At 35.4% G+C, this 72,089-nt stretch overlaps 2 protein-coding genes and 1 long non-coding RNA gene across 3 annotated transcripts; all 3 read right to left on the reverse strand.

The window, feature by feature from the left end:
* Window positions 1–26,231: 26,231 nt before the first annotated feature.
* Window positions 26,232–46,510, reverse strand: cep162 (centrosomal protein 162). Its single transcript, XM_062422370.1, has 25 exons — window positions 46,451–46,510; window positions 44,707–44,842; window positions 40,837–41,002; window positions 40,232–40,311; window positions 38,722–38,796; window positions 38,028–38,222; window positions 37,175–37,272; window positions 36,249–36,542; window positions 35,896–36,133; window positions 35,471–35,634; window positions 34,897–35,031; window positions 33,656–33,787; window positions 32,386–32,498; window positions 31,776–31,875; window positions 31,561–31,687; window positions 31,306–31,469; window positions 30,427–30,531; window positions 30,096–30,335; window positions 28,651–28,863; window positions 28,232–28,556; window positions 27,987–28,119; window positions 27,774–27,915; window positions 27,579–27,677; window positions 26,609–26,743; window positions 26,232–26,525 (listed from the first exon to the last, which is right to left on the reverse strand). The coding sequence occupies exons 1-25, from the start codon at window positions 46,508–46,510 to the stop codon at window positions 26,346–26,348; spliced, it is 3,849 nt and encodes a 1,282-aa protein (XP_062278354.1). The 3' UTR covers window positions 26,232–26,345.
* On the reverse strand, window positions 38,773–40,285 carry LOC133983599 (uncharacterized). Its single transcript, XR_009925377.1, has 4 exons — window positions 40,232–40,285; window positions 39,970–40,019; window positions 38,933–38,963; window positions 38,773–38,796 (listed from the first exon to the last, which is right to left on the reverse strand). It is a non-coding gene; the product is annotated as an uncharacterized LOC133983599 (long non-coding RNA).
* A 23,149-nt stretch (window positions 46,511–69,659) lies between the features above and the next one.
* si:ch211-198c19.1 (uncharacterized protein LOC100151013 homolog) lies at window positions 69,660–70,202 on the reverse strand. The gene has a single exon (XM_062423428.1). The coding sequence runs from the start codon at window positions 70,200–70,202 to the stop codon at window positions 69,660–69,662; it is 543 nt and encodes a 180-aa protein (XP_062279412.1).
* Between the last annotated feature and the right edge of the window lie 1,887 nt (window positions 70,203–72,089).

Below are 72,089 nucleotides of genomic sequence, written 5' to 3' on the forward strand. Positions count from 1 at the left end.
ACGATTTTTCACAATAAAATTCCCCAAAAATATGCAAAAAGATTTTTTTTTCTTAAATGACTGTTGTAGTATGATTATCAGGTGACCCTTGTTGTGTAGCATGATTTTGGTCATCCTACACTGTATAATATTAACGCTATTGACGATTTTTCACAATGAAATTCCCCAAAAATATGCAAAAAAACATTTTTCAGAAATAACTGTTGTAGTATGATTATCAGGTGACCCTTGTTGTGTATCATGATTTTGGTCATCCTACACTGTATAATATTAACGCTATTGACGATTTTTCACAATAAAATTCCCCAAAAATATGCAAAAACACATTTTTCTGAAATTACTGTTGTAGTATGATTACCAGGTGACCCTTGTAGTGTAGCATGATTTTGGTCATCCTACACTGTATAATATTAACGCTATTGACGATTTTTGAATATAAAAAATCTCCAAAATTATATCAAAACTAATTTCCCCAAAAAAACTGTTGTAGTACGATTATCAGGTGACCCTTGTTGTGTAGCATGATTTTGGTCATCTTACACTGTATAATATTAACGCTATTGACGATTTTTCACAATAAAATTCCCCAAAAATAAACAAAAACATGTTTTTCTGAAATAACTGTTGTAGTATGATTATAAGGTGACCCTTGTTGTGTAGCATGATTTTGGTCATCCTACACTGTATAATATTAACGCTATTGACGATTTTTCACAATAAAATTCCCCAAAAATATGCAAAAACACATTTTTCAGAAATAACTGTTGTCGTACGATTATCAGGTGACCCTTGTTGTGTATCATGATTTTGGTCATCCTACACTGTATAATATTAACGCTATTGACGATTTTTCATAATAAAATTCCCCAAAAATAAACAAAAACATGTTTTTCTGAAATAACTGTTGTAGTATGATTATAAGGTGACCCTTGTTGTGTATCACAATTTTGGTCATCCTACACTGTATAATATTAACGCTATTGACGATTTTTTAATATAAAAAATCTCCAAAATTATATCAAAACTAATTTCCCCAAAAAAAATGATGTAGTACGATTATCAGGTGACCCTTGTTGTGTAGCATGATTTTGGTCATCCTACACTGTATAATATTAACGCTATTGACGATTTTTCACAATAAAATTCCCCAAAAATACACAATAACACATTTTTCAGAAATAACTGTTGTAGTATGATTACCAGGTGACCCTTGTTGTGTAGCATGATTTTGGTCATCCTACACTGTATAATATTAACGCTATTGACGATTTTTGAATATAAAAAATCTCCAAAATTATATCAAAACTAATTTCCCCAAAAAAACTGTTGTAGTACGATTATCAGGTGACCCTTGTTGTGTAGCATGATTTTGGTCATCCTACACTGTATAATATTAACGCTATTGACGATATTTCACAATAAAATTCCCCAAAAAAAAAAGAAAAACACGTTTTTCTGAAATAACTGTTGTAGTATGATTATCACGTGACCCTTGTTGTGTATCATGATTTTGGTCATCCTACACTGTATAATATTAACGCTATTGACTATTTTTCACGATAAAATTCCCCAAAAATATGCAAAAAGATTTTTTTTTCTTAAATGACTGTTGTAGAATGATTATCAGGTGACCCTTGTTGTGTAGCATGATTTTGGTCATCCTACACTGTATAATATTAACGCTATTGACGATTTGTCACAATAAAATTCCCCAAAAAAATGCAAAAACACAATTTTCAGAAATAACTGTTGTAGTACGATTATCAGGTGACCCTTGTTGTGTAGCATGATTTTGGTCATCCTACACTGTATAATATTAACGCTATTGACGATATTTCACAATAAAATTCCCCAAAAAAAAAAAAAAACACGTTTTTCTGAAATAACTGTTGTAGTATGATTATTACGTGACCCTTGTTGTGTATCATGATTTTGGTCATCCTACACTGTATAATATTAACGCTATTGACGATTTTTCACAATAAAATTCCCCAAAAATACACAAAAACACATTTTTCTGAAATAACTGTTGTAGTATGATTATCAGGTGACCCTTGTTGTGTATCATGATTTTGGTCATCCTACACTGTATAATATTAACGCTATTGACGATTTTTGAATATAAAAAATCTCCAAAATTATATCAAAACTAATTTCCCCCAAAAAACTGTTGTAGTACGATTATCAGGTGACCCTTGTTGTGTATCATGATTATGGTCATCCTACACTGTATAATATTAACGCTATTGACGATTTTTCACAATAAAATTCCCCAAAAATAAACAAAAACATGTTTTTCTGAAATGACTGTTGTAGTATGATTATCAGGTGACCCTTGTTGTGTATCATGATTTTGGTCATCCTACACTGTATAATATTAACGCTATTGACGATTTGTCACGATAAAATTCCCCAAAAATATGCAAAACGATTTTTTTTCTGAAATGACTGTTGTAGTATGATTATCAGGTTACCCTTGTTGTGTATCATGATTTTGGTCATCCTACACTGTATAATATTAACGCTATTGACGATTTTTCACAATAAAATTCCCCAAAAATATGCAAAAAGATTTTTTTTTCTTAAATGACTGTTGTAGTATGATTATCAGGTGACCCTTGTTGTGTAGCATGATTTTGGTCATCCTACACTGTATAATATTAACGCTATTGACGATTTTTCACAATAAAATTCCCCAAAAATATGCAAAAACAAATTTTTCAGAAATAACTGTTGTAGTATGATTATCAGGTGACCCTTGTTGTGTATCATGATTTTGGTCATCCTACACTGTATAATATTAACGCTATTGAAGATTTTTGAATATAAAAAATCTCCAAAATTATATCAAAACTAATTTCCCCAAAAAAACTGTTGTAGTACGATTATCAGGTGACCCTTGTTGTGTAGCATGATTTGGTCATCCTACACTGTATAATATTAACGTTATTGATGATTTTTCACAATAAAATTCCCCAAAAATATGCAAAAACACATTTTTCAGAAATAACTGTTGTAGTACGATTATCAGGTGACCCTTGTTGTGTAGCATGATTTTGGTCATCCTACACTGTATAATATTAACGCTATTGACGATTTGTCACAATAAAATTCCCCAAAAATATGCAAAACGATTATTTTTCTGAAATGACTGTTTTAGTATTATTATCAGGTGACCCTTGCTGTGTATCATGATTTTGGTCATCCTACACTGTATAAAATTAACGCTATTGACGATTTTTCACAAAATTCCCCAAAAATATGCAAAAACACATTTTTCAGAAATAACTGTTGTAGTATGATTATCAGGTGACCCTTGTTGTGTAGCATGATTTTGGTCATCCTACACTGTATAATATTAACGCTATTGACGATATTTCACAATAAAATTCCCCAAAAAAAAAAAAAAACACGTTTTTCTGAAATAACTGTTGTAGTATGATTATTACGTGACCCTTGTTGTGTATCATGATTTTGGTCATCCTACACTGTATAATATTAACGCTATTGACTATTTTTCACGATAAAATTCCCCAAAAATATGCAAAAAGATTTTTTTTTCTTAAATGACTGTTGTAGTATGATTATCAGGTGACCCTTGTTGTGTAGCATGATTTTGGTCATCCTACACTGTATAATATTAACGCTATTGACGATTTTTCACAATAAAATTCCCCAAAAATATGCAAAAACACATTTTTCTGAAATGACTGTTGTAGTATGATTATAAGGTGACCATTGTTGTGTAGCATGATTTTGGTCATCCTACACTGTATAATATTAACGCTATTGACGATTTTTGAATATAAAAAATCTCCAAAATTATATCAAAACTAATTTCCCCAAAATAAATGTTGTAGTATAATTATCAGATGACCCTTGTTGTGTATCATGATTTTGGTCATCCTACACTGTATAATATTAACGCTATTGACGATTTTTCACAATAAAATTCCACAAAAATATGCAAAAACACATTTTTCAGAAATAACTGTTGTAGTATGATTATCAGGTGACCATTGTTGTGTAGCATGATTTTGGTCATCCTACACTGTATAATATTAACGCTATTGATAATTTTTCACAATAAAAGTCCCCAAAAATATGCAAAAAGATTTTTTTTTCTTAAATGACTGTTGTAGTATGATTATCAGGTGACCCTTGTTGTGTATAATGATTTTGGTCATCCTACACTGTATAATATTAACGCTATTGAAGATTTTTGAATATAAAAAATCTCCAAAATTATATCAAAACTAATTTCCCCAAAAAAACTGTTGTAGTACGATTATCAGGTGACCCTTGTTGTGTAGCATGATTTTGGTCATCCTACACTGTATAATATTAACGTTATTGATGATTTTTCACAATAAAATTCCCCAAAAATATGCATAAACACATTTTTCAGAAATAACTGTTGTAGTACGATTATCAGGTGACCCTTGTTGTGTAGCATGATTTTGGTCATCCTACACTGTATAATATCAACGCTATTGACGATATTTCACAATAAAATTCCCCAAAAAAAGAAAAAAACACGTTTTTCTGAAATAACTGTTGTAGTATGATTATCACGTGACCCTTGTTGTGTATCATGATTTTGGTCATCCTACACTGTATAATATTAACGCTATTGACTATTTTTCACGATAAAATTCCCCAAAAATATGCAAAAAGATTTTTTTTTCTTAAATGACTGTTGTAGTATGATTATCAGGTGACCCTTGTTGTGTAGCATGATTTTGGTCATCCTACACTGTATAATATTAACGCTATTGATGATTTTTCACAATAAAATTCCCCAAAAAAATGCAAAAACACAATTTTCAGAAATAACTGTTGTAGTACGATTATCAGGTGACCCTTGTTGTGTATCATGATTTTGGTCATCCTACACTGTATAATATTAACGCTATTGACGATTTTTCACAATAAAATTCCCCAAAAATACACAAAAACACATTTTTCTGAAATAACTGTTGTAGTATGATTATCAGGTGACCCTTGTTGTGTAGCATGATTTTGGTCATCCTACACTGTATAATATTAACGCTATTGACGATTTTTGAATATAAAAAATCTCCAAAATTATATCAAAACTAATTTCCCCCAAAAAACTGTTGTAGTACGATTATCAGGTGACCCTTGTTGTGTATCATGATTATGGTCATCCTACACTGTATAATATTAACGCTATTGACGATTTTTCACAATAAAATTCCCCAAAAATAAACAAAAACATGTTTTTCTGAAATGACTGTTGTAGTATGATTATCAGGTGACCATTGTTGTGTATCATGATTATGGTCATCCTACACTGTATAATATTAACGCTATTGACGATTTTTCACGATAAAATTCCCCAAAAATATGCAAAACGATTTCTTTTCTGAAATGACTGTTGTAGTATGATTATCAGGTGACCCTTGTTGTGTATCATGATTTTGGTCATCCTACACTGTATAATATTAACGCTATTGACGATTTTTGAATATAAAAAATCTCAGAAATTATATCAAAACTAATTTCCCCAAAAAAAATGTTGTAGTATGATTATCAGGTGACGCTTGTTGTGTATCATGATTTTGGTCATTCTACACTGTATAATATTAACGCTATTGACGATTTTTCACAATAAAATTCCCCCCAAAAAAACAAAAACACGTTTTTCTGAAATAACTTTTGTAGTATGATTATCACGTGACCCTTGTTGTGTATCATGATTTCTGTCATCCTACACTGTATAATATTAACGCTATTGACGATTTTTCACAATAAAATTCCCCAAAAATATGCAAAAACACATTTTTCAGAAATAACTGTTGTAGTATGATTATCAGGTGACCCTTGTTGTGTATCATGATTTTGGTCATCCTACACTGTATATTATTAACGTTATTGATGATTTTTCACAATAAAATTCCCCAAAAATATGCAAAAACACATTTTTCAGAAATAACTGTTGTAGTATGATTATCAGGTGACCATTGTTGTGTAGCATGATTTTGGTCATCCTACACTGTATAATATTAACGCTATTGATGATTTTTCACAATAAAATTCCCCAAAAATATGCAAAAACACATTTTTCTGAAATGACTGTTGTAGTATGATTATAAGGTGACCATTGTTGTGTAGCATGATTTTGGTCATCCTACACTGTATAATATTAATGCTATTGACGATTTTTCACAATAAAATTCCTCAAAAATATGCAAAAAGATAGTTTTTTCTGAAATAACTGTTGTAGTATGATTATCAGGTGACCCTTGTCGTGTAGCATGATTTTGGTCATCCTACACTGTATAATATTAACGCTATTGAAGATTTTTGAATATAAAAATTCTCCAAAATTATATCAAAACTAATTTCCCCAAAATAAATGTTGTAGTATAATTATCAGATGACCCTTGTTGTGTATCATGATTTTGGTCATCCTACACTGTATAATATTAACGCTATTGACGATTTTTCACAATAAAATTCCACAAAAATATGCAAAAACACATTTTTCAGAAATAACTGTTGTAGTATGATTATCAGGTGACCATTGTTGTGTAGCATGATTTTGGTCATCCTACACTGTATAATATTAACGCTATTGATAATTTTTCACAATAAAAGTCCCCAAAAATATGCAAAAAGATTTTTTTTTCTTAAATGACTGTTGTAGTATGATTATCAGGTGACCCTTGTTGTGTATAATGATTTTGGTCATCCTACACTGTATAATATTAACGCTATTGAAGATTTTTGAATATAAAAAATCTCCAAAATTATATCAAAACTAATTTCCCCAAAAAAACTGTTGTAGTACGATTATCAGGTGACCCTTGTTGTGTAGCATGATTTTGGTCATCCTACACTGTATAATATTAACGTTATTGATGATTTTTCACAATAAAATTCCCCAAAAATATGCATAAACACATTTTTCAGAAATAACTGTTGTAGTACGATTATCAGGTGACCCTTGTTGTGTAGCATGATTTTGGTCATCCTACACTGTATAATATTAACGCTATTGACGATATTTCACAATAAAATTCCCCAAAAAAAGAAAAAAACACGTTTTTCTGAAATAACTGTTGTAGTATGATTATCACGTGACCCTTGTTGTGTATCATGATTTTGGTCATCCTACACTGTATAATATTAACGCTATTGACTATTTTTCACGATAAAATTCCCCAAAAATATGCAAAAAGATTTTTTTTTCTTAAATGACTGTTGTAGTATGATTATCAGGTGACCCTTGTTGTGTAGCATGATTTTGGTCATCCTACACTGTATAATATTAACGCTATTGATGATTTTTCACAATAAAATTCCCCAAAAAAATGCAAAAACACAATTTTCAGAAATAACTGTTGTAGTACGATTATCAGGTGACCCTTGTTGTGTATCATGATTTTGGTCATCCTACACTGTATAATATTAACGCTATTGACGATTTTTCACAATAAAATTCCCCAAAAATACACAAAAACACATTTTTCTGAAATAACTGTTGTAGTATGATTATCAGGTGACCCTTGTTGTGTAGCATGATTTTGGTCATCCTACACTGTATAATATTAACGCTATTGACGATTTTTGAATATAAAAAATCTCCAAAATTATATCAAAACTAATTTCCCCCAAAAAACTGTTGTAGTACGATTATCAGGTGACCCTTGTTGTGTATCATGATTATGGTCATCCTACACTGTATAATATTAACGCTATTGACGATTTTTCACAATAAAATTCCCCAAAAATAAACAAAAACATGTTTTTCTGAAATGACTGTTGTAGTATGATTATCAGGTGACCCTTGTTGTGTATCATGATTATGGTCATCCTACACTGTATAATATTAACGCTATTGACGATTTTTCACGATAAAATTCCCCAAAAATATGCAAAACGATTTTTTTTCTGAAATGACTGTTGTAGTATGATTATCAGGTGACCCTTGTTGTGTATCATGATTTTGGTCATCCTACACTGTATAATATTAACGCTATTGACGATTTTTGAATATAAAAAATCTCAGAAATTATATCAAAACTAATTTCCCCAAAAAAAATGTTGTAGTATGATTATCAGGTGACGCTTGTTGTGTATCATGATTTTGGTCATTCTACACTGTATAATATTAACGCTATTGACGATTTTTCACAATAAAATTCCCCCCAAAAAAACAAAAACACGTTTTTCTGAAATAACTTTTGTAGTATGATTATCACGTGACCCTTGTTGTGTAGCATGATTTCTGTCATCTTACACTGTATAATATTAACGCTATTGATGATTTTTCACAATAAAATTCCCCAAAAATATGCAAAAACACATTTTTCAGAAATAACTGTTGTAGTATGATTATCAGGTGACCCTTGTTGTGTATCATGATTTTGGTCATCCTACACTGTATATTATTAACGTTATTGATGATTTTTCACAATAAAATTCCCCAAAAATATGCAAAAACACATTTTTCAGAAATAACTGTTGTAGTACAATTATCAGGTGACCCTTGTTGTGTAGCATGATTTTGGTCATCCTACACTGTATAATATTAACGCTATTGACGATTTTTCATAATAAAATTCCCCAAAAATAAACAAAAACATGTTTTTCTGAAATAACTGTTGTAGTATGATTATAAGGTGACCCTTGTTGTGTATCATGATTTTGGTCATCCTACTCTGTATAATATTAACGCTATTGACGATTTTTGAATATAAAAAATCTCCAAAATTATATCAAAACTAATTTCCCCCAAAAAAATGATGTAGTACAATTATCAGGTGACCCTTGTTGTGTAGCATGATTTTGGTCATCCTACACTGTATAATATTAACGCTATTGAAGATTTTTGAATATAAAAAATCTCTAAAGTTACATCAAAACTAATTTCCCCAAAAAAAATGTTGTAGTACGATTATCAGGTGACCCTTGTTGTGTAGCATGATTTTGGTCATCCTACACTGTATAATATTAACGCTATTGACGATTTTTCACAATGAAATTCCCCAAAAATATGCAAAAACACATTTTTCAGAAATAACTGTTGTAGTACGATTATCAGGTGACCCTTGTTGTGTAGCATGATTTTGGTCATCCTACACTGTATAATATTAACGCTATTGACGATTTTTCATAATAAAATTCCCCAAAAATAAACAAAAACATGTTTTTCTGAAATAACTGTTGTAGTTTGATTATAAGGTGACCCTTGTTGTGTATCATGATTTTGGTCATCCTACTCTGTATAATATTAACGCTATTGACGATTTTTGAATATAAAAAATCTCCAAAATTATATCAAAACTAATTTCCCCAAAAAAAATGATGTAGTACGATTATCAGGTGACCCTTGTTGTGTAGCATGATTTTGGTCATCCTACACTGTATAATATTAACGCTATTGACGATTTTTGAATATAAAAAATCTCCAAAGTTATATCAAAACTAATTTCCCCCAAAAAAATGTTGTAGTACGATTATAAGGTGACCCTTGTTGTGTAGCATGATTTTGGTCATCCTACACTGTATAATATTAACGCTATTGACGATTTTTCACAATGAAATTCCCCAAAAATATGCAAAAAAACATTTTTCAGAAATAACTGTTGTAGTATGATTATCAGGTGACCCTTGTTGTGTATCATGATTTTGGTCATCCTACACTGTATAATATTAACGCTATTGACGATTTTTCACAATAAAATTCCCCAAAAATATGCAAAAACACATTTTTCTGAAATAACTGTTGTAGTATGATTACCAGGTGACCCTTGTAGTGTAGCATGATTTTGGTCATCCTACACTGTATAATATTAACGCTATTGACGATTTTTGAATATAAAAAATCTCCAAAATTATATCAAAACTAATTTCCCCAAAAAAACTGTTGTAGTACGATTATCAGGTGACCCTTGTTGTGTAGCATGATTTTGGTCATCTTACACTGTATAATATTAACGCTATTGACGATTTTTCACAATAAAATTCCCCAAAAATAAACAAAAACATGTTTTTCTGAAATAACTGTTGTAGTATGATTATAAGGTGACCCTTGTTGTGTAGCATGATTTTGGTCATCCTACACTGTATAATATTAACGCTATTGACGATTTTTCACAATAAAATTCCCCAAAAATATGCAAAAACACATTTTTCAGAAATAACTGTTGTCGTACGATTATCAGGTGACCCTTGTTGTGTATCATGATTTTGGTCATCCTACACTGTATAATATTAACGCTATTGACGATTTTTCATAATAAAATTCCCCAAAAATAAACAAAAACATATTTTTCTGAAATAACTGTTGTAGTATGATTATAAGGTGACCCTTGTTGTGTATCATGATTTTGGTCATCCTACACTGTATAATATTAACGCTATTGACGATTTTTTAATATAAAAAATCTCCAAAATTATATCAAAACTAATTTCCCCAAAAAAAATGATGTAGTACGATTATCAGGTGACCCTTGTTGTGTAGCATGATTTTGGTCATCCTACACTGTATAATATTAACGCTATTGACAATTTTTCACAATGAAATTCCCCAAAAATATGCAAAAAAACATTTTTCAGAAATAACTGTTGTAGTATGATTATCACGTGACCCTTGTTGTGTATCATGATTTTGGTCATCCTACACTGTATAATATTAACGCTATTGACTATTTTTCACGATAAAATTCCCCAAAAATATGCAAAAAGATTTTTTTTTCTTAAATGACTGTTGTAGTATGATTATCAGGTGACCCTTGTTGTGTAGCATGATTTTGGTCATCCTACACTGTATAATATTAACGCGATTGATGATTTTTCACAATAAAATTCCCCAAAAAAATGCAAAAACACAATTTTCAGAAATAACTGTTGTAGTACGATTATCAGGTGACCCTTGTTGTGTATCATGATTTTGGTCATCCTACACTGTATAATATTAACGCTATTGACGATTTTTGAATATAAAAAATCTCAGAAATTATATCAAAACTTATTTCCCCAAAAAAAATGTTGTAGTATGATTATCAGGTGACGCTTGTTGTGTATCATGATTTTGGTCATTCTACACTGTATAATATTAACGCTATTGACGATTTTTCACAATAAAATTCCCCCCAAAAAAACAAAAACACGTTTTTCTGAAATAACTTTTGTAGTATGATTATCACGTGACCCTTGTTGTGTATCATGATTTCTGTCATCCTACACTGTATAATATTAACGCTATTGACAATTTTTCACAATGAAATTCCCCAAAAATATGCAAAAAAACATTTTTCAGAAATAACTGTTGTAGTATGATTATCAGGTGACCCTTGTTGTGTATCATGATTTTGGTCATCCTACACTGTATAATATTAACGCTATTGACGATTTTTCACAATAAAATTCCCCAAAAATATGCAAAAACACATTTTTCTGAAATAACTGTTGTAGTATGATTACCAGGTGACCCTTGTTGTGTAGCATGATTTTGGTCATCCTACACTGTATAATATTAACGCTATTGACGATTTTTGAATATAAAAAATCTCCAAAATTATATCAAAACTAATTTCCCCAAAAAAACTGTTGTAGTACGATTATCAGGTGACCCTTGTTGTGTAGCATGATTTTGGTCATCCTACACTGTATAATATTAACGCTATTGACGATTTTTCACAATAAAATTCCCCAAAAATAAACAAAAACATGTTTTTCTGAAATAACTGTTGTAGTATGATTATAAGGTGACCCTTGTTGTGTATCATGATTTTGGTCATCCTACACTGTATAATATTAACGCTATTGATGATTTTTCACGATAAAATTCCCCAAAAATATGCAAAAAGATTTTTTTCAAAAATAACTGTTGTAGTACGATTATCAGGTGACCCTTGTTGTGTAGCATGATTTTGGTCATCCTACACTGTATAATATTAACGCTATTGACGATTTTTCACAATAAAATTCGCCAAAAATATGCAAAAACACATTTTTCAGAAATAACTGTTGTAGTATGATTATCAGGTGACCCTTGTTGTGTATCATGATTTTGGTCATCCTACACTGTATAATATTAACGCTATTGACGATTTTTCACAATAAAATTCCCCAAAAATACACAATAACACATTTTTCAGAAATAACTGTTGTAGTATGATTACCAGGTGACCCTTGTTGTGTAGCATGATTTTGGTCATCCTACACTGTATAATATTAACGCTATTGACGATTTTTGAATATAAAAAATCTCCAAAATTATATCAAAACTAATTTCCCCAAAAAAACTGTTGTAGTACGATTATCAGGTGACCCTTGTTGTGTAGCATGATTTTGGTCATCCTACACTGTATAATATTAACGCTATTGACGATTTTTCACAATAAAATTCCCCAAAAATAAACAAAAACATGTTTTTCTGAAATAACTGTTGTAGTATAATTATAAGGTGACCCTTGTTGTGTATCATGATTTTGGTCATCCTACACTGTATAATATTAACGCTATTGACGATTTTTCACAATAAAATTCCCCAAAAATATGTAAAAACACATTTTTCAGAAATAACTGTTGTAGTATGATTATCAGGTGACCCTTGTTGTGTAGCATGATTTTGGTCATCCTACACTGTATAATATTAACGCTATTGACGATTTTTCACAATAAAATTCCCCAAAAAAATGCAAAAACACATTGTTCAGATATAACTGTTGTAGTATGATTATCAGGTGACCATTGTTGTGTAGCATGATTTTGGTCATCCTACACTGTATAATATTAACGCTATTGATGATTTTTCACAATAAAATTCCCCAAAAATATGGAAAACGATTTTTTTTCTGAAATGACTGTTGTAGTATGATTATCAGGTGACCCTTGTTGTGTATCATGATTTTGGTCATCCTACACTGTATAATATTAACACTATTGACGATTTTTGAATATAAAAAATCTCCAAAATTATATCAAAACTAATTTCCCCAAAAAAAATGTTGTAGTACGATTATCAGGTGACCATTGTTGTGTAGCATGATTTTGGTCATCCTACACTGTATAATATTAACGCTATTGACGATTTTTCACAATAAAATTCCCCAAAAAAATGCAAAAACACATTGTTCAGAAATAACTGTTGTAGTATGATTATCAGGTGACCATTGTTGTGTAGCAGGATTTTGGTCATATTACACTGTATAATATTAACGCTATTGACGATTTTTGAATATAAAAAATCTCCAAAATTATATCAAAACTAATTTCCCCCAAAAAAATGTTGTAGTATGATTATCAGGTGACCCTTGTTGTGTAGCATGATTTTGGTCATCCTACACTGTATAATATTAACGCTATTGACGATTTTTCACAATGAAATTCCCCAAAAATATGCAAAAAAACATTTTTCAGAAATAACTGTTGTAGTATGATTATCAGGTGACCCTTGTTGTGTATCATGATTTTGGTCATCCTACACTGTATAATATTAACGCTATTGACGATTTTTCACAATAAAATTCCCCAAAAATATGTAAAAACACATTTTTCAGAAATAACTGTTGTAGTATGATTATCAGGTGACCCTTGTTGTGTAGCATGATTTTGGTCATCCTACACTGTATAATATTAACGCTATTGACGATTTTTCACAATAAAATTCGCCAAAAATATGCAAAAACACATTTTTCAGAAATAACTGTTGTAGTACGATTATCAGGTGACCCTTGTTGTGTATCATGATTTTGGTCATCCTACACTGTATAATATTAACGCTATTGACGATTTTTCACAATAAAATTCCCCAAAAATACACAAAAACACATTTTTCAGAAATAACTGTTGTAGTATGATTACCAGGTGACCCTTGTTGTGTAGCATGATTTTGGTCATCCTACACTGTATAATATTAACGCTATTGACGATTTTTCACAATAAATTTCCCCAAAAATATGCAAAACGATTTTTTTTCTGAAATAACTGTTGTAGTATGATTATCAGGTGACCCTTGTTGTGTAGCATGATTTTGGTCATCCTACACTGTATAATATTAACGCTATTGACGATTTTTTACAATAAAATTCCCCAAAAATATGCAAAAACACATTTTTCAGAAATAACTGTTGTAGTATGATTATCAGGTGACCATTGTCCTGTAGCATGATTTTGGTCATCCTACACTGTATAATATTGACGATATTGAAAATGTTTGAATATAAAAAATCTCCAAAATTATATCAAAACTAATTTCCCCAAAAAAACTGTTGTAGTACGATTATCAGGTGACCCTTGTTGTGTATCATGATTTTGGTCATTCTACACTGTATTAACGCTATTGACGATTTTTCACGATAAAATTCCCCAAAAATATGCAAAAATATTTTTTTTCTGAAATGACTGTTGTAGTATGATTATCAGGTGACCCTTGTTGTGTATCATGATTTTGGTCATCCTACACTGTATAATATTAACGCTATTGACGATTTTTCACGATAAAATCCCCCAAAAATATGCAAAAATATTTTTTTTCTGAAATGACTGTTGTAGTATGATTATCAGGTGACCCTTGTTGTGTAGCATGATTTTGGTCATCCTACACTGTATAATATTAACGCTATTGACGATTTTTCACAATAAAATTCCCCAAAAATATGCAAAAACACATTTTTCAAAAATAACTGTTGTAGTACGATTATCAGGTGACCCTTGTTGTGTAGCATGATTTTGGTCATCCTACACTGTATAATATTAACGCTATTGACGATTTTTGAATATAAAAAATCTCCAAAATTATATCAAAACTAATTTCCCCAAAAAAACTGTTGCAGTACGATTATCAGGTGACCCTTGTTGTGTATCATGATTTTGGTCATCCTACACTGTATAATATTAACGCTATTGACGATTTTTGAATGTAAAAAATCTCCAAAATTATATCAAAACTAATTTCCCCAAAATAAATGTTGTAGTATAATTATCAGATGACAATTGTTGTGTATCATGACTTTGGTCATCCTACACTGTATAATATTAACGCTATTGACGATTTTTCACAATAAATTTCCCCAAAAATATGCAAAACGATTTTTTTTCTGAAATAACTGTTGTAGTATGATTATCAGGTGACCCTTGTTGTGTAGCATGATTTTGGTCATCCTACACTGTATAATATTAACCCTATTGACGATTTTTCACAATAAAATTCCCCAAACATATGCAAAAACACATTTTTCAGAAATAACTGTTGTAGTACGATTATCAGGTGACCCTTGTTGTCTAGCATGATTTTGGTCATCCTACACTGTAAAATATTAACGTTATTGACGATTTTTCACAATAAAATTCCCCAAAAATAAACAAAAACACGTTTTTCTGAAATAACTGTTGTAGTATGATTATCAGGTGACCCTTGTTGTGTAGCATGATTTTGGTCATCCTACACTGTATAATATTAACGCTATTGACGATTTTTCACAATGACATTCCCCAAAAATATGCAAAAACACAATTTTCAGAAATAACTGTTGTAGTATGATTATCAGGTGACCCTTGTTGTGTAGCATGATTTTGGTCATCCTACACTGTATAATATTAACGCTATTGACGATTTTTCACAATAAAATTCCCCAAAAATATGCAAAAACACATTTTTCAGAAATAACTGTTGTAGTATGATTATCAGGTGACCATTGTTGTGTAGCATGATTTTGGTCATCCTACACTGTATAATATTAACGCTATTGACGATTTTTCACAATAAAATTCCCCAAAAATATGCAAAAACATATTTTTCAGAAATAACTGTTGTAGTATGATTATCAGGTGACCATTGTTGTGTAGCATGATTTTGGTCATCCTACACTGTATAATATTAACGCTATTGACGATTTTTGAATATAAAAAATCTCCAAAATTATATCAAAACTAATTTCCCCAAAATAAATGTTGTAGTATAATTATCAGATGACCCTTGTTGTGTATCATGATTTTGGTCATCCTACACTGTATAATATTAACGCTATTGACGATTTTTCACAATAAAATTCCCCAAAAATAAACAAAAACATGTTTTTCAGAAATAACTGTTGTAGTACGATTATCAGGTGACCCTTGTTGTGTAGCATGATTTTGGTGAGTATACAGTGTATAATCTCAACGCTATTGACGATTTTTCACCATAAAATTCCCCAAAAATATGCAAAAACATTTTTTTCTGAAATAACTGTTATAGTACGATTATCAGGTGACGCTTGTTGTGTATCATGATTTTGGTCATCCTACACTGTATAATATTAACGCTATTGACGATTTTTCACAATAACATTCCCCAAAAATATGCAAAAACACAATTTTCAGAAATAACTGTTGTAGTATGATTATCAGGTGACCCTTGTTGTGTATCATGATTTTGGTCATCCTACACTGTATAATATTAACGCTATTGACGATTTTTCACAATAAAATTCCCCAAAAATATGCAAAAACACATTTTTCAGAAATAACTGTTGTAGTATGATTATCAGGTGACCATTGTTGTGTAGCATGATTTTGGTCATCCTACACTGTATAATATTAACGCTATTGACGATTTTTCACAATAAAATTCCCCAAAAATATGCAAAAACATATTTTTCAGAAATAACTGTTGTAGTACGATTATCAGGTGACCCTTGTTGTGTAGCATGATTTTGGTCATCCTACACTGTATAATATTAACGCTATTGACGATTTTTGAATATAAAAAATCTCCAAAATTATATCAAAACTAATTTCCCCAAAATAAATGTTGTAGTATAATTATCAGATGACCCTTGTTGTGTATCATGATTTTGGTCATCCTACACTGTATAATATTAACGCTATTGACGATTTTTCACAATAGAATTCCACAAAAATATGCAAAAACATATTTTTTAGAAATAACTGTTGTAGTACGATTATCAGGTGACCCTTGTTGTGTAGCATAATTTTGGTGAGTATACAGTGTATAATATTAACGCTATTGACGATTTTTCACAATGAAATTCCCCAAAAATAAACAAAAACACATTTTTCTGAACTAACTGTTGTAGTATGATTATCAGGTGACCCTTGTTGTGTAGCATGATTTTGGTCATCCTACACTGTATAATATTAACGTTATTGACGATTTTTCATAATAAAATTCCCCAAAAATAAACAAAAACACGTTTTTCTGAAATAACTGTTGTAGTATGATTATCAGGTGACCCTTGTTGTGTAGCATGATTTTGGTCATCCTACACTGTATAATATTAACGTTATTGACGATTTTTCACAATAAAATTCCCCAAAAATATGCAAAACGATTTTTTTTCTGAAATGACTGTTGTAGTATGATTATCAGGTGACCCTTGTTGTGTAGCATGATTTTGGTCATCCTACACTGTATAATATTAACGCTATTGACGATTTTTCACAATAAAATTCCCCAAAAATATGCAAAAACACATTTTTCAGAAATAACTGTTATAGTACGATTATCAGGTGACCCTTGTTGTGTAGCATGATTTTGGTCATCCTACACTGTATAATATTAACGCTATTGACGATTTTTCACAATAAAATTCCCCAAAAATATTCAAAAAGATTTTTTTTTCTGAAATGACTGTTGTAGTATGATTATCAGGTGACCCTTATTGTGAATCATGATTTTGGTCATCCTACACTGTATAATATTAACGCTATTGACGATTTTTCACAATAAAATTCCCCAAAAATATGCAAAAACACATTTTTCAGAAATAACTGTTGTAGTATGATTATCAGGTGACCCTTGTCGTGTATAATGATTTTGGTCATCCTACACTGTATAATATTAACGCTATTGACGATTTTTCACAATAAAATTCCCCAAAAATATGCAAAAACATATTTTTCTGAAATAACTGTTGTAGTACGATTATCAGGTGACCCTTGTTGTGTAGCATGATTTTGGTGAGTATACAGTGTATAATATTAACGCTATTGACGATTTTTCACAATAAAATTCCCAAAAAATAAACTAAAACACATTTTTCTGAAATAACTGTTGTAGTATGATTATCAGGTGACCATTGTTGTGTATCATGATTTTGGTCATCCTACACTGTATAATATGAACGCTATTGATGATTTTTCACAATAAAATTCCCCAAAAATATGCAAAAACACATTTTTCAGAAATAACTGTTGTAGTATGATTATCAGGTGACCCTTGTTGTGTAGCATGATTTTGGTCATCCTACACTGTATAATATTAACTCTATTGAAGATTTTTGAATATAAAAAATCTCCAAAATTATATCAAAACTAATTTCCCCAAAATAAATGTTGTAGTATAATTATCAGATGACCCTTGTTGTGTAGCATGATTTTGGTCATCCTACACTGTATAATATTAACGCTATTGACGATTTTTCACAATAAAATTCCCCAAGAATATGCAAAAACACATTTTTCAAAAATAACTGTTGTAGTACGATTATCAGGTGACCCTTGTTGTGTATCATGATTTTGGTCATCCTACACTGTATAATATTAACGCTATTGACGATTTTTGAATATAAAAAATCTCCAAAATTATATCAAAAACATGTTTTTCTGAAATAACTGTTGTAGTATGATTATAAGGTGACCCTTGTTGTGTATCATGATTTTCGTCATCCTACACTGTATAATATTAACGTTATTGACGATTTTTCACAATGAAATTCCCCAAAAATAAACAAAAACACATTTTTCTGAACTAACTGTTGTAGTATGATTATCAGGTGACCCTTGTTGTGTAGCATGATTTTGGTCATCCTACACTGTATAATATTAACGTTATTGACGATTTTTCATAATAAAATTCCCCAAAAATAAACAAAAACACGTTTTTCTGAAATAACTGTTGTAGTATTATTATCAGGTGACCCTTGTTGTGTAGCATGATTTTGGTCATCCTACACTGTATAATATTAACGCTATTGACGATTTTTCACAATAAAATTCCCCAAAAATATGCAAAACGATTTTTTTTCTGAAATGACTGTTGTAGTATGATTATCAGGTGACCCTTGTTGTGTATCATGATTTTGGTCATCCTACACTGTATAATATTAACGCTATTGATGATTTTTCACAATAAAATTCCCCAAAAATATGCAAAAACACATTTTTCAGAAATAACTGTTATAGTACGATTATCAGGTGACCCTTGTTGTGTAGCATGATTTTGGTCATCCTACACTGTATAATATTAACGCTAATGACGATTTTTCACAATAAAATTCCCCAAAAATATGCAAAACAATTTTTTTACTGAAATGACTGTTGTAGTATGATTATCAGGTGACCCTTGTTGTGTATCATGATTTTGGTCATCCTACACTGTATAATATTAACGCTATTGACGATTTTTCACAATAAAATTCCACAAAAATAAACAAAAGCACGTTTTTCAGAAATAACTGTTGTAGTATGATTATCAGGTGACCCTTGTTGTGTATCATGATTTTGGTCATCCTACACTGTATAATATTAACGTTATTGATGATTTTTCACAATAAAATTCCCCAAAAATATGCAAAAACACATTTTTCAGAAATAACTTGTAGTACGATTATCAGGTGACCCTTGTTGTGTAGCATGATTTTGGTCATCCTACACTGTATAATATTAACGCTATTGACGATTTTTCACAATAAAATTCCCCAAAAATATGCAAAACAATTTTTTTACTGAAATGACTATTGTAGTATGATTATCAGGTGACCCTTGTTGTGTAGCATGATTTTGGTCATCCTACACTGTATAATATTAACGTTATTGACGATTTTTCATAATAAAATTCCCCAAAAATAAACAAAAACACGTTTTTCTGAAATAACTGTTGTAGTATGATTATCAGGTGACCCTTGTTGTGTAGCATGATTTTGGTCATCCTACACTGTATAATATTAACGCTATTGACGATTTTTCACAATAAAATTCCCCAAAAATATGCAAAACGATTTTTTTTCTGAAATGACTGTTGTAGTATGATTATCAGGTGACCCTTGTTGTGTATCATGATTTTGGTCATCCTACACTGTATAATATTAACGCTATTGATGATTTTTCACAATAAAATTCCCCAAAAATATGCAAAAACACATTTTTCAGAAATAACTGTTATAGTACGATTATCAGGTGACCCTTGTTGTGTAGCATGATTTTGGTCATCCTACACTGTATAATATTAACGCTAATGACGATTTTTCACAATAAAATTCCCCAAAAATATGCAAAACAATTTTTTTACTGAAATGACTGTTGTAGTATGATTATCAGGTGACCCTTGTTGTGTATCATGATTTTGGTCATCCTACACTGTATAATATTAACGCTATTGACGATTTTTCACAATAAAATTCCACAAAAATAAACAAAAGCACGTTTTTCAGAAATAACTGTTGTAGTATGATTATCAGGTGACCCTTGTTGTGTATCATGATTTTGGTCATCCTACACTGTATAATATTAACGTTATTGATGATTTTTCACAATAAAATTCCCCAAAAATATGCAAAAACACATTTTTCAGAAATAACTTGTAGTACGATTATCAGGTGACCCTTGTTGTGTAGCATGATTTTGGTCATCCTACACTGTATAATATTAACGCTATTGACGATTTTTCACAATAAAATTCCCCAAAAATATGCAAAACAATTTTTTTACTGAAATGACTGTTGTAGTATGATTATCAGGTGACCCTTGTTGTGTATCATGATTTTGGTCATCCTACACTGTATAATATTAACGCTATTGAAGATTTTTGAATATAAAAAAATCTCCAAAATTATATCAAAACTAATTTCCCCCAAAAAACTGTTGTAGTACGATTATCAGGTGACCCTTGTTGTGTAGCATGATTTTGGTCATCCTACACTGTATAATATTAACGCTATTGACGATTTTTCACGATAAAATTCCCCAAAAATATGCAAAAAGATTTTTTTTTCTTAAATGACTGTTGTAGTATGATTATCAGGTGACCCTTGTTGTGTATAATGATTTTGGTCATCCTACACTGTATAATATTAACGCTAATGAAGATTTTTCACAATAAAATTCCCCAAAAATATGCAAAAACACATTTTTCAGAAATGACTGTTGTAGTATGATTATCAGGTGACCCTTGTTGTGTAGCATGATTTTGGTCATCCTACACTGTATAATATTAACGCTATTGACGATTTTTCACAATAAAATTTCCCAAAAATAAACAAAAACATGTTTTTCTGAAATAACTGTTGTAGTATGATTATAAGGTGACCCTTGTTGTGTATCATGATTTTGGTCTGTATACAGTGTATAATATTAACGCTATTGACGATTTTTCACAATAAAATTCCCCAAAAATATGCAAAACGATTTTTTTTCTGAAATGACTGTTGTAGTATGATTATCAGGTGACCCTTGTTGTGTAGCATGATTTTGGTCATCCTACACTGTATAATATTAACGCTATTGACGATTTTTCACAATAAAATTCCACAAAAATAAACAAAAGCACGTTTTTCAGAAATAACTGTTGTAGTATGATTATCAGGTGACCCTTGTTGTGTATCATGATTTTGGTCATCCTACACTGTATAATATTAACGCTATTGACGATTTTTCACAATAAAATTCCACAAAAATAAACAAAAGCACGTTTTTCAGAAATAACTGTTGTAGTATGATTATCAGGTGACCCTTGTTGTGTATCATGATTTTGGTCATCCTACACTGTATAATATTAACGTTATTGATGATTTTTCACAATAAAATTCCCCAAAAATATGCAAAAACACATTTTTCAGAAATAACTGTTGTAGTAAGATTATCAGGTGACCCTTGTTGTGTAGCATGATTTTGGTCATCCTACACTGTATAATATTAATGCTAATGACGATTTTTTCACAATAAAATTCCCCAAAAATATGCAAAACAATTTTTTTACTGAAATGACTGTTGTAGTATGATTATCAGGTGACCCTTGTTGTGTATCATGATTTTGGTCATCCTACACTGTATAATATTAACGCTATTGAAGATTTTTGAATATAAAAATATCTCCAAAATTATATCAAAACTAATTTCCCCCAAAAAACTGTTGTAGTACGATTATCAGGTGACCCTTGTTGTGTAGCATGATTTTGGTCATCCTACACTGTATAATATTAACGCTATTGACGATTTTTCACGATAAAATTCCCCAAAAATATGCAAAAAGATTTTTTTTTCTTAAATGACTGTTGTAGTATGATTATCAGGTGACCCTTGTTGTGTATCATGATTTTGGTCATCCTACACTGTATAATATTAACGCTAATGACGATTTTTCACAATAAAATTCCCCAAAAATATGCAAAAACACATTTTTCAGAAATGACTGTTGTAGTATGATTATCAGGTGACCCTTGTTGTGTAGCATGATTTTGGTCATCCTACACTGTATAATATTAACGCTATTGACGATTTTTCACAATAAAATTTCCCAAAAATAAACAAAAACATGTTTTTCTGAAATAACTGTTGTAGTATGATTATAAGGTGACCCTTGTTGTGTATCATGATTTTGGTGAGTATACAGTGTATAATATTAACGCTATTGACGATTTTTCACAATAAAATTCCCCAAAAATATGCAAAACGATTTTTTTTCTGAAATGACTGTTGTAGTATGATTATCAGGTGACCCTTGTTGTGTAGCATGATTTTGGTCATCCTACACTGTATAATATTAACGCTATTGACGATTTTTCACAATAAAATTCCCCAAAAATATGCAAAAACACATTTTTCAGAAATAACTGTTGTAGTATGATTATCAGGTGACCATTGTCCTGTAGCATGATTTTGGTCATCCTACACTGTATAATATTGACGATATTGAAAATGTTTGAATATAAAAAATCTCCAAAATTATATCAAAACTAATTTCCCCAAAAAAACTGTTGTAGTACGATTATCAGGTGACCCTTGTTGTGTATCATGATTATGGTCATCCTACACTGTATAATATTAACGCTATTGACGATTTTTCACAATAAAATTCCCCAAAAATAAACAAAAACATGTTTTTCTGAAATGACTGTTGTAGTATGATTATCAGGTGACCCTTGTTGTGTAGCATGATTTTGGTCATCCTACACTGTATAATATTAACGCTAATGACGATTTTTCACAATAAAATTCCCCAAAAATATGCAAAAACACATTTTTCAGAAATAACTGTTGTAGTATGATTATCAGGTGACCATTGTCCTGTAGCATGATTTTGGTCATCCTACACTGTATAATATTGACGATATTGAAAATGTTTGAATATAAAAAATCTCCAAAATTATATCAAAACTAATTTCCCCAAAAAAACTGTTGTAGTACGATTATCAGGTGACCCTTGTTGTGTATCATGATTATGGTCATCCTACACTGTATAATATTAACGCTATTGACGATTTTTCACAATAAAATTCCCCAAAAATAAACAAAAACATGTTTTTCTGAAATGACTGTTGTAGTATGATTATCAGGTGACCCTTGTTGTGTAGCATGATTTTGGTCATCCTACACTGTATAATATTAACGCTATTGACGATTTTTCACGATAAAATTCCCCAAAAATATGCAAAACGATTTTTTTTCTGAAATGACTGTTGTAGTATGATTATCAGGTGACCCTTGTTGTGTATCATGATTTTGGTCATCCTACACTGTATAATATTAACGCTATTGATGATTTTTCACAATAAAATTTCCCAAAAATAGACAAAAACACATTTTTCTGAAATAACTGTTGTAGTATGATTATCAGGTGACGCTTGTTGTGTATCATGATTTTGGTCATTCTACACTGTATAATATTAACGCTATTGACGATATTTCACAATAAAATTCCCCCAAAAAAAACAAAAACACGTTTTTCTGAAATAACTTTTGTAGTATGATTATCACGTGACCCTTGTTGTGTATCATGATTTTGGTCATCCTACACTGTATAATATTAACACTATTGACGATTTTTCACAATAAAATTCCCCAAAAATATGCAAAAACACATTTTTCAGAAATAACTGTTGTAGTATGATTATCAGGTGACCCTTGTTGTGTATCATGATTTTGGTCATCCTACACTGTATATTATTAACGTTATTGATGATTTTTCACAATAAAATTCCCCAAAAATATGCAAAAACACATTTTTCAGAAATAACTGTTGTAGTACGATTATCAGGTGACCCTTGTTGTGTAGCATGATTTTGGTCATCCTACACTGTATAATATTAACGTTATTGACGATTTTTCACAATAAAAGTGAATTTGGTGAGACTACAGTGAATAAAAGTGGAGATATTTAATAATTTTTGCTTTGGTACTGCACTTTGTAGACGGTCCCTAAGCGCTCGCAGCGCATAGAGAGCAATATTTCCTGCAGCCTGGAGGACGACTCGTCTCGGCGAAAATGAGTTTGTAGTCAATAGTCTACCTTACTACGATAGGAAAGAGACATTTTTTTATGTTTTAACAATGTTTCGTTTATGAGCTATTGATCGCTGAAGTTCGAATCTGCCAATCTCTTTCTAACTTTACCCAAGTGAACGCGCACTGATCAAGATTGGAAAACCCTGGGTTGAATTACCGAGTTGATAACCAGCTTCGTAGTACAGGCTTACAGGCCTGTGGTGTTCAGTTACAGCTACTGGAAACGTATGCCAAACTAATGTTGCAACCATGTTTACTCAGACAGACTGAAGCATACATAGTTTGGTTTCCTGTTCCTGTCAATGTGATTGTGACTAAAAGAAAAGTCCCTCCCCTCTCATCCTGCCATACATGTAAATAAATAAGTCAAAACACTTAACCTGCTTCAGCTCAGGTTATTATTATTCATGGACCTATTACATTTTGTTGAAACTTGAGCTAATTCTACTTGCTAAATCATACGCTATGTGTTAGCTCAGTCTGTGTGTTCGTTAAATGAAAGGATAGGAGAAGATGAGCGGTCTCACAGGCTATTTTATTTAGCAGTAAATGAATAAAACATACAGAGCTCTGGGTCGACATCTTCCTGTCCCTGATGAACAACAGTGTGTGTCAGTTCATGAAGTCCGACTGCTCTCCTTTCCCTGACCCCTTTTATACAAAAATACAATCAGATATAATGTGTGAGGTGCTGTCGTCTCCTGATTGGCTGTTGATCTGACTCCATCCTCCATCTTCTCACAGTCCAGGATATGTGATCTTCCTGTGACCTCCTTAAACAGGCGCAATAGTGACTTCCATGTGACCCCCTTCTTCTGGAACTACACAATCACCAGACCTCCTGTGGGGGTTTTCTGGTTAGTTCTTCTGAAACTACACAATCACCAGACCTCCTGTGGGGGTTTTATGGTTAGTTCTGCATTGTTTAACAAAGGATGGTCAGGGCTCTGACTGAATGTTTGACCCCGCTCTCCTGTTAATAATAAACCTTTAACCTATGCAAGTGGGACGTGTCAACATCCAGAATCTACCTATTTAATTACACTTCAGGGTAAACTGTCTTCATGCATTCTTATTACACAACAAGCTTACTGCTTTCAGATTGTTACACATAGGACCACATATTTATATGAAACAAACAACAAAGTAATTAATCCCCTTATGTGATATTTTAGCAGTGGCCAATTCATAGCATATATCTACAATTTCCAGGATTTTTTTCTAGTAATTAATAATTCTTTAGTCTTTACAGTGTCAGAAATGGTGAAGAAAAACATAACAAAAACGCCCATCAAAATTTACAAGAAGTCCTCTCTCATTCTCAAATTGCCTTTTGTGTCATATAACTGTCAAAAAAACTCAAAACATCCAGCATATGATTTCTCACTTTATTTGTACAACAAGGAATGAATGCTACATATAAACATGTACACGATCTTTCAGTGTGTTTCAGTGTGGAGCCAGTGACTGACTGACACTGTCATTAATGCTGCCAGGGTGGCTAAAAGGTTGACGCATTCATGACTGGGATTGTGGTAAATGTCACTATTCATCAGTTAAGACTTGAAAAAAACATTTATTCAATAAATTACATCATTTAAATAACAAACAGTTAGGGTATGTATATAAAGACATGAACAGTGTTTCTGTGTTTGAATCTTAACAAAAACATTCAGACATACTGTAGCTTCAACTGCATGAAAACACTAAATACTGCTGATGTTAAAGCAGCTGCTGATCTCATTCTGGCGGTCTATGAGAAGCCCTTATATTGCTCAGATATTGATTATTGCTCCTCTAGTCTTTATTTAGCTTTAAGTCACACGCTTGTGATGTGTGCATGGAGTCATCTGGATGAGGGGGGGTTATGTTGGGGGTGTAAGGACCACTCCCTGTCTTTGGAGATGTTTCAGGATGTCCAGGATGGAGTCCAGCTCCAGGCGGAAAGCTTCCAGCTCTCTGCTTTTGTCCTGAGCCACACGCTTCCAGCGCTCCACCTCTGGCTGCTGCTCAGCCTCTGGCGTCAACCACGAGCCTCCAATCACCTGCAGGAGGACAGAGAGTATCACAACTGTGCTGACTTTATCTGAAATCGTTCTCTTTATCATCTCAGAGCTGTCACCTCTACCTGCTGCAGCTCTTTCTCTCTGTGCTGGTGTCTGAGCTCCATGTTGAGGATCTTCCTCTCCAGGCTGCACGCCAGTCTCACCTCTGGGCTCTGAGCTTCTTTAGCTTCCTTCAGATCCTTCAGCAGCCTGCTGAGCTGAACACAACATGGAACAGCATTGTAAAGTTACAGACAACATACAAACACACATTTCTATAGTTCCATTAAAAGAAAACTGTGTGGTGTAGTATAAAATCGTTTTTACAGCTCTGACATTGATCTCACTAGGTTAAAGGGTTTCTGATCTCTGGTTGTGCTTTGGAGCAGTTTTTTTATGCACGAGGATGCATGTACACAGATATAGACAGTCTGCAGCTTATTTCAACACATTTCACAAGTCATTGTTCCTGTTTTACGTGTGTTTTACATTAATCATGTATTGGGCTCTGAACGCTGCAAAAACGTGGACGTCCTACACTGAGTACTGTGCCTGAATGCATCATGTCCGATTTTATACATGTTTCTTTTGTCTTTTTAATCTTTTTCAACCTAGTTTTATCTTTTATTAAACTTTTTCTCCTATTTGCTCTTATTTATATTATATTTTATATATCTATTTAATTTTACTTTTGTCTTTTAAATCTTCTTCATCCTAGTTTTTACTCTAAGTTGTAATACTTTTTTAAAAATCATAATTCTTTCATTTTTAATTTTCTCTTATTTATGTTAGACTTTCATAATACTATTTTTTTGTTTTTTGTTTTACATTTTTATCATTCTTCTTATTTTCTCTCGTGTGCATTGGTCTCAAATTGTTCGTTGTTTTTCCTTCCTTTTCTTTATGTTGTCACTTGTTCTGTCTCATCAGCTTGTCAATCAGCTTGTGAAGCACTCTGAACTACATTAACCTGTATGGAAGCTGCTGTATAAATAAAGTTTGATTGATGGATTGAATGCATCCTGTGTCTTGCAGTATAGAGACAATAAAAACCTGTTTCTGCAGAGCGTCTTCTCTCGTCCTGGATACAGTCAGAGCCTCTCTGACACCCTGCAGCTCCTTCAGCTGCTCCTGCAGATGCTTCACCATAATCTGCAGGTGGATGTGAGGGACAAAGAGGTGACAGGTGTGAGGTAGAGCCTTTCCCCCCCTTTTCATATGAATCTGTTTGGTTACAGACTGTGTTACCTCCTGAGTGTTGAGTTCGTTGGTGAGCTGAGCCACCTTTGAGGACGAGTGCTCCAGTGCGTGTGTAGCTTGCAGACGCTCCAACACCCCGAGGTGCTCTGCCTTCAGAGAGGACAGCTGCTCTGATAACTGCTGCTTCAGCCTGACAGATGACATCATAATCAGTGTCACACTCAGGCTCTGTTGCTGTAGTTTACACTGACACACACATACCTGCTCACTTCCTCTTCAGCTTGTTTAACTTCAGACTTCAACGCCTCCTTCTCCCGCTCACCGTGCAGCTCCAGCAGCTCCAGGCGCTCCATTAGAGCCTCGTTCTCCTGTAGGACCTCTGAGATATGACTCCCTGTGCAAAGAATGCAAGTAAGTACAAATTATAAACACTTCTTTTGCATTTGCAGTGAAGTGCTTTCCATGGCTGTAATTTGGTGTATTAAGCACATTTGCTTGATGCATACCTGTGAACACAGTGGGCTGGTAGGTCTTCTCATAGTGAGCAGCGGGAAATGTTTCATCTCCTGCAGCAGAGGGGCAGAGGGTCTTGGTCTGGGTTGGTTGTTGTTTGGTCTGGGTTGGTTGTTGTTTGGTCTCTGTAGAACGGGCTTCGTGTCGTGTGTTGGGGACAGACAGCATGTTCCTCCTCTCTCTCTGCAGTCTCTGTACTGTGCGGTTCAGCTCCTGGATGGTTTGTGTCTTGGCGCTAAGCTCTTGGTTGAGCCGCTCTAACCGCACGCCGGTCGCTGCCTCTGCTTGGCGCTGGTGTCGGCCCGGGCTGGGCTGAGCCTGCAGGGGGAGGGGGTTTGGATAAGTTTGACTGTCTGTCCACAATTTGGCTTAATCTCATACAGTCCAGCATTCTACACAGCACTGTACCCACCTTGTGTTTGAGCTGCTCCTGCAGAGACTCTATCTGGTCCTGCAGGGATTTCTCTTTCTGCTGCTGGACTTCCTTCACACGCTGCAGCTCCTCCTCCAGTCCTCTCACCTGTGACACCCACGGCTCAGTACCACATGTTGAAGCTGCTGCTGTGAGCTGCTCCCTCTGCTCCACCTGCTGCTCCAGATCTGAGATCTGCTGCTCATAGCGCAGCTGTAGGACACACACACACACACACACACACACACACACACACACACACACACACACACACACACACACACACACACACACACACACACACACACACACACACACACACACACACACACACACACACACACACACACACACACACACACACACACAGTTATACAGGCATAGACTGCACATTTCCTGCTATGTCTACTTCCTGCAGCGTGTTCATATATGTATTTCATGATACTACAGTTTTCAGAGCATATTTTGTAATATTTAGATTATGATGAAGCTCATTAATGAAGCCCCGTTGTCCTTACAGGTTTATAATTGACCTGAGAGGACAACAGGTGTGATTATGTGCTCCCATTTAAAAAGTAAAATAGACTTGAAATGGTTTCAAAACAGTATCCTGACTAAACTTTGACATATACCAGTTTGTAATAATCCATTGACATATTTTCCTCTGATCTTAAATTTAGATAAAATAATTCAACATTTCTGCTTTTAAAAACAACTAAAACATGAGGTATAATTTATTTAAATGAGGACTATTGACCCCAATTTCCACAAATACTGTATGTGTAAAACCTGTGGTAATAAGTTGGAATGAAGTTGGGTATAAAGGTCTAACACAGAATTGGGTGATAATTTATACCTTATGTTTTATAAGCAGTCAAACCAAACTGGGTCAATTTTGACACGGACGGACAAAAGTTGCACATTCAACAGTAAAACAACAGGAGGGTTAAAGCTGAGCTGTGTGTTTGTCTCATCTGTTCAGAGGACATTATTGTGGATATCTGAATGATGTACTAAACACTAACTGTATGAATCACAGTGCAGGCGGTGCTCAGATATTTACCATGTATCAGTTATCAGGATGCTGTTTTAAGTTCATTTCCATTCATAATCAATAAATGATTTACTGATTTGAATACAGATGTTGATCAGGATTTTGAAGATTCCCTTTCTTATATTGCAAATAGAGCACACAGATCACAGCAGAGTCTCTTAATAAACTGAGGATGATTGATCACATCATTAGTTTTAATAGTGAAGCTCAGCTCTTGTTCACAGGCAGATAGATGATGATGTTGAACAAGCTATTTTGGGTTAGAAGAGATCTGCAATGTGTGCTAATGACACTGTGGGTGTTATTTCATCTTTACAAAGCTGTGATACTACCAGTCTCTATTTGTAACTTAACCATACAGCAGTTTCTATAATATGGACTTGTGTTGTACCTTGATGCTGTGGAACTGTTGCTCCATGGCTCTCAGGCTGCGTTTGGCCTCCTCATCGTGGCTCTCTAGCTCCGCCTCCAGGCGTTGGACCCTGCGCTCCAGCAGGGCGTTGATGCGGCCGGGCGGGGACGTCCTCGCAGCGTCAGCGTCTCCGTGACTCCCGGCCGTGGCTGCTGCGTAGATCAGAGCGGGCAGCGAGTTTGGGTTTCTGCGTCTTAGTATCTGTTCCAGCTCCTTCACCTGGTAAAAGACAGGATGTCTGGTTAAGTAGTGAAGTAAAGGAGGGGAACAAATCTGATTGGTTGTTGTGTGTGTTGTGGGGGTTAGACACCTGTCGCTCCAGGTCCTGCATCCTTTTACTCTCCATAGATTTGTCTTTGGCTTTTCTCTGCTGCTCACTGCTTCTTCTGCCAACTTCTGTTTTCAGTTTTTCCACCTGAAATAGAAACAGATCATTTTAAACATGGTAACAATTCAACTGTTTTACTGTAACTGTCTTACTGCACTCTGTAGCATTTTCATATATGATATCATTCCTTTTGGAAGCTTCATGTTTGTACTTGACAGAATAACAGTGCTGCCTCTTCAGCTTTATATAGATATCAGCACATTTAAATAAATATAAGTGTATTAAAATGAAGCTACATAACAGATTGGACTGAATAACTCAATTCATTGCATCTCACTGTCAGTGAGGTCATGTTTCATAAGAAGAAAAGTGTTAGTGGAGCTTTGAGGTGACAGTACAGTCAGGTAGGTGTTATGAAGCTGAGCTGCTGCAGACAGAGGATAGACACACTTTCCTCTCTGCTCCAGAGATTAACTCAAAAATAAAAATATAATATTAAGTAATTGTTAACCACGTTGTTGCTAGGCAACAGGAGCGTTACTTCATGACACAAGGATAATAGCTGGCGATGTAAACAGGGAATCCTCCGCAGACCACGTCATGTATTTTAATTTTTTCCTTATGTGCACTCCTACAAAGTCCTTTTTTAGTTTTTCATTTTTATAAATTGTTTTTCTCATATATTTTTTGAGCTGCTGTAGCTGTGTATTTTCCCCACTGTGGGATCAATACAAGTTTATCTCATCTTATTAACATTAGTCAGTTTGGCCTTTATAGTGTATGAAGGACAAACCTTTGTCCTTCAAAGCATGCAGCCTCTGAACTGAGACACATCTTTATCATCTGCCTCTATCAGCTCACCTGTTCTTTCAGCTGGTGTATCTCAGCTGTAGCTGCCTTCAGTCTGCCTGCGTCTCTGTCCAGCAGCTCCTGGTTCTCTGCAAACCACTGCAGCTTCTTCTTCAGGGCCGACACCTCCTCTCTGTGCGTGTCCTCCAGAACGCGCAGCTCGAACGTCTTATCACCTGATCGGGACATGCATTTATTCAGCTGTTAGAAAAATGTTTGTGTTTGCTTGAGCTTTAGTCCTAACAGTGTGTATCCAGTGTGTCTGACCTGAGCTATAGACGGCCTGTGCTTTGGCGAGGTCTCTCTCTTTCTTCATCAGCTGCATGTCCACCTCCAGAGCCTGCTTCTCCTGCTTCAGCCTGTGCATGTCCTCAGACAGCTTCGCCTCATTCCTCTGCAAACAACAAACATTTGAAAGATGTGCCAGGCAAATGAAACAGAACCTCAGTCTGTCAGAAAGTCAGTGACAGTTGACTAATTACCTGAAATGTATTTATTTGAGCCAACAAGTCAGTGATGCGCTGAGTGTGATCCATTGAGCACACGTTTCCCACAGGCCTTGAGCTTTTATTCAGCTGCTCTCTGGTGCAGATGGAAAAAAGATTGAAAAATACCTTTCAAGAACATAATAATGCTCCATAAATGAACAAACATTCCACAGATTATTTAAATTCATATTTGAAAGACATTTACAATAATAACACAGTAAGACTTTTCTTTTACAATCTTGTCAAAATTTGTGTGGTTTTATATTTATTTTTCCTCTTTTTCCCCCTGTAACATATATTGCTACTTTCTTGCTTGAAGAGTACGGTTTAGACCTGCTCTATGTGTAAAGTGCCTTGAGATGACTTTTGTTGTGATTTGGTGCTATATAAATAAAGATTGATTGATTGATTGATTGCATGCATGCTCTCTTTCATCTTTTTTGTATTTTATTTCTGTATTGTGGGTTTATATAACTGTGTTTTTTTCTGTGTTAATTGTGGACCCCAGGAATTGCCCAGTGCAATGGCTAATCCGGTTTTACTAAACTAAGCTAAACTAAACTAAACTAAACTAAACTAAACTACACAGCATCACTGAACTCACCTTGTGAAGGCCAGCTCATTCAGCAGCCTCTGGTTTTCATTAAACATGGCGTCCTCGTTGGCTTTACTCCTGACCTGCTGAGCCTTCATCTGCAAGTATAGCTTCTCATTCTCCTGTGAAATACATTTGTTTTAGTGCGCTTTAAAAGTAAAAGTAAATTACACATTGCAGAGGTGAATAATGCATTAGCATGCTTCCTCGGAACAATGCTTCACACTGCCTCAGGCTGGCTCTGTGGGCAGCAGAATATTACTCTATATTACTTCCTACATTAAAACACCACAGGAAATGCAGAATACAGTTGTGCTTGATATGCTGACTCAGTTTTACTCAGCAGCTTTAGTAAAAAGATGATGACTCACAGTGTAAGTGTACTATAAGTGTAATTTGATGTATCGCTAATTTTTATTATGATATATTTATGTATTAAGTTTTTTAATCATATATTCAGAACTGTGTGTGACCCCTACTCAGGGACTACATGAGCAAATGAGCTCTAACTATTTCTGGTGCAATATATTTACTGTGCATTGGCCCTGCTGAAACATTTAATAATAAATAATAACTAACTCTACATGTGGCCTCCATCTCTTTTGTACTAAGATGTGTGTGATGTCCTCCTGATGACATCATTAAGGACCTCAATTTGATGGTCAACTGAACTGAACAGACCAGTCACCTCTGTGTGTGTAAAAATATGCTGTAAGTGAAATTTAAAAAGTAATGAGAAAGCCACACAAGATATTCATATCTAACTTTAGTATTCCAGCTTAGGATCCAGCTTAATGAACATAAAACATCAGCCGGCTGATGTGCAGCTAAAATTTAGAGATAGAATGTGGTGAACATACCATGGAAACTATTTTTACTCCATTATGGGAATTTTAGACGACACTCTATGAGCATAAATTTCACTTTCATTCAGACCTACACACATCTCACTATAATCAAACTGTGGACAGTACATTTACTGTGTTCTATGATAAATAGCAGGGTAAAATGATAACAATAATCCCAATAATTCCCTCTCCTGTGCAGTTTTTAGCATCTCATAGACTGGTTTGATAGTGTGTCCTCCTAAATAAAGTAACACTGTAAGTAAGTTGTAAGTTCATCCCAGCACATTAATTAAGTGCATTTCTGTAAATCCTACACAAAAGCAGATATTTAAAACAGATGTGATGAAAAGAAAGAACAGCAGCATACAAATCACATACAAATGAAGAGTGAAGACAGTCACATAAAGAGAGAAGTGTTCAGAGAAACAAACCTGTTGGTAACCTTTGATGAGCGTCTCCTGCTCTTTTATTTCTTTATCAATCTGTTGGAGTTTTTTCTCTGTAGCAGAGTCAGTGGCTTCTGTCAGTCTCCTCTTCTGATTGGCTTCTTCTGCACTGTGCAGCTAAGCAACAAAACAGCTTATTTAATACAAGGGTCCTTCACTATTGACCATCTTCACATAACAAGTCACTTTTAAAAGATATTACATCTACATACAGTAAAGCTACACAGTGCACAAAGTCAGTTCCGATTTTTCTGAAAGCTGCTTCCTGCATTGTATTCTATCCATAGTGTGCAGAGTGTGGCAACGTTTTTTTTTTCCATTTTTGGACTTTATTATAATGTATTAAATAAAAGTGGTGGTTCAGTGTTTTTTGCACACACACATGTTGGTACATTATCACATCCACATTCACATGATTAGATAAATCTAAAATATGAGCATAGAAGTAACTGTTACCATATGTTTTCTCCTGTTCTGATTACTGTGTTTTTAACCATTAATAAATATCTGATGTTGGACTTTGTGAGTGTAGTGAGAAAACAGGGTGACAGTTGTCCCCACTCTAAACCACACAGTGTAGTAATGTGTGTGTGTTAATGTCAGTAGTTATTTAGTTTAACAAGACATGCACTGTAAAAGCAAATAGTACAGCTTAGTGGAAATAACATGACAAGTTTTCTAGATTCAATATAAGGTAAGGTAAGGTATCTTTATTGAGCCATCTAGGGAGGAATTCAAAATTGACACAACACTAGCCTTGAAAGTAATACAAAATAAATTAAAATAAAATAAAATAAAATTCTACATAATAAACAATATCTGTGTAAAATAATCTGCAATTATATCTATAATCATATCTACAATATGCATACATTCCTGATACTATATACAAGTGTGCAATCTTCCTGGGATAAACAGCCTCAGTCTTATTAGTGGTAGTGGGAGTTACTGGGAGCTGTGGTTAACTGTTGTGAAAAATAAAGGTGGCACTACTTCACAGTTATAAAACTATAAAGTGCCACCTTTATTATTTATTACAATTCTTATTCACTTTAACCTACTTAGAGAGTCTAAGTTGTTCCTTGAAAAAATGAACTGTAGGTGGGTTACCATAGAGATAAATGGCCAAAGAAGTTGCCTTGCCTTCACATTTGAATATATTCATAAGATGAACCCAAACTCTAAAATCTAGTGTGTGTGTGTGTGTGTGTGTGTGAAGGACTCACCTTGCTCTGCAGCAAGTAGTTGTGCTGTCTGAGTGAGTGGAGCTCTTCTGCTTCTTGCTTCATCCTCTCCAGTTCTCTCTCCTTCTGGGCCAGCTGGACTCTGAGCTCCTCCACCACAGAGCTGTCCTCTTCCTTCTGAAAGTCACATACAAACATTACACCTTAAACGTCTCTCACTTACTGAGTTTGTAAAAGACAAGAAAGCACTTATTACATGTGCGGAGAGTTTCATGCTAGTACAGCAACAAGGATGATCCCTCACTGGCTTCCCACCTGCAAACACAGACAACTGATCCTCCTCCAGACATTGACTGTCTAATACCTTAGCAACAATATTTTTTGCTGAATGCTGAAGCTAAGTGCAAATAAACACTCACATTTCACCTTAGAAAACTCTCTAGAAAACTACCCTGACCCTGCAATACAAGAAAAATGCTGCTTCTCTATTTCCACAACTCTTAATAATACAGTTAATGATGCTCACATTTTTTTCCTGGTAAATTTCATCTCTTGCATATTTCCTCATTACAGTAATGTGTCAAGTCAGTTGAGTCAGCAAAATGTGTTTTCTTACACTCTTCCTCAGGAGATGTTGTGTCAGTCTGGTTTCTTGAGAACTTCTGACTTCCTGTGATTCTGCAGCATCCTGGCGGCCGCTAATGTCTATCTGCTGTTGAAGGACTGTCACTAAAGACTGGACGGATGCCACCAGCTCACTGCTCACCCTCTGACCTGTCTCTGCAAATCAGTTCAACACAAAAGATATCCAATGCACGTCAAACAAATGAACAAATGACTTCAGATATTCACATCAGAATCCTGCATCATGAATATATGAAGGGATTCAGAAATGGGGCAAAATCAAGTTCATATTATAAGGATACAAAACTAGCTAGTATTATAGAGCAGGAAAATAAATGGGCTGAATCTTTTATAGAATCTGTATCATGGTATGATTTATAACAGTATTCTCAAACAGATACAGAGTCTTGCCAGAACCTGTGTAGTTGCTGTCATCTTTTTCCTGGCTCATTGTGGGTTTGGCTTTTTCTCGTGGCTGTTCTAGAGAATGAGAAACAGTAGACTGGGACTTGGCTGTAGCAGCAGCTCTGTTCAGACCGGTCGATCTGGAGGCCACAGCTGCTCTACCCTCCACTCTCCTGCCTCTCACAGCAGTCATAGATGGTTTCCTCCATGAAGATGTAGTAGCATTAGAAATGGTGGAGCCACGGGATGCCTGGAAATAATGATCATGGAACAAAGTTATATTCTTGAAAATAAGTGTGATTATAGTGTGCAAGCTGTTCTATCTGTTTTAAAATTGCTCCTTTTATGTATTGAGCCATTCTCACTGGTTGTTTCTTAGCTTTGCCAGTCTGAGAGGATGTGTGAGGAGCAAAAGTGGTTTGATCCCTCATCAGTTTCTCCACTTCCTCCCTGATGCTCCATGTCAAGTCCCGGTTGAGATGATCCGGGGAGATAGATGGGTGGCTCGTCAATCCCCTGGCTGCCTTTGTCCCTACAGAGTCAGCCCGCCCTGGTCGCTTCTGATGAGAGTCTGGAGACGTCACATCTGGGAATGTCTTGTCTTGGTCAAGTTGTACAGCACTGTCATCAGAGAGTATGACAAAACTCACATCAACATTCTGTAAAAGCTTTTATGGTCAACGTATTAAATGTGAGAAAGGGTATGCATAATCCCATATGTAATATGTCATTATGTTAACTTCTCGGTAAAATAATGAAAATGCACACATATGTGAAAAGTCTCTTATTTAAATACAACATGAATTCAAACTAGGGCCCAACTGATATATCAGTCAGCTGATATTATCAGCTGATATTAGCATATCACAGAAATATCAGTATCAGTGTTTATGTTGTCCGATATGCACAGATATGTTCTTTTAAAAAAAAAGTTATATAAGCAGCATTGTATTTATATTTGATCCTTAGTCTTAAGCTTAAAATAAAGCATACATGTTTTTTTTATTTATAGTTATTTATACTGATTAAATTCCCAGTGAAGTTCACAGTTTCAGTGATCTGATGCCATTTTATACAATAAAGTTAAACTGTTAAATATCATACCTCCACTACATATTTTTGTCAAACAGTGTTTGATAACCAAATCTGAGGGCTCATTGCAAAAAATGTGTGTTTATGTATATATTCTGTATCTGTAAGATTATCAGCAATTATTAGCATCCTTAGATGGTAAACTGGACTCTTGGTCGCCTGGTTTTTGATTTCATCATTTTACACAGTTTTAAGAAACATTTAGTGAGTCTGACCTGACAGGCTGCAGGGAGAAACCTCTGGTATGGTCCGTCTCTGGTCGGATGGGCCTCATCAGCTCTTCTGCAGTGGGCAGCTCTACATACACACATACACACACTAATTCATACAGGGCCAGTTTACTCAACATACATCAGGCAATAACCACCAGTAAATATCCTTATAATCAAGATGGAAAATGGATCTAATGTCAAATCATTTTTCATTAACAACAGCACATTAAGCTTACTAACTGACAAAAACTGAATGTGACTGTGTAAATCTTCTGCACTGAGCCAAAGCAATCTCTTTAATCCATCTTCATATTCCTGTTGAAAAATGAAGCCTTTTCAAACAGTTTACCTTGTCAAAGAGATAAAAGTGCAGGTTTAAATAGTAACACTAACAGTGGCTCTGTTCCATGAATTGTCTCAGTAAGTCATGTCAGAGGGTGGACATGCACAATACCAGAATGGACTGCAGCCATCATTAATGTTATAAATTCCACCTGTACTTTTCCTCCTTTGACAAACGTCAGTAATAAAAAGGCTCTATTGTCCTATGCTAACAGTTATATTATAAAAAGCTCTGAAGCTCCCTGTCCTGCTTACATTAACAACATGTTAATGCTCTAATGTTTCACTGACAGTTTAAGTGACAGTGGTAAAGCGTTCATATGTTGGAATGGACTGTAAAAATCTATATGTAGTTATGAAAACATGTCCAAGCTACTAAAAAGAACACAGTAGAGAGGAATGTCCAGTGTAGTCTAGAAGACCTTTTGTAATGAGACATGAAGTAGAGATAAACTTGTATACTCCTCCAAACACTGTCTACAGTATGGTGTGTCTGACCTGACTCATTGGTAGAAGCAGGCTGTAGGGACTGTCTGGCATAGTGAGGAAGAGAGGATGGAGATACAGGTCTATTGAGCCTTCCCCTCCCCTCCAATGAATGATGATCGTCTGAATCCTCCACAACATGGATCTGTCTGTAGGCGTCATGAAGAGCCTCCATCTCTGAGCCTCCACTCTGTACGTAGGACTGACCTGCACAGACAAAAAAAAAAGAGGATTTATTGTGATATACAGTATTGATAACAGACAATAGTTCATATTGCAATACAAAACTGCCTCATACTACACTGAAGAAGACTTGAAACTAGTGATTAAGACCATAAGCTCTTTAGGAATCTGTTTCATGAGGTAACAAATCAAGTGAAAATCAAAATCAAATTTCTCACAGACTTCTATGCAAACTGAATTCTTTTAGGAGTCTCCCCCTGCTGGCCACTAGAAAGGATGCAGGGTTAAGGTATTTCCACACTTGCTTCACTTTTCAGACCCAGAGCTACTGCTTGATGCTGACTGATGCTCACTTATTGTATCAACATGTTTTAGTAAGCATGTATACAAAAATGACCTTACAGTGAAGATTTGCATTTTGTTTGTAAATGCAAAATTTCATGAAACAGAATAATCTATTTTACATCAGTTGGTATCTTATTTAGTTTGTTGGGTTTTTTTTTGTTTATGGTATGTGTGTTACCTCTTTCCACTGATGCTGCTGTGTCCTTCCTCATGTCTTCTCCACCGGTGTCATCCAGGGAATCATACAGAGAAACTGACAGCAATGTTAAGTTAGTGTCAACTGTTTGAAGACGCCATGTTCCACATTCTTTTTGACGGAAAGCTTTTATTCCCCCCCCCCCCCCCCACACACAGACACACACATTACATAAATATATAGTTTTTCTTACCTTTAGCAAGAATTGGAGACATTTTAGACTTCTGAAAAACAGAAAATAACATGAATTACTGAACCTGTAGCAAAACATTTCAATAATTGATTTTGTGATTTCACAAATAAAGCTGAGAGTGTGGAGCCTCAGTCATCACAAACTTTATTGACCTTCTTTTCAGCTTCATCCAACCCCCATGCAGTCCAGAGATTTAATGATGTATTCGAGCTAACCTGCTTTTACCATCAGGAGCTTCTGACAGAGAATTGATTTTGCAACAATGTTTCACTCGACTTGGGAGTATGATTGACCAAAATTCATGGTTAGATTTGACAACAGGGACTTCTTGACTGGTGCAACCGGTCCTATTTAGCACCAATTACAAAGGAAAATAATGTTATAGAGGAGATGCTGTGGCTCTGTTGTTGCTGTTGTGTCCAGACTTTCAACAGGTGGCCTCAGATTTGTATATTTATATAGCAGCTAAGCCACATGCATTTGTTCAATGGAGACACAGAAATCAGTGGGGGTTTTGGTAGGTAGAATTCCATTAGAAATACTTAGATAAGTACTGATAGGTGGTTTTCACTAAAAAGATAACTTTAAAAAAAAGTTATTTAACATTGACATTTTAAATATTAAAAACTGTAAGACTACATGAAAAGACCACCCATTTATTGTCAGACACTTCGCCTCCTCCTAACAGTTCAACAATGTGATTGGTACATACCACATACTCCGCAGACCACATAATATAACAGCAACACTGAGGAGGCTCCTTTTTGAGAGTAATGAGTCAGGAATGTCAATCACATGAACAATATTCTACACCAAGGTCACAGTATAACACCTGAAACCGCTCCATTCAGATTGTGAGATGTGAATGAAATTCTCAAATTTTTTAAATGGACCTTGAGTTGAAATTACTCAGATAATTGAAAATTACAAACATAGTGATCTTAACATCAAGCAGGGATGTCAATGAATGCTGAAATTAAAAATGACTCATAGAGAGCCCTCTCAGAGTTTAATAGCTATAGATTCCAGCTACAAACCTCTTTTTCATTCTCCTCTTCTTCAAAATCCTCACTGTAGTGTGGAGAACCTGTAAAGAGAGAGAGAGAGAGAGAGAGAGAGAGAGAGAGAGAGAGAGAGAGAGAGAGAGAGAGAGAGAGAGAGAGAGAGAGAGAGAGAGAGAGAGAGAGAGAGAGAGAGAGAGAGAGAGAGAGAGAGAGAGAGAGAGAGAATGACTGATGTAGACACACAGAGAAAAAGATAAAGAAAAGTGAGGATAGGTTTGGGGATCATTACTCTTACCTGGAGAGTCTCTAACAGTCTCCGTGAGTCTGCCTCTCCTTTGATCATCTTGACTCTGCTCCACTGATTCCTCAGCTTTCCTGGAGGGAGGACATCCATCCTCATCACATTATAACAACAGCACTGAGCAGCAGTACACACACGGCATCAGAGATCACAGTTTATATGACATTCCACTCTTTCACTTCTGGCTCATCTGTCAAAGGATGATGAATTTAAAGAATACCTCTAAGCGCCACAGAGATACTAATAACATATTTAACACAAACCTAGGTATCTAAACTCATTGTTCTGTTATTTAGCTTTTGTCAAATCACAGGAGGGGGTTCATAATAGAAAAGATACCACATGACCCCTGTCAACAGTGAGATTCCAAAAGAGAATTCACAGAACAAATAGCATGTTAGTATGCTAATCAAGCCTCACAAGTATACACATATTCATATACAGGTGGTATTCATCAACAACTATAAAGGACGATAAAGAAATGCATTCTTTGTTGACTCCTTCCATTATGTGTATTATCTCTGAAAATCAGCATCAATCTTTATTCAGACCTACGAGTGCTGAGTGGGTGTACTGCTATAGTGTGTCTATTTCTATACCTGAGGTTACTGGCCATGGTAGAAGGAGTGGAGTCTAGCTCTCTGTTCAGTTGGGAGTAATCTATAGTTGATAAAGCTCCGGCTTCTAGTCGGGCAAAGAACCTGGCTTTCTCCTCCTCTTCCTCCAGAGTATCCATCCCCATGTTGGTCACAGCTGGTGCTGACGCTGAGTTTTTATAGATGTATGAAGATAAGAGAGAAAGAATGATAAACAAAAAATGTGCAGTCCCGTATTCAGTTTATAGCTTGTTCAGTCAAGATGTGGAACAGTAAACAGAGACTAAAATGCTTCAGACTCCTATAGCACTGTCAGACTCTTTGACTAGACAATATTTGCTCATATGTCTCTCCCTGTTTCACACTCACCCTCTGTGTCTGTGCTTTCTCTGCTGAGAACAGCTGCTACCAACCCTTCTTCTTTCAATCCAGTCTCTCCTGAATCCTCATCCTCCTCTCGAATTGGCTGAGACTTCCTCAGAGATTTCCTGAAAGTCTTCCCAGATGACAGCAGTCCTAGACAAAAATGTCATAGAGCAGAATTGATAAAGCTTCAGCTGAAGTTCTGAATAATACCTGTAAATAAACTACCTAATAAACTACTGACTATCATTCACAGCCATTTATTTTTGTGTATTTAGTCCTCTTGTGTTAATGTGCCATTCAATACTGAGGACTCTCTTGTCTTCATATACACACTGCTAATACCAGCTGTATGTGAGAACAAGTACAATACAATACCACAAACAGACAGTTGACACAATAACTAGAAAAAGATCACCACATTATGACTTGAAAAAGGCAGGGTTGTTTTAATCAATCAGATTGGAATATGTTACATTTTACAGGTGCTCATGTTGTTGGTCAAGACCACATGAAATCTGGTCTGTCAATTAGAGCTCAGCAGATATATGGGTGAGCCGATATTATCTGCCGATATTGACCTATCACAGATCTATTGGTATCGGTGAATATGTTGTCTGATATGTGCCAATATAGTTTTTTATTTTCTAAAGTTACATAGGCAGCATTTGATGTATATGTGTTTTTTTTGTTTTGTTTTTTAGCTAATTCTAATATCTTCATTACATTTGAGAGAACATGTGTTTATCTACATATTCTGTACATATAATAATATTGCCCAATATATCGATATCGACATTTTTTCACTCCATAATATCGATATCGGCTACAAAAAACAATTATTATCGGTTGGGATTTACTGTCAATAAATATCAGCTGCAGGTACTTGCCGGTGCCTTTGGTATTAACTGTGGTCTGTAGTTGATGGGACATAGATAAATGTGTGTTTCACCCAAGACAAAAAAGTCTATATAACCACAAACATCATGTGAATAATTAATAAGAAAGAATGTGCATCCTTCTTCTTCTCTGTACCCACTACTCCATGTGTCAGAGTAAAGTAACTTATTTAAATTGTATCTGAAATTACGATGGATAAGGTTTTATCACTCCTTTATAGCTCTTCACTGCCACCTAGTGTCTTTTGGTATATATGCAACATTCATGCAACAGTTTTGTTAACTGAGAACAACATATTTTAAATCACAGCTGTGTTTTAAGTGTCAGCTTTTAGATGTTTGCTGATATATATCATGTCACCACCTATTCACACAATTTAAGGTATGTATGTTTCTGTCATTTGAATCTATCTATTTCTGAAGTGAAATTGCTGACCAGGAAAATAAAGGTTAAAATGAGGCTCCATCAGGCAGTGAATGACAATGATAGAGCCTTTTATGGCCTATGTAATAGAATATAGCAGTAAGCAAATATAAAAGATTATTACTAAACACTTACATTTTATTAGAAAACAATAAGAGGACACAGTAACACAAAAACTAAAACAGACACTATGACAATAACACAAGAACCTAAGAGGGTGAGTGATGTCTATCAGTCTACTAAGGAGGGTTTTTGGAAGTTTGAGGGGGGTCTGAGCTGGAGTTACCATCTTCACTGTCCCCCTGGGATTGACTATCAGTGCTGACTGCTGCTGGAGTATCATCAGAGAGTGTGTCATCAGGGCTCCTCTGTCCTGATGCACACTGGAGCTTTTCATGTGTGACACTGCTCAGACTGTCAGAGCCATCAGCTGGACTTCTCTGTCTCCGCACAGTTTGAGGAATCTCAGTAACTGTATCTTTGGGGGTCTTGTCCACAGCTTTAGTGCGAGGTTTGGGGACTGGCTTATAAAAAGGCTCTGCAGTGACGACTTCAAGCAAGCAAGAAGAAAAAGAGGGCAGATAATATATGTTCACTGTCCAATTACAGTCGATGTCACACTGCAGACTGAATGTTTCAAAGTGCTCCAGGCATACAAAGGAATTTAGACTTTATTATGAGGATCAATTATTTTAAAAACATTTCTATAGTCATAATGCTAAACATCCCCTTTATTTTAACCTACAATCCTGTGAAACATGTGTCATGATCACATCATGGAAGGTGGATAGCAGCTGTAGTTGCGGTGTATTAACCAAAGGTGGGATTAGGTCATTGTTGTTACACATGTAAAGAACACTGAGTCAATTGTCAAGTCCAGACCAGTAAAGCCAGAGTCTAGTACTAAATGAAGACCAACAAGTGTATCTCAAGTCCTGAACAAGTCATTATGAACACTTTACCAAATGCTAATGCGATTTCTTCCCCAGATCATCAAAGAAACACAACATGACAAATGAAAATTATTTTAAAATGTACAGAAGTAATGTATGATTAAAAAAAAAAAATATATATTTCTTAATCATGTGCTTATGACTAAGCTCTTTAAAAGCACTTAAAATGTTAATCTTTCATTTGCACTATGTTCTTTCAATCATTTAAAAGCAAATCATTAATTTATGCTGCACTCTTATTTAATGCTCTATTTAGTCTAGCTTTTTGTTTTCTTTTTCTCTTTCTGTTTTTCTGTACTTTGTTTTCTTTTTACTAAAAGTGTTTTTTCTTTTTTTTTATTTGTATGTTTTAATGTTTCCAATTTTTACAGCTTAATCATCTCTTGATATTTAGTTTTTATGTAAAGCACATTGAGTTGCCTCTGTGTATGAAATGCACTATATAAATAAAGCTGCCTTGTCTTTCCTACTAGTTACCAATGATAAGCAGTAATGTACAGCAAGCTACATTTGTCTTTTGAGTTAGTTGATTATCTGCACACTGGATCTCAAGTCAATCTAAGTAAAGAGCCCAAGTGAGGTCGTTAGTCATGGTCTAAGTCTAAAATCATCAGATTCATGACTCTGTGTACTACAGTACATGAACAGACAGTGTATTGTAACAGCCTCTGTGGTAGCATCTTTCTCTCACCCTCTTGATTCTCAGGTTGAGACTTTTTGGCTTTGATAAATCTGCTTTTGGTCGGTGCTGCAAGGAAAAAGAGGAAAAACAAGAAAAGGACTGTCTTTCAAATAAAAGAGTTAGTGGACAGAAAACACAGAGCTGTGAAAATGTACACTCATCTGCATATTTGCAGCCAATTTGAAGTTTGATGTTAGTGAAACACCAAGAGATCAAACAACAAGCCACAGGATGAGCCTGAAAGATATGCTAAACTGACATGGCACCTGCTGTACCTTTTCACAGCACTGACAGTAAACAGAAAAGAAGATGAGGTGAAGAACATGGTGTTGCAAGAAAAGAAAAAAAAAATCAAACAGAGAAACAGCATGAGAGCATCAGGCTGATGCGAGGAGGGACATAACTTCAGAAAAGAGGAGTCAAAGTGTAAAGCAGAGAGGGTAGGGAGGGGGAACTTTATATTGATGAACTATGAATTATAATTTTGTTGGCTGTAACTTGTATTAATGTTGATACAGTATATAGTAACCACTGAATGTATTTGGTTATTACCTCTTCCCGTTGCTCCATCACTGTGTTCGTCATCTTGCCACCATGACACTGTTGTTTTCCGGGATAATTTCGGACTACTTTTGGCACCTGACTGCTTGTCAGAGCCTCCAAAATCCACAGAGTCATCTGAAACAGACTGAAAAGGAGTTTAAGTCAGAATGATGCAGCAGTCAGGGTAAGACTGTGAATAACAACCTGTAACATCCTTTATTTTTGTCTCATTCTTTGATATTCAGCACTCACATCTGTCTTTAAAAAGAGCAGTTGTTATTTCAGCTCCACAGATCTGCTCAGCTGACATTTACAAGTTCAACAAATAATTCAGCTACTAAAACAACATGCAGAGTCAAAACCAGAATAAAAAAAGTCATCCCCTTACCCTTAATCTAAGTTCATCTTCTACATTAAACTTTTCTAAACTAAACAAGAGATTTTAACATCCAGAATTGATTTCAGAGTTGGTGTGGATTACACAGACATGCAGCTGTCATGCTGCTACTGCAGAGAATTGAATGAGTCATTTCATAGGCCTGACCCACCAAGAAAATTCAGTTTAGTCTGTCTCTCTGTAGGTGTCCTGCTTCACTAAACATAACACTTCCCAGATAACCAGTATCACAAAGATGGTTGTCAACTAGCTCAGTTTAAGTCTGAGTCTCCCAGTTTATGCCCTGCACATTCATATGAGAGGTGGATGTCTTAACAACAAACTAATCACATCCAACACCTTCAGATCAGGAGTGGAGTTTTTGATTTAAGGTGAAATCTGAAAAAGCATAGAGAGGAAAAGTACAGTTTGTGCATTCACATTTGGAAAAGGATAAGGACTGTCTATGTGACTGAAAAGTTGCATTTAGGTTACACTGGGAACCAATTACCACTATTGTATTCCCTATGTAAATGGTCACATCATATTGTAATTGAAAATAATACTGTTATGACAAACCAGTGTGGAATGTGGTTATATTGTAGCAGTCTGCTGTCCTTTACATGTGGTTGCATCAAAGTAAACACAGTGCACTGCTGTAGGTAGTGACACTGCACACATATAAACATATGAGTCCTGCTGTCTGCATCACATGTAGTGACAGAGAAGATTTTCATACAGTATAAATCAGCTGTGAAAAGCAGATACTGGAAAAATCACTCATGTAACAGTAATTCAGAGATAAACCTGCCTGTGTTCCTGCATTAAACACGTTCGTTTTAAAGCCAATTTATTTACTTTTTAAGCATTATTCCGTTAAGTAAGACTCTAGACTCTGCACTGTTTACAAAATACCACACAGATGAACAAAGCAAGTTTTAAGGTCTGGAAAATACCAGTTATTAGTGTACTTCTTATGATAAAGATGTTGCTATTGCTGTTATGTACATTTAAATATTGTTTAAGAATGATGACTTCTTTTTTCCTCTGACATGATTGGTCAGTAGTCTGTGTTATGATCCATTGGACAGAACAAGCAATGCAACATAGGTTACCATGGTGATCCAGACAATGTGAAACAAGAAAACCAGAGTTAAGTGCTAGGTGGCTAAGTCACAAATCTGGCTTAATGAAACATGCCTCTGGTTATCCTCTCTGTGCCTCTGATGCTGTTCATGAGAAACAGTAACAGTAACAGTTTCACACTGACATTTCATACTGTAAACAGCATGTATGTAATGACTGATTCATGGATTTGCACAGTAATCATGGCTCTATTACTGATGTTGTATCTATGACTGCACAGTGTTCTATTACCTCCTTCAAGAACAGCTCAAACTGTTCATCCAGCTCGTCCTTGGTCAGTCTGTGAGACATAGTGATACTGTCTGCTCCATCAGCCAACAGGAACCCTGAACACTGACATCACAAGAAAAACGATTTAAAATTCAAATTAAAAAATAAAAGTAAAGCTCATATAGTATGTTTGACACTTTTTTTTATCCTTAAAACATAAAAGTGATGAGGTGTAATACATTACTTTATTCACAGGTACAAGTATGTTACTACACAATACTGGCCATCAAGGATAGTTATAATCAATATTTAGTGTTTTTGAAGTGTAAATGAATAAACAGTATGATAATGTGAATATCAAAGGTATACACCAAAGATTTAGAATTTCACCTTAATTAAGTTGGAGGATTTGTTAGAGGCTAAATTCAAATTGAATTCGAATTGAAGCAGCAGAGGCCAAAATATGCTGACTGTTACAAACTAGTAGCTATGGGTCATACTTCAAAAACAATGAATCCTACATTTCCCATAATGCATTTCAGATGATAGAATCTTTCTGCTTGGTAAACACCCAGAAATGAAAAAGACCAATCCATCTTTATGATATGATGTGATGTTTTCAGACTTGACAAAGCTCCTGTTTTCACAGGTTGTGCAGTGCTCCCCCAGACATTCTTTAACAGAATAGATGTCATTTCATGTATTCTGGTGCATTTTAACAGGTGTTTTGACACCTTGATCTGACTATACTGTGAACAAATGATGGCTACATTTTGTAATTACATCCAGAGGACGCGTTTGGCCCCAGATCACATATTAAAAGATATTAAAAAGCTAAAAGTATAGAAATTGATGATTAGTATATTGGCATATTAAATGAATCTACTGATTTTTGACATGGTAAAAGTGTGTGTGTGTGTGTGTGTGTGTGTGTGTGTGTGTGTGTGTGTGTGTGTGTGTGTGTATGTGTGTGTGTGTGTGTGGGGGGGGGGGGGGGTCCAAGTCCAAGGTCTTATATCCGTTACCTTTGATATCAGTTTGGGTCGCCCCTAATTCAAAACTAGTCTAGACCGTTTTTTAAAATTTCATTACTTTTACAGGACTTACATGACCGTGGGAACCCTGATATTAATGATATAAACGCATTTATAACCTCTGTCTGTAAACACTTTGGAAGTAACAGACACGTACACGCTAACAAAAATATGAAACTTACATGACAGTGACATTGAAAAAAATCTTTAGTTATCATCATAGTTGACAAACATACAATGAACTTTTGATAAAACGTGTGTTTCTAGCGGGGATCTACAGTGTTATGCTGTTTATAAATGCTCTGTGTCTGTAAAAACGCAGGTGACATTTTACTGAAATAACATACTATCTGCTGAATGTATTCGAATGCCTTAGAACACTGCTGAATGTACAAATACAGTTTGACAGGCTTTACTACACACGAGAGGACGGAATCATGTTGTCGCCTAGGAAACCAATAGTACGACTTCCGGTCAAAATTGTCAAAATTAAAGGGTATTCGAGGTTTAAGTATATAACTGAGTGAGGCTGGGGCAAGCTACACTTCATATTAAACTCACAGCTTGAAGCTACAGTTAATATAAAACTCACAGCTTGAACAACAGGATGCACCTAAGTTAATTGTATTGTCTATAAAATAACTTATTAACATATAAACACTGTATTAAAACTACAGCATGTATGTTGAGTTAATCCCTCTGTCAGGATTACCCTTATTACGACAGTTGAAAGTGGCGTTTACTTTTAGAAATGTCACACTGTTATTTTTCCAGAGCACATACAGCAGTGTGTAACGTTACAGTGTGGATGCCCCGTTTTTATTCTGAAATTCCTTCTTTCCGGTTTTTTCCAGGCTTAGCAGTAGCTTAAATTGCTTATCTCGTTAGCTAGTAACATTAACCCTCTAACTCTGCCAAGTACATGATGAATAATGCACTAGACTTTCAGCAAGCTAAACGTATCAGTGTGTATCAGAAGAACTCACATAAAGGACTGGATATCTGCTGCTGTACAGGCGGAACACTTGTTGTAATGTTCTCCTCCGTGGTTTGGTGTTTTGAGTGTGCAGCAGTTCCCCCGCGACAGCACCCGGGTGACGAAACTAATCTGATTGGCCAGGGTAAAAATGCGTCACGAGAAAGGATAACCAATAGACAGATAGACAGGGTACATAGGTGGGTCAGAGCGATCTCTGGGGTGGGTGCAGGGTGAGTAAATGGCCAATAATGTCATCATACCACACTCCTGTCTGTCAGTATATTTTAGATATCAATAATAACATTTATCCTTGTCAAAATGGTATTCTCACTAGTCAGAATGTTCATTTTAGTAGTAGCAGTAGTAGTAGTATCTTTATTGTCATTATATTGAGGGTCAGACAACAATATAGGGAAATTTAGATAGCTTTCCCTGAGGCATAAAACATTCAGGACATAAAGGAACAATTAATACCAGTAAATTAGCGATATCCACTACTAAATGTATAATACTACTAAGAGTACTAAGATTAGTAATTGTATTTCAAGATATTTACAATTCGGATTTTTACTAACGTAGTCAAAAATAAATTTAAGACATTTAAAAGTCGTTTAAAAGTATACATGACCGTTTTCATACGTAGCTTGGCTGTATATGTATTGCAGATATCTTTAATACAATTCTTCCTAGTCAAAATGCACATTTCAGATATCCAGAGTGACATTTTTCTTATCCTCAGTTGTCATTTCTTCCTAGGACAAACTATATCACATTTGTCATTCATGTGTACTGGGCTTTCAATTTAAGATATCCACAATTACAATTTTTGATATTCAGAATGAACATTCTGGATAAGTAAAAAATACACACACACACACACACACACACACACACACACACACACACACACACACACACACACACACACACACACACACACACAAAAGCAGTAATGTGAGAGCTGACGATTCACAAGCACACAAAATCAGTCTGAGTGCAAGGAGAAGAGCTGAAGCTGGAGCAAGAAATCTGTTTAAGTAACAATATATCAGAGAGCAAGCTACAGTTTAAGCAGAAACATAGCAAATCTAAACATAATCAGAGGCTATTTAAGGGCAGGATTTAAGAGAAGAAATTATAAAGTCTGAATGTGAAATCAATAAACTATACACTCAAATTGAAAGACCAACCTCTTGGATAAAGGTACACAAAAAGTCCCATATAACAAAGCCAAAGTTCATAAAGAAATACCTTTGCTGGTTTGGTGTGGACAAACTTGACTGGCCGACACAGAGCCTTGACCTCAATCCCATCCAACACCTTTGGGATAAACCAGAACACTGACAGCTAGCCAAGTCACTGTTGGACCTCACTAATGCTCTGGTGGCAAAATGGAAGTAAAATCCCTGCAGCCAGTTTCTAGAAATCTGCTGGAAAGCCTTCAAAGACAAATGGAGACTTTAATAGCAGCTGGTTAATTTGCATGCTTTTGGAATGAGATGCTCAACAATAATATGGGTGTAATATGTTGGTGTCCACATGGTGTTTTGGTGAACTGATTACTTATTTAATACCAGTTATTTAAAGGATCAGTATATTCTTCACACCAGTGGACTATCAGCTGCTGGAAGCTTGTGTTGCTAAAAAAGAGAGTCTTTACAAATATTACACACACCCCTCTGCTTATATCCTGGATATATCTGAATTTGCAGATACAACGGCATACAGTATTTGCAAGTAAGCAGGAAGAAACAGCTGGCCTGCAGGCTAAAGTTAAGAAATACACCTACTAACACATTTAAAATTCACTTATACTATTGTAACCTGATTATGTAGTCTGTATACAAAAAGAAATGTAAAACTGTTATTGATGAACAACCACTGGCTGCAGTAACTGGAACAGGTCAACATTTTAATTATTACAATCATTGGTTTATAATGGAAGCCCATCAAGGACTATATTAAAATGATAATGTAAACTTGAAAATGTAATACCACAATAGCAATTGTCCACATATGAAGGTGTTATTTGAGTATACTAGGAAAAGTGAAATACAAATGCAATAATCAATTAGCATGTCCCTATACTTGTATGGGCGTTGTATTATGATATTAAAATGAAAATGGTAAAGCTGTTTTATATTCAATTTTTTGTAATGCAAAGTGTAATTAAATTTAAGTTTAAATGCAATATAAACAATGTAACCTGATTTTCTATGTATGTAAATAATACTGAAGTCACAACTCAAATTAAAATGCAGCTTTCAAACAATTTGAAAATTTAAATAAAACAACACTTGACATTTCATTTTCAGAAACTTAATCTGCTGTACAGTGGACGATATTTAAATATAATAAGTGAAACAGCGCTCCCAGTCCATTGCATGTACGTTACATGGCTCCTTTGATGTGAAAATGAAGGAGCAAACTGTCTGTGACCCATGAATATAAATGCAAAAGACTGGAGGCACTGTTACATACATACATTTATTTTATATCACATACATAACAGACGATTATAATACTGTTGTGGAATTACATTTTCATTTTCAAGTTTAAATTATTATTTTGATATGGTCTCCTATAGGCTTCCATAATTAATGCACAAATATGTGACTCTTATATATTTTCTTTCATATCAGAGTCAGAAAGGTTACAGTCACACATGTGATCTGGATGTTAAGCAAATGGTCGTACCACCACTAAAATTCAGAGCACAAGACTGGACGTTATTTGACAGGGACTAACACTGGACAACAACAAATGTACTGTATTCACATTTCCCCATTTGTCTATACAGTATATCCAATTAAACTCCAATAAAGCTGGATTTTTTCCAGTAAACATCTACAGTACCAGTGTTATACAGTATGGATCTCAGTTAAAACCATAGCAGGAGCCTTGGTGTAGAGGTCACTTTTTATTTTGCCCACTTGCTGGCAGTGTTGAGCTGAGTATCAAGCTGTCTCTTCCATGTGTCTGTATACCTGGAAGGGCAGTCCGTCACCAGAGATCAGTAGTAATCTAATAAACTCTGCCCCGCTTGCCTTTCTCTCTCTTTCAGAGGTCAGGATGGATCCATATAAACTCTGTTTTCACATGCCTCCCTATATGGCTCTGTCCCTCATAACCTCTCACACACACACACACACACACACACACACACACACACACACACACACACACACACATACACGCACACACACACACACACACACACACACACACACACACACACACACACACACACACACACACACACACACACACACACACACACACACACACACACACACAGTGTGTCAAGGATACAGGGAGGAAAAATGACATCATATAGGCTGTTCTGTTTGTGCTGACCATTGCTGTATACAGCCCCATTCCAGATAACCACATATCATACATCAACCATAATGCTCCATTGTCACAGTCACTCACACAATGTTTGGTTATACTATGACAAGTCACAATGAGTACTGTGAGAAAGTCCTATACTATGATCTTAAAAAGATAATAAGCAGTGGTTGAAAGAAAGAAATCGAATCACTGTGGTGAAGTTTTTACTTATTGGCATTTTCTTGAAGATTTCATTTATAGGAGTTGGCCAATTTGGGACAGATTACGTTATGAAATATGATGCATGGCTACAGTTTATACAGCAGTAGGCCTATGTAGTAGCCTCTAGCAGTTGCTGCTGTCAGATATATATATCAATAATGTCTCACTCTAAAAGGAATGTTTGTTTAAGATGAGCTGACTTCTACTTGGGATACTTAAATACATTTTAGTGCTCATACTTGTTCACTTAAAGGTGCACTCCACTCAAAAGTATGTTGTTCTTCTTGTTCTCTGATACTGAGAATTGACTTTGCAGTGAAGTAGGAGACATCTACTTAAATGAAATATATGTGTATATTAATAGATTCTGAAAGTTTTTTAATAAAGGAGAAGAAGTAGATGTCATTATAGCTATTTTAATTTGGAAATCATATTTTTTTTTGTTGGAAAAACTATTGGAAATACATTATGGTTTCAAGTGGAGTATTTTTATATGTCTGGGGGGGAGGCTCTTTAAAGTTAAAAGGATACTGTAGAGATTTTAGTATCGCTCTTCCATTAAGTTGGTTTCAAAATTGTATTTGAGGATCTTACTGCATTTTTTAAGATAAACTCCCTCATAGTTAAATGATCCATTAACACCCTTAAAATTGAGTGTGTTCTTCAGTAAATTACATTTGAATTAATAGTACATTATCACCACAAAGGTTTCAATACATTCCAAGACATCAGGAAACAAAAAATAAGTTTAATAAATAAATAAATTCACTGAAGATATCAGAGGAACACTCTCAAAGAAAATCAAGTGAAAACTCTTCAATAAATGAAGATACTCCAGAAAGGAGCTCTCCTCTGTGCTAATGGAATTGGCAACATAACAAAAAAAAATAAAAATAGTGACACAAAACCCCCTCACAAAAAACACTGCAGTACAAAATGCATTCTAGAATTAACCCCTAACTCTAAAATTGACATTAACACTTACATATTGTATGGGTCAAATTTGACCTGTTTTGACACGTGACAGCTGTAAAAACACCACAGATATATTTTACTCTGAAATTTGATGACTTTTCCTAAAGTGGCACAAAAATGAAAATATTTAAAAATGTTATACCTCTGTATAGGTGCTAATTTGACATTATTTACATGTGTTTTAGGTAAATGAATAGTTAATAGTTTTAATAAGATAGTAGTTTTTATGATGTAGCAGTGAAGACTGATGGCTCTAATGGTTATACAATAAACCCCACACTTCCATAAAGTTATAAAATACATTTCCATCATTATTGCTATGTTATATTTTCATGTCTTAGGTAAAATAGGACATGATATTGTATGATAGTAGATGTTTATTCCTCCAAAAATGAGTGATGTAAAAGCTAAAAAATACATGAATCAAGGTTTAATCACACATTTATTGATCAGTCAGATGCACTATTGATGCTTTCTAAACACATCTGTGGTTCAAAATGTGGTATAAACACTTTTTATGAGGAGATTCTTGGACTGGGTCAAAATTGACCCGGAAAACACACTGTGAGGGTGTAGAATACGAACAGTATGTAAGTGTTAATATATACAGTGATGCATTACTAAGGGTTTTTATACATGTATCCTAATTCTCAACTTACTATCATGTATTATATTTTACTTAAATGTAGTGACAGAATATGCTCTCCCTCTGGTTTAGCACTTGCATTAATACAGAGCTGTAATCTGATCAGGAAATATGTGATGTGTGATTCCAATAAATGACATGCTCACAAACTCTGACTTGAATTGTAAACATTTCAATAAATCCAAAGAAAGCAGTAGCAGTGATCTGCGACTAAAGTCCTCAAGTGAATATGTGTCGTATAATTATGATAAAACACTCATCATCTTTCATTTACTGGAAGCAGTCAGACATAGATATCTCCGTCTCTTTTACTTGCTGCATCATTTCTGCAGTTTTCAAAGTGAGTGAAGGAGATGGAATAACAGCCAGGAATTATAGGAATAACAGAGGAAAGCCAACAGTGATTAACTCTCTCCACAGTCAGCTAAATGAATGCCTAATGTCTTCTAATATTGCATTCAGGGGTTGGAGAGCAGCATCAGTGTTGAATCTGACACTGTGGCGCCATGATAACTGCTTGACTGATTGAGATGAGAATGCCGGTCAGCACGCTCGCTTTGTCATGTGCGTCTCTGATGTAAATGCAACAATCCCCCCCCCCCCCCCCCCCCCGCACTAATGAAGGCTTCGTCCTCTCCTGTCACACTGACATTGGGATCACCATCTCCTACCTTCATCCTCCCACCCACCGGCTCCTCATTCTGATTCATATTCATGTGTGGACGCTTCTTATAGAAAAGTGGCTTATGAGGATGCACTTCCATCACGCATAATTGGAATGACCTTCAGTGAGATATCGATGCGCCATATGCAGCTTTCAACTTCCTGTTTTTTTTTAAAATTTTGGGTGTGAAAATCCACAGTTTGACCAGCCTTTGCAGTTAGGTAGATTACCTGCTGCACTCCCCAGTACCCCAACCCCCCACCCCCCCCACTCCCCATCTCTGGATTAATTTGATGGCTTTAGGTTGGATTTGAAGGTTGGCTATTTAGAGGAGGCAGCATGCTTGTAACAGGCAGGAGGAGCTCTCTGTGCAGATTATCCCCTCAACTTTGAACTTTTCAATCTACAGACACAGACAGAGCGCAGTAATGCTGGCACATCAGAGAGATAGACCACCTCAATATCCACGCACAGCCAAGCCTGGCCTCACACACGTTAAATATGACTACTTGAAGTGCAAATAATGGAAGTGGAGTGGGGAGTGGTGGAACAACTGCCCAGATAATTTACTTAAGTAAAAGTATCAATACCACAATGTTGAAATACTTTATTAAAAGTAAAAAGTCCTGCATTTAATAAAAAAATTAGAAGAATTAGAAGAAAAAGTACTACCAGTTAAATTTACCTAAAATACTAAAGCAGGGTCAGGCATAATAATGAGTCAATGCATAAGCAGCAATTTTTCACAAGATACATGTGAGGGTTTTTTTAGATGATAGATTGGGTAGAAAGAAGAAAGTTCCACTGCATGACTTTGGATTCATTTTTTCAGAGGTTTTCCAAATCCTTGCATTTTTGTGAAATATTGAATCATTTCACCTCTTTATGCCTCAAACAGTTATTTATTTGAAAGCATGTGAGGAGAAATGTCTGAAATTACTCAAAGACATCTGAAACATGACAGAAGCATAAATACACACTGATTTCTTGTGAAGGGCCATGAGCCAAACAGTTTGGGAAGAACTCATTTAATCTTTAACGATGAAGAGTCCTTCATAAACTTATTCTTTTACTTTATGTAAAAATGTAATCTGAAAAGTATAGTACCTTAAAATTACATTTGAGTGAATGTACTTAGTTACATTCCACTACAGGAAGTGGGAAATTGAAACCCATCCACTGGCCACACAAAAGGGTGAATGGAAAAAATGGGGTCGTAGTGGGGAAGTCTAATGTGCTGCTGCAGACATCAGATAACATCTAACAGAAAGGGGAGTCTCCTATCAAAGCAATGTCACATTATCCTATATTATACAACAGTACTGAATACTGAACTATTAGAAAAGATGCACTATGGCCTATCAGTTACACTGTACTCAGCTACACCTGTGACAGTAGGTTAGAAGCTTGTAGCTCATCATCACTAATGCTCGTCTTTTATTAATTGCTTATAACTATTGGGGGCGGCTGTGGCTCAGGAGGTAGAGCGGGTCGCCCACTAATCGGAAAATCGGCGGTTCGATTCCCGGCTCCTGCAGTTTGCATGTCGATGTGTCCTTGGGTAAGATACTGACCCCTGAATTGCTCCTGATGGCTGCACCAATGGTGTTTGATATTAGCTTCCCCTGATAAGCAGGTTGGCACCCTGCATGGAAGCCCCTGCCATCAGTGTGTGAATGGGTGAATGCAACCTGTAATGTAAAAGCACTTTGAGTGGTCAGAAGACTAGATCAGTACAGTCCATTAAGCTAATGCTTGACCTTTATTTCCCACCCCCACCTTGCATACACTGCACATGCATCCTACATTTCTTGTAGGCTCTTCCTAGCATGTTATTTTCAAGGTAACCGCAGGGCTGGGGGATAGGGGTGGGGAAATGTATGTGTGGACCATACATTGAAGTCAAAGCAGGGAGATGTATTGATAGAAGACACTGTTGTCATGCTGAAATCATTTTTTCCCTTTTGCAGGTCAACAAAGAAGATAGAACACCTTTCCTTGACTGTTATCATAGAAAACCTGTAATATGTTTCAAAATTCAAATCAATCCAAAATAACAATCATTTGAATGATGTGAGTTGATTCAGTGGTACAAACATCCATAGAATAGAATTCATTTGCATGTGTTCAAATAAAAAGGAATTTCACGACATAAAACTAGGTCAACTATGTAGTAAAATGTGCAGTTATTTTCAAAATTGGTGCCTTGTGGCCAGGGACAACTGAGAAAAAGGCAACAAGCAGAATGTAATATGTGTGGTGGTATCCATGGCTGCTCCCAGGCTGCTCCTTTTATTGGTGGATTCAACAGGCGGCTTCCAATGGTGTTGTGTTTACGTGAACCAGTAGAGTGGCATATTAGCTTTAACTATAGATTACCAAGTATAATTCCCAGGTCTCCATGGTGATGGAGGTTATAATTTTGCCATCTTGTTTTCCATGCTGTAATTTGTCTTTTTTGGGGGGGATATTCTGTATGCAAATATATTTCTTGTGTGTCCTCGGAGAGGAATCCTTTCTCTGTTGCTCTCCCTGAGGTTTCTTCCATTTATTCCCCATTAAAGGATTTCTCTAGGGAGTTTTTCTTATATGAAATGAGGGTCTAAGGACAGAGGATGTTGTAATGCTGTACACACTGTAAAGCCCTTGAGGCAGATTTGTGATTTGTGATATTGGGCTATACAAATGTAATTGACTTGACTTAAATTCACAAGTTAAAAGAGAAGGAGGTGCACATTCAGTCAAATGGCCAAATTGTAAAGGAATAGATCAATTTATATGATTTGGCTGGTAATCTTTTATACTTTCTAATTTTGGTATTTTCTAAAGTATTGTGTGTGTATATAAAGTATGATATATCACATTCCTCTGTGCTGTAGACCTCCGCCATCCAAAAACAACAAAAAACACCAGGGTTGTCTTATCCTGTCTTTTTAAATGAATTTATTATATTTATACTTATTTTACTTGATTATTTTAAATGTTATGATCCTTTGCTTTTATGATAAGCACTTCATACATGCATACATTCATACATGCATCTATTGATTATTATCATATTAAAAGTATTTGCAGCACTTCTGTCAGCTGTTCAGGAGACACACTTTCTTTTGGAGCTCACATTCTTCTTTTCAGACACAATGATCTATTTTAAATGTATATCAGATCAGCATCACGCTGTTGGTTGTAACAGCAGTGAAGTGACATTTGCCATTTATATTCTGCCTGTAGTGAGAAGTGAGACTGACTGGCATTGAAGAGATATTTTTATAGCTGTTCAGGGAAATATGAAAAATGCACCGTGGTACCATTAATCAAGTTTAGAGTTGAGGCAGAGCTCTGAAGTTTTGCTTGTATTGGCAGATTGATTCCAGTAGATCACGTTCATTCAGGTGTACAGCACAGACTCTATAAGAATAATATTCCACTAATAATCAGAATCACAGCCAAATCTGAATAAAAGTACCTAATGTAACATACTTAAACGGAAGAGGCTGGCCCAATCAGAAGGAATTTTCAGTCGGTGCAAAACTTTGATAATCCATTCAATAGGAAAATATAAAGTTAGCGACAATAGGTTAGCCTAACTTGACTAGACTCATTTCAGATGGACTGAGGTGCACCAGGTACATTTTGACGCATAATAATAATAATAACAATATCTTTATTTATAGAGCACCTTTCCTAATGTATGTTACAAGCTGCTTCACACGGGGCACCACATTAAAACCAGCAGTTCATAAAAGCAGCAGAATTAAAACAATCAAATCATAAAACAATTACATTAAGACTGAGTACATTGCAAACAGGCAATCTATAAAATCCAGCAAATTCTATACAATCTACAGGACTTGAGCGGTCAGAGCAGTTGATATAATAAGTTACAGTGTCATCAGCAAAAGTGTGATCGGTGAGATTCATAAAATGTATAAAAATCTATAAAATCAGTGTTCCAGGCAGTTAATTATATTTAAAAGAAGTCACTGAAACACCCTGATGTATCAATCACATTTGCACATGTCACACAGCTGTTCCAATTAAATCACATTCTATGAAAGCAGTTGACCCGCAATCTTCAATCTGAAAAATGTTAATCAGAATGAATGAACTTAACGCTGTACGTGACCTCATACAGCTCATGCCTCTTGTTTTTGATATTATAAAGGAGTAAATAATCATCTGCTGCTGCCTGCTGTGCAATCCTGACACTGGCTGGTCAGCTGGTCATCAAACAGCTGTCAGCTCAGATGTCAGGGCAGAAGCTGAGTGTGTTTGCTGTTGGACCGTGACCCTGACTGTTCTGCTCACCATTCTGCCAAAGTGTGAGCTCAGTACCTGCTGCTGTGCTGCTTCATTGCTGATGATATGCACAGTATGTTTGGGTTCAGTACAGGCTGTTTGCTTGGTAATGCCAGAAAGATATGAAGCTGCAGTGTTGTTGGTTCTTGGTTTAACTTTGCTGCTGTGCTGTTGATGTTCACATTCAATTTGTGATGAGATGAATTATTGTCATTCATAGCTTCTCCTTTCCTATGAATGATTTACAGCCGGCAGCAGTTTACTATAATGCTGTTTACTCTCTGTGTATTCATTTTCAAAGTATGCATTCTATTTATTTGCATTGTATTTTAATCAAAAGAATAAGTTATTGTAACAGTTTAGCCAACTTGTTGTGCTGTCTGGCCTTGTTTGCTAAAATCCAAGTGAACAGTAGTGGTAGGAAAAGTAGGAAAGGTGTGTTCACGTGTCTAATCAGAGACTACAATTGCACCCAGTTGGAGTGTTGGGTCTCTTATATCATTTACTGTGAATACCAGCTCTTCCCCTCAAGCAGATATTATAGAGTTCTTCAGTGCAGGTCCATTAAAGCCATTAACAAACACACCAGTGGTCCACTGTTGCAAGGATTGATTGTTGTTGTTACTGATGATGTTTGTGTGCTGTCCTGTATGCTGAATGTACAATAAGTGATAACATCAGAGGCTAGTGTAGTAGATGAGAATGTTCAGCGTCTTACCTTTTATGTAGGATCTCAGAATTTGGATCTTATTTCATCTTCTCTTATGTTACGTTATGTTATGTTATGTTATGTTATGTTATGTTAGGTTAGGTTAGGTTTGGTTAGGTTAGGTTAGGTTATGTTATGTTATGTTATGTTATGTTATGTTAGGTTAGGTTAGGTTAGGTTAGGTTAGTTTATGTTAGGTTAGGTTAGGTTATGTTATGTTATGTTATGTTATGTTATGTTAGGTTAGGTTAGGTTTGGTTAGGTTAGGTTAGGTTAGGTTATGTTATGTTATGTTATGTTATGTTATGTTATGTTAGGTTATGTTAGGTTAGGTTAGTTTATGTTAGGTTAGGTTAGGTTATGTTATGTTATGTTATGTTATGTTATGTTATGTTATGTTATGTTATGTTAGGTTAGGTTAGGTTAGGTTATGTTATGTTATGTTATGTTATGTTATGTTAGGTTAGGTTAGGTTAGGTTATGTTATGTTATGTTATGTTATGTTATGTTATGTTATGTTAGGTTAGGTTAGGTTAGGTTAGGTTAGGTTAGGTTATGTTATGTTATGTTATGTTATGTTAGGTTAGGTTAGGTTAGGTTAGTTTATGTTAGGTTATGTTAGGTTAGGTTAGGTTAGGTTAGGTTAGGTTAGATTAGGTTAGGTTAGGGTTAGGTTAGGTTAGGTTAGGTTATGTTAGTTTAGGTTATGTTAGGTTATGTTATGTTATGTTACCGTATCTTACCTTATCTTATCTTATCTAATCTTATCTTATTACCTTCTGCTGTTTTTTGGAGTTCTTTTGGGATTTTCTAGTAGTTCATTAATGCTTTTTAGCTGAGCACTAGAGATAAAAAAACTCAAACTTGGGTTATAGTCATAAGTTTCATAATGAGATCATAGCTGAACTCACTGCTTTGTAGTTAGCTTTGAGAGAAGGTTTGATCTGCTTTAGAGAAACATGTGTTTCTTTACATGATAGTTTTATCTGTACAATATTTCCTTTGAGCCAAGCTACTACTAGTGTCTTACAGTATGTTCACCTGAGTGTAATGAGTTATCAGTTATCAGAGGGGTTTTGTTAGCATTCAATATGCAATACAGTAGTTCATAGGGTAGTAAACTGGGTGGGAAAGTTTGGAAATCTCACATTCAATTCAATTCTGATTCATGATGTCAACAATTTAGTATTCAGCTTCTACTCCTACTTCAGTACATTTTATCTAACTATTCAATTTTGTTTTCAGTCCACTGAATTACATTATGAAATATGGAAAGGAAAGCCAACTACTCTTGATGATCACTCTCTGATTAAAAGCACAGAAGAGTGTGTAGCGGTTTTAATTAAAAATGCTTTGACACTTCATACAGAAATAAAATAAATAGTGTATCACATTTAATTGCAAAAATGAAATTATAACCTTTTGAACTTGAGTTAAATGACCAACATCAGCTGGAATGTCTGGAATCTTTTTTTTCTCCTCCGACAAAGAAACAGTGCATGGGTACATCACAGGGAAATGACACTTGATGCCAAAGCACTACAGACAGTAAGGAGAAGCTAAAGTATCAAATAGTGAAGGAGAATCTGATTAGATGTGTTATTTCAGCTATGAACTTAAGGTGTTTTATTTCTGGCACAAAATTCTGGAAAATAGTGATCTTGGAAGGTGAAGGATGAAATTAAGATGAATGAAACAATCGAGAGATAAATGGGTGAAAAAATGTGTCACACCTGAGAACTAACAATCTGTCTAAACCTCATCAACCTGAAGCTCATTCCAGTGATTGATTAGTTCTGTCTGTGCTATTCACTTTGATAGGAGAAGCTCAGGCTGGGTGAATCCTCTCCATCACTTTCTTCTTGGGCGAACGGCGTAATGTCTGCTGAGAGTGAAAAAAAAGGATGATTGTAGGGGGGAAGCTCAACACTTTTCCTCGTCCCTGGAGACGGATCTCTCTCTCTCTTTCTCTCTCTTTCTCTCTCTCGCTCTCTGTGCTGCCTGTTCCTCCTCTGGGCTCAATGTTTGATATGACAGCTTGCCCACCGGCCACTGACGAGGATGACATACCCCTCAGATATCCTTGTGTGCTATCTGGAAGTCCTAGCTGTTGTGCTGAGAAATCTCCCTGATGCTGTCCCTCATAGTTTAGTGTCCTGCCCGCACACACACACACACACACACACACACACACACACACACACACACACACACACACACACACACACACACACACACACACACACACACACACACATATACACACAGCTGTGCCATATAGGTCGAATCTTTATTCAATTAGTTCCTCCTCACCCGTCTGCGCTGTATGTCAAGAACTCTCTGTCTCGTTATCCAAGAAGTTACAATTTGGAATTTTATCAAAAGTACATCAAATTCTCTCTCGCTATGTCTTGCCATTTTTGTAATTTACACCAACGCCTGCCAATACCATATGTGGAAGGGATTAGCTTGACTTTCCCATGAGAGACTGGGGTTATTTGGACTAGCATGGTGGAAGTGCCAGTCAAAATGAGTGAACTTTAAAAGTTCATTTCATTGGTGAAATGTAATGGGCTAATGTGTGGTTTAAACACTGAAAAGTGGATTCTTTATTCTGACATCTGAACAATAATGTGAAATTACAAAAATATTACATCAGACATGTTTTAGTGCTGTATGCAGCTGAAGTGTAGGATAGGATTTACTTAAGCTCTAAATGACTCATGAGTATATCACTTGTAACATTCATTTTTCTGCATTACTTGATGGTTTTATTATATTTTGCTGATAACTATAAATATAATATATTTAAATAACATTTTCAGCTCGGGACTTAGACTTGCACTGAGTATTTTTACTGGGTGGTGTTGCTATTTTTACTTGTGATGAGATGTACTTTATTGGTAATACATCAATACATCCTCCTCCTGGTGCATTTGTGGTTGATTGAAAGTTCTGGTGGTATCAAACACATGATTTGAGTTGGACTGCCACCTGTATGTTATGAGGAACAAAAAGATGTGGAATGAATGGAGCTGGAATGCACAAATTAAAATTTTAGTCACTTTTAGGATTAAAAACACTCTTGAGAGTAATTTATATATATATATATATATAGAGGCTTATACAGTTGGAACTGGAAGGCTACTCATTTAATTCAGCGGTATGGCACATCCTAGTCAGCACTATCTGGTGCATGTTTAGTGGGGAAATCGAACTATTAGTTGCCGGGTATTAAATGAAATAGTTTGATAATGGAGTAAACATTATGAGTCCGTTTTTTTAAGGAAGAAAAAGACAATCCAAATTCTCTGATTCTAGAGATTTATAAAAAATCCCAGTGAATAAAAGCGTATTAATTCTAATGCTGCCCACAGACAATGAGACCTGCTGTTTGAACAGTACACAGTGTTGAAATGAACCTACCAGACATAACATTTTAGTTTGTGAATTCCAGCCCCATTAATTCCACATCTATTTGTTCCTCACAAACACATACAGGTAGCGTACCAACTTGAGTGTTTGATACCATCAGAACTTTCATTCAGGATATATTGATGTATTACCGATAAAATACATTTCAACATTTATTCTTTTTTTTTTTTTTTTTTTTTTTTTGGCCTAATGAGTATTAAACTAAGAAAAAAATGGCATCTGTAATCTGAAATGAATTAAAAGAAAAAAACAAGCCATATAGACTGTATAACATACAGTTCCACTGATCCAGTTATTGGTCCCAAAATGAAAAACACTCAGTGGTCAACATTTTTTTTAAACAATTTTCTGACATTTTACAAACCAAGCAACTAAATGATTTATCAACAAATTAATCAATAATGAAAATAATCATTAGCTGAAGCCCTAGCACCATCCAATCACTGATTTACACTGTAGTGCATGAAGCCATAGTTTACACCTCTTTACTTATATATTCTTACAAGTGGTGAAAATGATCTACTTCTATTAGGATTAAACCAATCAACTGTTTAAAGACTGAGATCAGCTGATTAAATGAGTCAGGCCTGGTGTGCTCCTGATTGGTTGGAATGAAAATCTGCAGCCACATGAACTTTTATGGAATAGTTAGTAGTTAATAGTAGCTATGCAGTGCTGGGAAATACACCATAACAATATGAATATATAGTATGTAGCAAATATAGCCCAGAAATTTAAAATAGTGTGAAAAACTAATGATGAAATAGAATAAATAAATACAGGATATATGTGAATTGAATGAAGCTGTGGATGATCTGAGGTGCTGTAAATGGGATTCCAAGTTTGACTTTTCACAGCTGAAACTGAGGTTGTGACAGACTCAAATCATCACAGCTGTCTGTTGCTGTGAGACCGTAAGTTGCTTCCTCTCCAAGGCCTAAAAACAGGACCACATTTGCGTCACTCTTTCAGCCAGTTAGGACTGATTCAGTACTTCCTCTATCACTGCGTATATGTTTGGTTGTTTTATCCTTAATATCAAACTATTTTCTGCATCAGACCTTCAGATGCTCGACTTAATCTTCATCTGTTGCTAGGGTAGAAGACCACAGTTGTTAAATTGGTATTTCCGCTCTTGTTTATTTTATTATTTTATTATTTTAAATCAATTCAGAAAAATGTGATTTGGAGATGTTACTGTCATCACCTCACCTTAAAGATGCCTTACTGCTCTCCACTGCAGAACATTTCATCACAGAGGACAAAATACTGAGCTGAGTGATAAACCCATTGACGCTGGATTGTGTGTGTGTGTGTGCGCGCGCGTGTGTGTGTGTGTGTGCGTGTGTGTGTGTGTTCTGCCTCTGAAGATCTACATGTGTATGCTGTCCATGTTATATTTACACCCCCAGTCATATGGAAGATGTCTGGATTGGTGTTTGAGAATAGTATACCCCACTTAGCTCTGTATTTATATTAAATATTAAATCCAATTTAAATACAAAATTACCATATGAAATATTAACCAAGAGTGTAAATATTTAATGTGAGCCCTTTACCATAGGCCTGGTATTCATTATCATGCAGTGCTGGGTTTTAATGGCCAATTTCCCCTGGAGACTGTGTGTGGTTTTCCCCCTTTTTTCTCTTAAAGCTGCAGCAGGGGGCGCTGTTGCTCTGTGCTTCTTCTTGTGTAAGAAAAAAAAGAAGGCAAATTTAAAGAAAAGATGGGAAGAACAGAGAGATATGTTTTGAGAAAAATAAAAGAAGCTAGAATTACTGTGTTTTTTTTTTTTTTGTTCTTTCTTGTGAGTCATAGTCGAAATGTTCAGTTTGGAGGTAAAACTGGAGCTGTGACAGGAATAGTGTAATAGGGCATGAGTGGCTGTTTCTTCACTCTTCCACACAATGCATGTAATTATAATTGACTGTAGGAAAGAGCAGGTGAGGACACACAAGTGACTGACAACTTAAATCAGACACATTCTCATCAATCCATCTCCTGCATGTTAAAATTAAGAGGAATTCGTCAAATCTATTCCAATTTGAGTCAGTAGAGGTCACCCTTACACTACTTTCCATTGCAAAGGTGTTATTTAAATTACAGACGAGAGAGAGAGAGAGGGGGAGAGAGAGAGAGAGAGAGAGAGAGAGAGAGAGAGAGAGAGAGAGAGAGAGAGACGTGTCTGTGTTCTGTTTGTTTCTCTGTATGACTGATCCCTTCAACACACAGCCTTGCCGTCTATAGTCCTGCCACATTACAGTACAAGGGGATTTCCATTTAAACCCTAATGCTGCATGAGGTACAAATCAGACTGTATATAATGTCCTTCATGTCCACTGCATTAAAAGCAAACAGAATTTTCACTCAGGAAATGCAGCGCTCTGTCTTATTTCAGTCAATATGCAAGTCATTTTCAACAATATGCAAGAAATTGAAGTTGATGCTTCTAGAGGGAAGGAGGAAGAAGTTGGAGACGGACGGAGAGAGCTCGGAGTTAAAGAAATTAGCTTTATATAGAGTGGAGGAGGAGGAGGAGGAAGAGGTGTAGGGTTAGAGATGCATGGGCACGCAGCTCCTCTGAGGCAAGGTGGGGAGGAACATTAATCATTGAGAGACATCTGTTCATTCTGCCGCTTTACAATTCTGTCAAAGAGCTCGGACTCCCCTCTCTCTTCACAACCCCCCCCCCCCCCCCCCCCCCCTCCCCCCCGAACCTCCACCACCCACCCATTCTCTCTACCAAGCCTAACCATCCACTCAGAGAAAAAACCTCTCCTCCGTTAAGCATGGGCAGGCAGAGTGAAACATCAGAGCCGGGCCTCCGCCGCTAAGAGAGCCACCCTTCAATTTGATTTCCATTCAAGCTCATTTAAGATGAACAAAACACACAGGGAGAGAGTGGGGAGGTTGCAGGGCGTAAATCGGATTTGCTGCTATTATTTGCATACCGCTGTGGTTTTTATGGAGCAATAGACTTGTATGTCGTAGAGCAGACAGCCATGCATGTGCACATGTCATAAACTGGCACACACACACGCATGCATGTGTTATTTTTGAGGACACTGCACTGACTTCTAGTGAGCTTCACTATAACTTACATGTCAGTTGAGCTCTTTAAAGAATTCAGCTACAGCAGAAACAAGCTAGACTTAAAGCAGAGTTTGATGTATGGCAGAGGGATATAGAGCACAACGTGATGTGAAATGAGCTTCAAATTGAAAAGTTAATTCAGTATATATGTACTGTTGAAATTAATAATAGGAAAAATAATCTTCCTGAACCATGAAAAGGATGATGAGATAGTAAAAAGTTTTATAGATGGATAAATGCAGGGAAATTATGTATGGTGTCAATTTAGTGCCAATATTAATTGTAGTGACTTTGGCTTAACTCATGCACATTCAACACAGTTTAATGTTTGGTATGTGATTTTTATGAAAGATTTAAAGGTGCATTACTTCAAAGTAAATTGATGAAGAGACTGTAATGTTCCTCAAATTAATACATGAAACAAATGTCATGTTTATATCCATCACATTTCCCACATGGTTTTCCACCGTGTGAGCTTTTACTGTTGCTATTTTTTTTCTTTATGTGCAATAAATAAACGTAAGCACCACCTTCAGACTGCTCTGAATTTTAAGTTTACAATTGTTTTTTCTACTTTCAGCTCAAGCTGATGTCATCTTGTGACAGATTTCTGGTCATGGTCATCTGCTCTGCACACAGCACACCAGTTACTAACATCGTGACATTTTTCTTTTTTTTTTTGGGTAGCCCAGTGAACCATGACTTATATGTAGTGATCGTCTGCAGCTCTTCATCAAACATCATCATCACTGGGTGTTTTTGCTTCTGCTTTTTCTCCCTGCATTATTTCTAACTGATCAACTCAACAACATGCTCCAAATATATCCAGATGTTGGTGTCTCCACCTGTTTTTATTGAAGAATAGCGAGAGGAACACGTTTCATTTTCTGTCAGTTCTTCACAATAAAAGTCTCCTGTCTTCTCCGTCATTTAAAGCTTTTATTATGGAGGAGCAAAAAACAGGAAATGTTTGGTTGTCATCAGCAGTAATTTTAGCAACAAGCTGAACTGAGGGGCTTCATGAAATGAGTTTTTTAGCTGTGAATCATGCAAAGCTACTCTAGTGAAGTCCAAACATAAGAATAATAGGATCATATTGAATTTGATTATTAAGGATTATATTATATTATTAAATGATGCATGTGAAAGACAATTCTTGAGTTGAGTTTCTAAACAAATACAGTGAGCTAAGAGGACATTCTGGGGTTTTCGGGGCACCTTTGAGCTCGATGACAAACCGTACAGTGTACCTTTAATGTTCCACATATTTCTGTACAAAGCGAGGACCCTATAAATCTCTCTTATCTGCTAGGATTGGTCTTGCTTGTTCATGGGCCCTTTCAAGAGCCCCGTAATATTTTCAGTGGGAGTATCAAATGAAATCTGAATTCAACCTGTGAGCATACAGCGGTCCAAACGGTGTCCTCCCATTGGCAACAGGGCAGAGCAGAAGATGAATGAGGCCTTTCTGTGGGCTTTTGAGGACTGCAGGCATGAGGGTGCTTTGTCATCATAATATTGAAAGTGGGTTTTGTGAGGGTTTGTGCCTTTTGGCCATGAAGGTGTGTGCTGCCTTGTTTCACAACTCATTAGAGTCAACATTTTGATTGACTGCCTGCTATTCAAACTGATATTGGAGTTCATACAAATCTTTGAGGCTCAGTGGAACTTTCACATTGAGGTTTTTTTGGCCTTGGTCATTTTCATTCATCATCATATTTACTCAAAAAGTTGGAAAATGCATTTCGAATAGTGCCGAGGTACAGACATACAATAAATGCGGAACAACTAAAATAAAAAAGCAATTACAGAATACCAACCAATTAATAAACGAGCTGCAATTAAATAAATAAATCAATAAGAATAAGAACTTTTTTTTCAAAATAAAAAATAATAACAATTATAACGAATACAATTAGTATTTAAATCTTGGAACTTAACAGTATAGACTTGAAATTCCATGTGTATGGGGCACAGTAACAGAAAGCAGATCTTCCTAACTCTATATGAATTTTTGGGTGGCAACGAATATTCGGGGGGGGGGGGGGGGGGCTTTATAAATAAATAAAAACAAATATTTACTTCACAATAAGTAAATATCTAAGAAGTACTTCTAGATAACACACTCTTATTTCTCTTCCATGAACTCATTAATTATGTATTAGCTATTTTCTCTACTATCTCATTTATTTTAATAAAGCTTCATGCTGTTTTCTTTCTCTGTGACTCGCTCAGAGAGCACAGTCATCTTCTGCTCTTCTTTGCCCTCTCTTCTGTATTTGTCTTATCTCTGTGATTTATGTATCAATTTTGCTACTATTGTATTTTGAAGTAGTTTTTGTTTTTGCTGTACTTATTTTCTGATTGGTCAGAGGTTGGTTTTTAGTAAGCAATAATACACTATGTCCTGATATAGTAAAGAAATACAACTTAAGCTGCAATGAAAACTCATTTAAAATGATCATTACAAAATAACTACATGTTTAACATAACTCAATAGACCTTTATAATTTAAACATTTTCCTGCCAGCCAATAACATACAAGTATATTCTGTGGACAGAGAATAGTTTTGATTTTGATTGGCTGGAGGTGAATGTTATTCTCATCACAGCTTAGTAACTTTTAGTAACGTATATATACAGTCTCTTTATTATACTATTAAAGTTAAAGTGAAATCACATTTGGTCATCTAAAATGATGAATTTAACCCTCCTGTTGTCCTCCCGGGTCAAATTGACCCCATCTCTTTTGACTGTTCCTTCCTTCCTCCCTCTTTCTTTAATTTTTCCTTCGTTCTTCCCTTCCTTCCCTCTGTCTTTGCTCCAACCTCCTTCCATACTTCTTTTCTCACTTCCTTCCATCCTTCCTTCCTCCCTCCCTCCTTATTGCTTTTCGTTCCTGCCTTCCTTCCTTGCTTGCTCCTTTCCTTCCTGCCTTCCTTCTCTCCTTACTTCCTTCCTCTTTTCCTCCTTCCTTCCATCCTCCCTCCCTCCTTCCTTACTCCTTACTCCTTTCCTTCCTTCCTTCCTTCCTTCCTTCCTCTTTTCCTCCTTTCTTCCTTCCTTCCTTCCTTCCTTCCTTCCTTGCTCCTTTCCTTCCTCCCTTCCTTCTCTCCTTACTTCCTCCCTATCTTCCTTTTACTCCCTTCCTTCCTTCCTTCCTTGACCTGAGGACAAAAGGAGGGTTAAGGAAATATCAGAAACTCTTTTTTTGCTGGAAGGGTGGGTTGGTGTCTGTGTTTGATTGACAGCAGGTAGCAGGCTACATTTGTATATATGTGTGTGTGTGTGTGTGTGTGTGTGTGTGTGTGCGTAGGATAACTGATTCTGATGGTACCAGTATAAAGTGTGTTCATTGGAACAATACCATATAATAATGTTAGAGTTATAATTTGCATTTTTCTTCTCATCTTTAAATAAAATAACTTTGATAATCTACTTTGTGATGTAACCATGTTCCCAGATCACAACCGTTACTCTGGGAGCACAATGTTATCATTACCACTAGAAATGATGTGAAACTGTGAAAGTAAGAGCCAGAGACAGAACTCCCCTGTGGCAACTTTAAGTTTTCCTCACAATTATTCACACATTCTGAGCAGAAATATTTCACAATATCACATTTGAAAACTCATTTTATTGGTCAAATAATCTTTTCTCCAAAGCATCCTAAACATTCTACCACCCAGCTGTGCAGGGCTACAAAAACTTTACAGTCATACTCAAACCTTAAAATAAGGTCATCAAAAATGTCCGGCACTTTTTTTCTGACTACAAAGAAAAGCAGAAGCTGAATATGTCAAAGAAGATTGTTAAAAAAAATTGTCAGAGAATTTGACATCACATTTCTATGCTAACAAGAGCACTTGGCTGTCGAAGAGAGGCAAGAAGATTGGGGCCAATTATGTATGTCTCTTTTGCCTTATAATGTGCAGATGCGTAGATCTCACTGATGCGTTTATTGTTGTTATTGTATCTCACCAGAACTCTGTCCATGTTACTTTTGGGGTCCTTGCGGTTGTAGTCCTTCCTGACCTCATACGGCAGATCCTCAGCATGAGGAGAGTGGAGGTTTCCGATGGTAAAGTATTTGTATTGCCTTTTGTCCTTTATCACCGGAAGCAGACGACGGGGCCCTAGGTTCTTAAACTCATGAAATCCGTACTCTCCCTTCGTGGGATCGCACAGAGCCATCATGTTGTTGTCCAGGCACGTCTTAACGTACCACTCCAGCAGTCTCATGCCGTGGCGAGGCGGCGGTTCACCAAACCCGCTGTCCTGCAGCTCTTGTTCAGAGTCGAGGGTTCTCAGAGCTGAGGTCAGGACGATGGACAACACCAGTGTCAGATGAAACAAGGAGTGCATCCCTCTGCCGTGTGCCATGTTCAGGTTATCTATGAAAAACATAATACATCATTATTTACATAAAATCACCACAGTGAGTACAGAACATCATATTCTTTCATAACTTACCGTAACAGGAGTTGCAACTGTAGCTGAAGTCTGTACCCTCTGCTGAGCCTGACACAGCTGCAGGGACTGCCGTCTCTCTGTCTGGTGCATCTAAGAAGGAAGCAGCATATTAATAATTTTTGACCAGAAATGAAACTATTATCACTCTCTATTTGCAGAGAAAGAGGAAGTGGCACAGCTGGGAGACAGTTTGGTTTAAATTTAGACAAGTTAAGTCTCAGAGTGAAATAGCTATTTATTAAATGTTGACACTGTAAAGGAAAGATACAAACCATGTATAGATTGACGATCAAACTGTTTGCATTGTAACAGGATGTAAGCACAAATCAAGAGCTATGCTCAGGGGACGCTGTGGTCATGATCATAAATGATAACATTTCTTTACTTCTGCTTTCATGTGTGAGTAACAGCTGATGCAGAAAAGCTCTGTATTACAGTAACACAGCTGAAGAGAAGGAGAGAGAGAAACATGTTTTATCTTTAAAACTGCAAAATGTTCCTATGTTCAGCAGCTACATTAACAATGTGTTTTTAAAGCTTTTTCACTGAAAATAGCTGGAAACAAGGTTTAATTCATTTTTATCTATATAGCACCAAATCACAACAGAGGTTTTCTCAGGGTACTTTTCACATAGAGCGGGTCTAGACTGTACTTTTTAATTGAATTGAATTGAATTGAATTGAATTGAATTGTATTGAATTGAATTGAATTTTATTTTATTTTATTTTATTTTATTTTATTTTATTTTATTTTATTTTATTTTATTTTATTTTATTTTATTTTATTTTATTTTATTTTATTTTCAAGTAAAAACTCCCCTTTAACAGGAAGAAAGCTCAGGTAGAACTGGACTCTAGGTGGGCGACCATCTGCCTTTACTGGTTGGGTTAAGAGAGAAAGAAGGAGAGAGAGACACACTCAGAGAGAAGCACAACAACAACAATAATAATAGTAGCAATGATAATAATACTAGAAGTTTGTATGAGTAGTAATCATGGGCATGTCCCACACACTTTTTAGAATTTATAGTTTGGACCCCCCCCCCCCCCACACACACACACACACTTTTACCACGTCAATAATCAGTACATCACTCCTTCCACTCAGCCTTGTTTTCAGAGTGCTGTGTCAGTGCTTCATTATCAAACTATGGTCAACTACTGTTTGTGGTGTGAATGCAAGATAAAAAGCAGCATACCTCTCCTTCTGACCACAGATGAAACTATTCTCACCCTCTATCTGCAAAGACAGAGGACATGCTGCAGTTGTTGCACAGCTGGGGTCTGCAGAAAGTTTGGTTCAAATTTAGAGAAGTTGAAATGACTAAATGTTGACACTGTAAAGTAAAGGTATCAAACCAGATTAACTATGAAAGAGAATTCTGTATGTTGTTAATATAGAATAATATAAAATCAGTCTGCACACCTCCAAGGTGAACTGGTTTAGACTTGACTCTGCTGGAGGATAGGTAATATTGATTTATCAGTGTGTTGTTCTATTTGTGTATTTGTTTAATATGTGCAATTTTTTTTTAAACTTTTATTTTATTAGTAAAGTGTTATACTTATACAATAAAACTTTAATTTATTCATAGTTATATACTAAAATTGTGTCTATTCTTGGTACTTCATTTTTGGTAGTGTGTGCGTTGTGGTAGTGCATGTGTGTGTGTGTGTGTGTGTGTGTGTTTTCTCTCCTTTGTGGTTGTGGTTCTTTTTATATTCAAAGAGAGAACACGGTCAAGGGATGTATGCTGTTGTGGAGAAGAATAGAAGAAAAATGGTATTTATATTTAA

Source organism: Scomber scombrus, chromosome 7 (genome assembly GCF_963691925.1).
Source record: "Scomber scombrus chromosome 7, fScoSco1.1, whole genome shotgun sequence".
NCBI lineage: Eukaryota > Metazoa > Chordata > Actinopteri > Scombriformes > Scombridae > Scomber > Scomber scombrus.

Coding starts and splice junctions, on each gene's coding strand:
- si:ch211-198c19.1 (XM_062423428.1), bottom strand. CDS start 70,202: ATGGCACACGGCAGAGGGATGCACTCCTTGTTTCATCTGACACTGGTG.
- cep162 (XM_062422370.1), bottom strand. CDS start 46,510: ATGTCTCACAGACTGACCAAGGACGAGCTGGATGAACAGTTTGAGCTG. Junction 38,797..40,231: donor GACTGTTAGAGACTCTCCAG/GTAAGAGTAATG, acceptor CATTGCTGTCAG/TTTCTCTGTATGATTCCCTG. Junction 36,543..37,174: donor TCAGGTCAGACTCACTAAAT/GTTTCTTAAAAC, acceptor AAGCTTTTACAG/AATGTTGATGTGAGTTTTGT.